Source organism: Triturus cristatus, chromosome 4_2 (assembly GCF_964204655.1).
Source record: "Triturus cristatus chromosome 4_2, aTriCri1.1, whole genome shotgun sequence".
Lineage (NCBI taxonomy): Eukaryota > Metazoa > Chordata > Amphibia > Caudata > Salamandridae > Triturus > Triturus cristatus.
This window is the reverse complement of record NC_140586.1, coordinates 715,785,551-715,857,639: the sequence shown is the minus strand read 5'-3', so window position 1 is coordinate 715,857,639 and position 72,089 is coordinate 715,785,551.

Here is a 72,089-nt window from a genome sequence, read left to right as displayed (position 1 = left end):
TGTCCGCGAAGAGGACCCGAGGAAAGGTCCGCGAAGAGGACCAGAAAGAGATGGACGAGAAGTTCAACATCAGTAACTAGAATTTGGAAGGAATCAAAGAAAGAAGGTCGCGACGACCGGTCCAGTCACATAGTGGAAAGAAGACAGTGTCCTATTGCTGGGACTAGACCAGAGGGAAACGTGTAGAGTGCACTCTACACGGAGAAGCCTGGTTAGGACGATAAAGAATGCGAGAGGACCAGACCGCATCGCAAATGAAGGAAAGACGCCAGGAAGAAAGAAGAGGATGACGGGATGTCAGCCTACAAAGGAGGAAGGTACAGTGGCACCGCGCCACGGGGCAGACAACCAACACAGGCGTGCAAGGGACATTGAGGCGAAGTGACCGGGCAGAGTATTCGCGTCACCACAGAAGAGAACACCCCGAGACATCGGACCGCCGCCTACTGCCCCATCAAAGAATAATGGTGAAGTCATCAACACCACCAAGGAGCAGCACAACACCTAAGGGAATCCACACACTCCAGGCAACCGGAGTCCAAGAAGGCAGGCCGTCCAGGAACCGTCTGTGCACCCCTGTCAGCCTGCAGCAAACGGAAGTAGAGCACAACCGAATATTAGAAGATCCACCCCTTGGGATAAAGCAAGACTAGGCCGTGGCCCTGTTGGGAGTTCTGAAGCGACCCCTACGCACAGCCTACACGAAGGCCCGCACAGCCCACGCGGTCAAGTGGAAATACAGGGGCCTCGGCGGAATTCCAGTGAAATTGGAGTCCGAGTGGGAGAGATGTTCGGCAGCAGCTCCTCGACATTGCGCAGGATGCCCGGAGGCCACAGCCGGAGACTGGTTGCCCTGCCGCCCTGAGAGGAAGACACAGAACCGGATTCCTGATGGCGAAGACACCAAGATGGAAACATCACCCTTGGCGGACACATGAGCGACTAGGCTGTGAGTCCCGTTGGCAGTTCGGAAGCGACGCCTTAGCGTGGCCCGCGCGGAGCCCGCACGGTCCACACGGTCCCATGACCGCCCAGCAGGAAAGCCCACCCAGAGGCGCCGCTGAGAGAGGTGCCCAAGCGAGAGAGGCAAGTCGGAAGCATCTTGGCCGTCAAGATACTGGAACAACAGCTAACACGTCACCTCCAGACAGTAACCTCATGACAAGAAACATCACAGAGTGGATCTCATCACAGCTCCCAGTATCCTGATGAAGGACTCGTGTACATAGACATTGTTACTGATAGGCCAGGTTGGTCTCAGGTAGTTTGCCAAGACGAACCCGAACATCACGAACAATGGTGGTCCAAGAAATCCAACACCGCCGGACTGTGGCCTGAAGATAAGGCTACTTGTGATTTATTTTGGGGTGTCTGTTTTTCTTTACAGGTTGGACTTCGTATGTTTCCTTTTATCCAAAAGTTGGGAGGCTGGATACAGTCTAGTGTTTCTGATGTTGTTAACCTACACTAAACACCCACCCACCACAGGCGTCACCAGTCAGGTGACACTGATAATAAAAGGGGCCCAGCGCACGTGCTCGTGGCCAGTTATCTACTATCCATCTGGTGTCAGTGTAGCCCTTCATAAAGTATGTGGGCCTAGCGCCCCCGCCACTTTACAAGGGGGTTGGCGGCCAAGAGAAAAGCTGGCTTAAGCGGTGGCTGACTTTGGCTCACCAGCAGAGTCTGAGGGCCAGAGCAAGCTCGGGATGCGAGCAGGGCCTGGGCACACAGGAGGAGAGCCTGGATACTGGGGAGACCAAAAAGCGAGTGCACAACATACCCATAGGCAGCTAGCGGTCTGATCCTGGGAACGGGAGGACAGAAGGAGCAACAGAGGTGGACCACCAGGCCGAAACCAGAGGGGAGTGGGCGCAAGGCAGGGAAAGGAACAGCTGGCAAAGAAGAACATGACAAGCCCTACTGAGCCCTGCATTGAGTCATTATTCTGAGTAACTTGGAGCAACACAGAACAAGCAGAGGGGGCGTATTAGGGGGAAGAGAAGACGAGGCAGTCCACACACTTCCTGGACGAAAAGGAGCCTCTTGGACCAAGAGGACTGACTGGAGCGACCTCCCGGGCCTACGTAAACTGAGGGGCCCAGGGTGCGGGCCACACCAGCACTCTGACCTCTGAGCGGAAGAAGCAGACCAAGAAGAGACAGGAAGTCCTCCCAAACAGGGTCACACATACGGAGGTAGCCACCATGTGCATGGTGTCTAAGAGGCGCGACCCGGAGCTGCAGGATCAGATAGGGGATGACCCTGTGGGCACAGGCCTGAAAACAACTGGGCGTAACGCCGGGGGAGATGCCCCAGAAGACCCCTCCCTCTACAACATACTCCAAGCTATCGAGACCTCAAGAACGGCGATGGAAACAAAAATGTATACCCCCAGAGAGGACTTGGGCCTGCTGAGAGCTGATCATAGGAAGCTGGCAGAGCGGGTCACAGAAACGTAGGGGGAAATCCGAGACATAAAACCCCAGTTGACCATAACTACACACAAACTTACGGACATGGAAAAGCGAGTATATGCGCTGGAACTCAGGGCGGAAGGCGCCTGAAAAAACAGAGCGCTACGCAATAACCTGCGTATAGTGGGCCTGCCGGAGAAGATTGAGGGTGGCAACATGGTAGCACACCTGGAAAACTGGATCTTAGTCAACGTGGCGGAAGAATGGCTGTGTCCACACTTCGGTCTGGAGCGGGCACATAGAGTCCCTGCAAGAGCACCCCCACCTGGACGACCACCGAGGTCGGTGGTGGCACGTCTGCTATTCTATAAGGACAGAGATCATGAGCTGGGCCAGGCCCAACTGAAAGTGCAACCCACAGGTGACAATAGCAATGTCAGAATATTTCCAGACTTCTCCTGGGAGGTACAAAAACAGAGAACATCGTATATTGCTGCCAAAAGGAAACTGCGGCAGATTGGCATACAGTACTCCATGGTGTTTCCAACCAAACTGAGAATGATATTGAATGAAGGGACAAAGTTCTTTAATATGCCACAGGAGGTATGGGAATGGATTGACTAGTATGCTTCACAGGAACGAGACAATTCAAGGTAAGGGAGGCAAGAAGTGCGCATGGCCCGCCAAAGTGGGAGAGGAGGAAAAACTGCCAGCCAACCTACAGCTGCGGAAACGCAATAAGAAAGAGACAGAGCGGTGGCAGCGATAGTATTCCTCAGCACACTCTGAAAACAGTATACCACATCAATGTCCAGAGAAGATCCAAGGTTCTTGGAACAAAGCTCTAGCAAGGTGGGAGAGGCCAGCCAAGAACTTCCATCGATGACTCCCAGATCAGCAGATGAAATTATCTGAACACTTTGTGGCACGCAAGTATAACAGGGAATTTTAAAATATGGAGGGGGCCTCAGAGAGCTAAGTGCATAATAAAAGGGGCTGAGAGGGCACAAGACCAGGACCTGGTATTCAATTGATATATGTATGGGGGGGGAAGCCTGGGGGATCCTGGGGGGTATTGCTCTTTTCCGAACCGAGCGTTTGAGCCATCACTACCCGAACTTTGGACATTACCAATAGATGCAAGTTAGTGCACAGTTTGGATGGGAGAGAGATTCTCACATGTCCTGGGGAGGGGGAGTTGGAATGATTATACAGTTTTAAGTTGGGGACACTGCAATAAACCTGAGATGGAATTGATATTAGTAAGCAGTAGTCACACCTGTCTATCTCACTCATTGGAAGACTCTAGTATCGAGGCAGGTAGAGGTAAGGGGGAATAAGGAATAAGGAATCAAAAGATGACATGTAATCTAATACCCTGGAATGTACAGGGCATGCACTCCATGCAGAAGCGACATAAAGTTTTCTCCCACCTGTGTAAACGTGGGGTTCATATTGCCATGTTGCAGGAGACTCACACCCTGGCCTTAGAGGGCATGGCACTGCACCGGAGATGGAGAGGCCAGGCATACTACACTTTCTTTCTCAGCATTCCCGAGGGGGGTGCTGATCTGGATAAGGGTAGGTGTTCCTTTACAGTGCAGGGGGCAGAAGGTTGACCCTGAGGACCGATACCTGATAGTCACAGGTAGATTAGATGGGCAGGACGTGACATTATTCAACATATACGGGCCAAACAATGATCAGACCACCTTCTTGAAGAGGATGTCTGGCATCTTAGCACCTTACATGACTGGTCCCGTCATTATGTGGGAGACTTTAACTGCATTGCAGACCCTGACTTGAACGATCCCACCCACCACTCTGGGATTCCCCGGTGCACAGGACAGCAAAGTCTTTTAGAGAATGGCAGACCCACTGGGGGCTAGTGGACACCTGGAGGCACATACACCCACTAGATAAAGAATACTCGCACCTGTCACATGCCCATGAACCAAAACCCAAAAAGGAAATGCAAAGCAAAAACCAAAGGAAATGATGGACGGAGTGTTAAACATTGCAAGCACTCGCCCCCATGCTTTGTTCGCCATAAGTTGGCAGGGTATGCTCAGACGTGAGTCCCTTGCTCACTTTGCCACTGGATTCAAGCAAGCCTGGCTGAAGACGGCTGAAATGCCAGAAACCGGTCCTAGGAAGCTTGTTTCCGGTCCAGGAAAGACATGGCTTGGCAGTTCGGGCTGGACCGTTCCCATGAGGCACAGGGTCAGACTGATTTGCATATGGCCATGTCTGAACTGGGGTGGCAGAGTGGGCTAAAGAACGGTGATGGATTAAACCCAGATCAGTTGCCTGGGGGCGAGTGCTTGCAATGTTCAACACTCCGTCCATCATTTCCTTTGGTTTTTGCTTTGTTCGCCATAAGTTGGCAGGGTATGCTCAGACGTGAGTCCCTTGCTCACTTTGCCACTGGATTCAAGCAAGCCTGGCTGAAGACGGCTGAAATGCCAGAAACCGGTCCTAGGAAGCTTGTTTCTGGTCCAGGGAAGACATGGCTTGGCAGTTCGGGCTGGACTGTTCCCATGAGGCACAGGGTCAGACTGATTTGCATATGGCCATGTCTGAACTGGGGTGGCAGAGTGGGCTAAAGAACGGTGATGGATTAAACCCAGATCAGTTGACTGGGGGCGAGTGCTTGCAGTGTTCAACACTCCGTCCATCATTTCCTTTGGATTTTGCTTTGTTCGCCATAAGTTGGCAGGGTATGCTCAGACGTGAGTCCCTTGCTTACTTTGCCACTGGATTCAAGCAAGCCTGGCTGTAGACGTCTGAAATGCCAGAAACCGGTCCTAGGAAGCTTGTTTCCGGTCCAGGAAAGACATGGCTTGGCAGTTTGGGCTGGACTGTTCCCATGAGGCACAGGGTCAGACTGATTTGCATATGGCCATGTCTGAACTGGGGTTGCAGAGTGGGCTAAAGAACGGTGATGGATTAAACCCAGATCAGTTGACTGGGGGCGAGTGCTTGCAATGTTCAACACTGCGTCCATCATTTCCTTTGGTTTTTGCTTTGTTCGCCATAAGTTGGCAGGGTATTCTCAGACGTGAGTCCCTTGCTCACTTTGCCACTGGATTCAAGCAAGCCTGGCTGAAGACGGCTGAAATGCCAGAAACCGGTCCTAGGAAGCTTGTTTCCGGTCCAGGAAAGACATGGCTTGGAAGTTTGGGCTGGACTGTTCCCATGAGGCACAGGGTCAGACTGATTTGCATATGGCCATGTCTGAACTAGGGTGGCAGAGTGGGCTAAAGAACGGTGATGGATTAAACCCAGGTCAGTTGACTGGGGGCGAGTGCTTGCAATGTTCAACAGTCCGTCCATCATTTCCTTTGGTTTTTGCTTTGTTCGCCATAAGTTGGCAGGGTATGCTCAGACGTGAGTCCCTTGCTCACTTTGCCACTGGATTCAAGCAAGCCTGGCTGTAGACGGCTGAAATGCCAGAAACCGGTCCTAGGAAGCTTGTTTCCGGTCCAGGAAAGACATGGCTTGGCAGTTTGGGCTGGACTGTTCCCATGAGGCACAGGGTCAGACTGATTTGCATATGGCCATGTCTGAACTGGGGTGGCAGAGTGGGCTAAAGAACGGTGATGGATTAAACCCAGATCAGTTGACTGGGGGCGAGTGCTTGCAATGTTCAACACTCCGTCCATCATTTCCTTTGGTTTTTGCGACATGCCCATGAACTTCATGTTCAGCTGGATACCTTCCTATGTTCACCTGACATGCACGCTTCAATGCAGGGAGTGGAGTACCTGACACGAACAATATCGGACCACAATCCAAATCTGATGAGACAACAATGGGGTACGCAATACCAACCCATCCATACTTGGCGCCTCAAACCGGAGGCACTGGAGGACCAGGCCTTTCTCCAGGGGATCAGGGGACATATCACATCCTACTTTGCTGACAACGCCCACTGCACCAATTCCAGGCTGACGGAATGGGAAGCCTTTAGGGGGAGATGCATGGCAACATCTATCGGGGTACGGCGGGCACTGCTTACAGATGTGGAAAGGGAGTACAGAGCCTTAAGAGATATAGAGTTATGACACCCTGAACACCCAGAGCTCTGGCAGGAACTCCTAGATGCGAAGGAAGAGGTGGCAGTCCAGGAGGAAAGCATATATGGACCGGACCCATGCGGAACAGGATAAGGCGGGCAGATAATTGGCTTGGCTGGCCAACCCGGCCCGCAGAGGGAATAATATTATAGAGATAGCTGATCAAGCAGGACACCCACTTTATAAGCAGGATGAAATAAACAATAGATTCCTTAACAACTAAAAAAATCATCTATAGAGCTCGGGCCCCAAGGGGAAGGGGAGACACAGCAATTTCTGGCCAGGCTCCCCTTGCATACAGTGTCAGAGGAGGAGGCAGACCAACTGGGAGCCAACATCCTGCACACAAGACTAGAGTAGCTATCAAAGAATTAGCCAGAGGCAAGACCCTGGGAACAGATGGGCTCCCTATGGAGTTCTATGCTACCTATGTGGAGGAGCTGGCTCATTGGCTGGTAGAGGTATACACAGCGGCCAGGGAGGAGGGAATCCTACCAAAGACCATGTGTGAGGCAGTGGTGATTCCACTGCTTAAACCAGATAAGTCCCCTCGCGAATGCACGGCCTACAGGCCGTTGTCGATGCCTAAAATCGACTTTTTAGGTAAACTACTGGCAACAAGGCTCCTTTCATAATTAACTTCTCTGGTCCATCCATACCAGGCGGGGTTCCTGCCGGGTAGAAATATGACTTTAAACATATACCGGCTTCTCTCTATCTTAGAAATGGGCAGATGCGAGGAGCGGGAGGGAGCGATCTTCACCATAGATCTAGAAAAAGCCTTCGACAGCCTGCAGTGGGACTTCCTCTATGATGTACTAGCAAAGATGGGGGTAGGCGAGGGATTCATACACTGGGTGAAACTGTTGTACTCAAGCCCGCTAGCCAGGGTGCGCACGGGCTGCATGATCTCGGAGCAGTATCGGGTGGAGAGGGGCACTCGCCACTGTTGTTTGCTGTGGTCGTGGAGCCCTTGGCCTGCTTGGCACAGACAGGCAGCAGATATAGAGACTTACTGCTGGGAGGGCAAGTACACCACATAACATTGTATGCAGATGACCTCCTCCTGGTCCTGAAAGACCCTGTGGAGGAGTCGCGAGGGGCTAGAAACATAATGGAAGAGTTCGGGGCCTTCTCGGGGATAAGAGTTAATTGGCAGAATTCTCGACTCATCCCATTGGTAGAGGTCCAGCAACCTCCTGAGGGGTTGGGTGACCTGTAGTGAGAGCCCCAATGCTTTAAATACCCGGGGTGAGGGTTTTTCACTCGCTCTAGGATACATAGAGAGGAACCATAGGAGGAGCGTTGAGGTCGTTAAAGGACAACATGATTTTCTGGGGAATAATTCCTATTTCTGTAGCGGGAAGGTTCTCATAGTTAAAAATGGTGTCCCTCCCCAGACTGTTGTATTTTTTACCATGTTGCCTGTATGGATTCCCAGAGAATGGTTCCGAGAGCTAGACTCAAACATTTCGGCATTTATATGGGGGACTGGCAGACTGAGGGTGGCCCTGACAACACAAAAGTGACCATCGGCAGAGGGGGGACTGGCGGTCCCGGATTTCGAGGCGTACTACCTTGCAGGGCAGCTGCAGAAACTCACACAATGGATAGCAGGGAGAATGACACCAGACAGGAGTGTATGCCCTTTTACCCCCGAGAGGGATGCATTAATCGGCACACTATTGAGAACCGCAAAGCCACAACACATACACACAATGGAACATAGGGTGATACAGTGGTGCTGGAATAGATTGCCATGGGGGGCAATCAGGGGGCTGGAAGAATGGGAGCAGGCAGGGGCCACAAAAGTGGGGGACTTATACAGGGATGGGGAATTGATATCTTTTGAAGAATTTGGCATGAACTGGGACATCCCTCAGGGCCGTTTTCTGCTCCACAGGGCGATTATGGGGGTCATGGGATGGCACTGAGGAATGGGTACCCTTGATCCAGCACGATACACCACGTGTGAGTATATTGGAATAGCTGGGGCACTTAAAAACTGTTACCTGCCTGTATAGGGTGATAGGCAATGACTCTGCTAAGACACTGGACACGCTGACAGAAGATCTGGGAAGGCCCCTTGAGGATAAGGACTGGGAGAGTATCCTGCAGAGGACACACCGGATCTCCAGAAACGCTAGATTTTGGCTGATTAGTTTCTATATACTTCACCGGGCATACATACATCACTCCGAATCGAATGAACCGCTTTTTCCATAGAGACGATGTGGAGTGCCCGAGATGCAGGGAGGTAGGAGCGAACTTCAGTCATATGGTGTGTAATTGCCAGGCCCTGGCCCACTACTGGCAGGCGGTGATGACCGAGATGGCCCGAATCACTGGGCGAGTGGTGCAGTTCGCACCGGCGCATCGTCTATTCAGCGTTTTCCCCCACACAGCGAAGACAAAGCTTACTGACAAATTTCAGGACTTGCCCTTCATTCTAGCCAAGCGCAAAATCACTAGCAGGTGGAAGGCACCGAACGGCCCCAATATAACTAGATGGAAGAAGGAACTGGAGAAATGGGCGGGCTGTGATGGCAGAATTTTGCTCAGGAACGCTAGAAGGGGCGTGGGTTTCTCGAGAGAGCCAGGGCATGGGAGGCACTAGTAGAAGAGGCGAGGTGAGCTGACCGGGGATCTGGATCTACTACCCCAACAATGCCCTCACAACAGGAGGGCCCCATGGGATGGAGTACCAGAGCAGGAACCCTGGGAGGTAAGTCCTTACCACAACAGGAAACATAGGGGCAGATTTACAAGAAAGTGACACATCTGTAGAGATGCGTCACTTTCCCTGCGCCAACATGCCAAATCCTTGCGTCACCATGGATGCGCCGTATTTACAATACGGCGCACCATGGCGCAAGGATTGACAGATGCGTCAGAAATTCTGACGCATCTGTTGACGGAAAAGTCACGCATTGCTGGAGTCGTGTCGGAAGCACGACGCAACTCCAGCAATGCTCAGGGGCGCCCTATGCCTAACATGCTGCGTCACTCCTTACGCCTGCTTCAAGCAGGCGCAGGGTTTTGACGCAGCTTGGACGTAAAAGTGACTCAGTGAAATCTTGTACTTTTACAGGGCTTCCTGCGACGGAACGCCCACCCTGCATACATTAAACCTGACGCAGGTTTAATGAGGCGCAGGGCTTCACAACGTGACGCATCTCCCTAGATGCGTCATTTTGTAAATGGGCCGCAAACTTTTACGCTGCCGCTGCGTCACAAAAGTGACGCAACGACGGTGCAAAAGTGACGCAAGGGGCTTGTAAATCTGCCCCATAGATCGGTTTTAGACTGGGAGTGACCTCCGAAAAAGTTTTAACCACTCAATAAATAACATGAGGTGTGACAGCTTAGCTAAGTCAGGATAATTTGATGACTTTCAGTGGGGGTGTGGGAGGGGGGAGTTGGGAAAAGTAGGGGGGAAGAAATAAGACTGAATGTATGGGCTGTACTTTGTAAAAAGATATAACTTGTAAGAAATGTTTGAAACTCTATGTTTGAATGTAAATAACATTGCAAGATGTATAAAAGAGAGCCACAGGTGCAAATGAAAGGAAATAAAATATGTTAAAAAAAATAATCATACAACTGTACTGTACTAACAGAGACAGAAACAAATATTATAATACTTCATCATAAGTACATGTATATAGAAACTACACATACTTAGATAAACGAGTGAAAATAAATAGGAGTCTATAAAACACTTAATACGAAACAAAATCATTATACGCGCCAGGTACTTTGATCCTTCTAGTGGAAGCACGCCTGACGTCACTTTTGGATACACTTCTAATATCCTTGCCATCAACATTAGCTTTGTCAACAAAACCTTCTTCCACCTCCATTTGGACACTGATAATTGAGTCATTATCACTAGACAGGCCAGTTTTATTTTTGAACACAGAATTTGGGGATTCCGTAAAAGTAATCCTATCCCCAACACTCTCATCTGTCTGATTATCAATAGAATCCAGGAACATGTTATCACCACTCTGTCCTTGTTTACCTAAAATCTCTTCCTGTCCAGGTTTCAAAGCAAGAACTGAACTTTTGTTTCACCAGCCTTTATTTTTCAAGAACAAAGCAGTTTTGGATATTTTAACAACTTGCAATGAACCCATGAACTTAGATTCACTTTTACACACACAAGTAGACTTGCACACTAAAACCTAATATTTTTTCTGACAACTGTGGGCTTGGCCCTATACACCACATTATGATAAGCTTTATTCCTCTACTGCTTGATAGGCATATTCAACTTCACTTCATCAATCTTTCTTTTTAAAAATCAACACAAACCATAGTAGCTTTTAATATTTTAGGAGTAAGAAAGAATGTGCATCTCTACCTCTCAACAAACAACATGGGGAAACCCCAGTGGTCGAATGAAGAGTAATGTGATAACTCCAAATCTTTTCTTTGAGAAATTCGACATGTTTATTGTTTTCCAACCCCGTTTGTATTCCCTCTTACAAATATGTGTTTGGCCTCTCACCCTGACCATCAGCAGAAGGACAACATAATGGAACTTTCAAAGCAGGTGCTTGAACAATAAGTGATTTGATGTTTTCAAATGCCTCATCCTGTTCAACTTCTGATTTAAAACGTACTCCTTTACACAATGATTTCCGTAAATTTTAGCAAAAGTCTGTTAGCCCTGAACAAATCTAGCATAATATGCTCCAAGCCTAAAAAAAGACCTGAGAGACCCTTTATCACACGGTTCAGCCGCTTTAGAAATACCATCTAATCAAACAGGCTTGGGTTGAATACCATTCTGTGTGGTTATATGACCTGGATCTTCAATCTCTGTTTGTAGAAATTTACACTTATCATTGCTGACTGTTATACCCCTTTCTTGCAGAATGCCTAAAGCTTTATCCAATACGACACTGTGTCTTGCAATACTTCCTGTAAATATTAAAATATCATCTAGAGTGGCTTAACGTTGCCTTGTAAATTAAATGAAGCGCCTATAGCCACAGGGACGACGTTAAAAGGGTAATTCCTGTGGTGACAGGGGCTTGTAAATATGCCCCTAGTCCTGTGATGGCTGCCTGCAACACTTTTCTCATGTTACTGGCAGCCAATCAGAGCGCTCGCCCACTTGGCAGTGTGACCCCTGCAGGAGGGGTATGGCCCAAGGGAAAAAAAAACTTCATAGACCAATTAGAATGCTCTATTTTTGAATTAGCGCTCCCTCAAGATTCTTGCGAGACTCTCGTGGACCCAACCATACAGATATACAAATATTCTTGCATCTTTATTTTTCAAAAACCACTGATCGGATTTACACCAAATCACAAAAAGCACAATCTGTGAATCAAGATCTAGCTTCCTGTCAAATAAGGTGTAGTTCTGTCCAGCAGTTCTTGCAGTAGCGATGCTTAATGAAGTCTATGGCAAATGCATGAAAAAATTTGCTTCTGGGACCCCACTTCTTTCTTTGCACCCGCTTGACAGATCACTCTAAAACATTCCAGGAAGGAGCTGAAGTAAATTAACTTTTTCTTTCCAAAGTTTTCTGAAGATTTGTCGAATGGCACCAAAGTTATTAGCCAACCAAAAAACACCTTGTCTATGGAAAAGCAATCCTATCTATACCTACCTAGTGGCAACAGCCAGATCTCATTCAATAGGAACATGAGACTGACAGCTAGAGTGCCCAAATGCCACATAAATCCAATAATACATATTAGAAAAACATTTATCGCCACATCAATGTTGCGTATAGCTACAACATAATCATCTGAGGTGCAAAGAAAATCATAACCACCCATGCCCCATAATCATAATTGTGCCCTGGATGGGCTGTGTCAGTTGAAAAAGGCCTAACATAGTTAAAGCCCTAAATGGGCTAGTTTCTAACACAGCGGCTCATTGACCCCCTTGGCTAAGTCTGCCTTCTTCCCTTTCTTACTGCAATTTACAAGTGTACCCCAAGCTCTTCCCCCATGTTAACGCCCATCGGTGATTTCGTCACCATGTCAAGGATATAGCGTGATTCTAATCTACGCAATTTATTTCCCCTGTCCCCTCCTCTTATGTCACATGGTACATGGTCTATGCAAAAATATTTTAACAGTTTCTATCACTGTTATGGTGTGACTGAAAATGCCTCGCCACCGGGTAGCTCATAGTCCTTTATACTGTTCATACATTCATTAGACGTGATTCGGGAGTAATTGTCTGGATTATTTAGTTGATGGTACATCACCTTGCAATAGTTCTCTCGGGTCTGCAACACTAAATTGCCCCCTTTGTCAGAGGGCTTGATCACAATTTCTTCATCAAATTCAAGATTCTTGAGTGCCTGTCTCTGCCCAAGTGAGATATTCCATGTCTTACTGGTATCCTCCATATCGTGCCTTAGCTTCAGGAGGTCTAGATTCACTCTCTCTGAAAAGATATCAATAGCATCCATTGTCGTTTGGGGAAAGAATTTCGAGGTCGGTCAAAACGGACTAGAGGGTCTCGACTGTGTTATCCCCCATTGGAAGATCCGATCCATGTCATCAAAATTGGTCACATCAGTTGGTATATCACTGTTGCCCAACTCTTCCAAGACAGCTAGAATGTCCAAATCATTTCCACTCAAAATGTCTGTGCTTGATGAAAGGGGTTCCCCTCTTCCTACTCTTAAGTCCAAGCCTCTCAATTTGAAGAACTTAAACAACTTCAGCCTCCTCACAAATTTGTAAACATCTATGCGAGTTTGTGCATATTCAAAGTTACTTGTGGGACAAAAGGATAGTCCCAGTTTCAACACTGTTTCTTCCGCAGGTGTCAATTGTTTAGATGTCAGATTGATAATTGTGATATTCTCTGATTCACCTGGGGTGGTTACTGCGTGAATTTCGTGTTCCGTTTCGGGTGAGTTCTTTGGCCTCTGTTTGCCCCTCCTCGTTGCCACCCCCCATTCTCGTGGAGCGGCAGCTGGTGGCCTGCCTTTTCCTCCCCGGAGCCACGTTTGGCGGATTAAGCTGAACTCTTCGTGAAAATGGTGAGGCCCTAGGGCACTTGCTCCTGCTCCGCTCACCTCTTCCTCAGACTGTTCCACGTCTGTAACTTCGGATTCAGAAGTGTCCCCTTTTTCAACCTCCTTGCGATCCCTATTGTTTCTTAGATCGCGACGAGGTGCATCATACTTCTTAGCGAACGTGAGATTCCTCCGCAGTTCATAATCTTTGGCATCACGGTCAAATTTTTGCTGTTTGATTTTTAGCTCATAGTTCTCAAGGCGCTTTTTCATTGACGCCTTTATTTCCTCATGTCGAAATTTCTCACCCTCGCTGGTGATGTTCTTTTCAATTTTCCTGATTTCTTTCAATGCTTTTTCCCTGTCCCTTCAGGCGAACTTCACAAGAATCCCCAGCATCCCCTCCAAGGAGTCTGATGTAAACTCTGCCCATTTCTCAAGCAACTTGGGGTTTAGGTTCTCGTATGCAGGGACAGTGTAAATGCGCAGTCCTCTTGGCACTCTGTTTACATCAATGTAATGCTGTAAGGAATTGGCCTCCTGCCACTTCCTAATTTCTTGCTCATACAGCCGTTCCATCTGTAGATACTTCTGTTTCAATTCTTGTTGGTGCTTGCTTGGGGTACCCCCAGTGTCAGTAGAACGCATGCCTGGTCTTGTTCTAAAAATATCTGAGGCCGCTTTGCGGCGCGCTGCTTCGCAGAACATCAATCAATCTATAGCGGGAATCCGCAGAGTGCACTCCCCCTTTGCTATGACCCGCTGTAGGTTCAATTGGAAACTGCTCACGATCATCACACAAATGCAAATGTTAGTATCCTTACCGCTACTTGGCTTGGTCGCAGTGTGGCATTCGGAAATCTGTAGCCAGCTTTACATCCCTTCAGCGGAGCTGTGCGGGAGATTTTTGTCAATATCCTTAGCTCCAAAGCCTGCCAGTGCTCCTGCGCTCGCTGGCGGGTGCACCGTGTACGAGGGCAGACTCGTAGAAAGTATTCACACTCCAAAGACAAATCACGGGCACTCACGGGGTAATCCTGATCTGCATTTATTGGCACAAATTACAAAACAAACACGTTTCAGCGGGAAGCCTTCCTCAGTGTTGGCCTCCGCCGCGTTTAAACCTCCATAAATACATCGTCAGTGACAGTCGTTATGACCAGTAATTGAAAGTCAGCCAAATCTTTTACATCAAAGGTCAGGCATGTAAACATATATGAGCCACTATAATTAAGTGGTAAGTTTCTGCGGCCCCTTCAAATACAAACTGCGCTCAACCCTCTGCGTTCGGGCTGAGAGTCATTCCACTCTTACTCTTTTATCCAACATATCGCATTCAATAGGAACATTAGACTGACAACTAGAGTTCCCAGATGCAACCTAAATCCAATACATATTAGAAATACATTTATCGCCACATCAATGTTGCATACAGCTACAACATGATCATCTGAGGTGCAAAGAAAGTTATAACCACTCATGCCCCATAATCATTATTGTGCCCTGGATGGGCTGTGTCAGTTCCCGAACCTATTCAAAATATATTACATGTATGTAAAAGGTGCCCTGAAATCGTGCCCTATATGAGCTGCACTCCCACTTGGACTCTCACTCAGCTTACTATGCATGCTGTTGAAAAAAGGCCTAACATAGTTAAAGCCCTACATGGGCTAGTTTCTACCACAGCTGCTCATTGACCCCCTTGGCTAAGATCGTCTGCTTCCCTTTCTTACTGCAATTTACAAGTGTACCCCAAGTTCTTCCCTCATGTTAATGCCCATCGGTGATTTCGTCACCATATCAAGGAAATCCTGTCCTATAACTGCATCCGACTTCAAAATCTTCCAGTTTGCCTGCATGATCTTCCTCACACTACCAGCTGCTCTAGTGAAGCCTGTTATAAGCCTGAAGTTATTCTTCGCTTGTGGCAGGGTTTTATAGCCTTATTTCAATAAATCAACCCTTGGCTTTTCTGACACTCGCTGCCTCGCTTTCTTCAAGATGCCTCTCTTATATCCTCTTACTTCAAATGATGCTCTCAGATCCATCTCTCTCAAAATCTACTTCTCTGGTACTGTTCCTCTTAATGAGTAGCAATTCCCCATAGGGAATGCTATTGATTAGATTGCTCGGATGGCTGCTTCTGACGTGCAACACTGAGTTACCCACTGTGGATTTCCTAAAAAGTGCTGTCTGGATTTTACCCTCAACTACAAACACTTTCAGATCTAGGAAATTAGCCTCTGTCGAGCTGAATTCACTTGTGAACCTCAGGTTAAGGTCAGAAACTCAATGTACCGTAAGGCAGATTCTTTTGCGCCTCACCATATCAGGAAGAGATCGTCAATGTAACGTCTCCAGCTGACTGTGCTCGCTACCCACCTGTCACAGGTGTCTGACCATGCCACCTGCTTCTCCCAGAAGCCTACAAACAGGTTTGCATATCTGGGGGTTTAGCAGGCTCCCATGGCCGCACTCTTCTGCAGTCTATTGATCGGATTGTGAAAGATGAATATGTTATTCTCTAGACAAAAATTTAGGAAATCCAGCAGCATTTCACTATGCTAAGCATATTTTAACGATCGATTCCTTAAAAAATATTTTGGGGCATTTATGCCATCTTGATGTGCTATGCTTGTGTACAAGCTCAACACTTAAAATACGTGGGGAGTACCATCCACCCAGTAAAAGTCCACACTTTACAACACCAGCAGGCTATTCAGAACAGAGACCAGAGCTACCCGGTGGCGAGGCATTTTCAGTCACACCATAACAGCGATAGAAAACGGATAAAATATTTTTGCATAGACCATGTACCGCGTGACATAAGAGGAGGGGACAGGGAAAAGAAATTGTGTAGATTAGAATCGTGCTATATCCTTGACATGGTGACGAAATCACCGATGGATCTTATGTTTATGTATATAAAAAAGGTTGTAATTAGGAGGTTATAGTAATAGGATATGATGTCTCTAAATCTGAGGGAATGTTGTTCTTTATGTAAATTATTTTGGATAGATTGTTTGTATAAACACTGAATTGTGATCTCTATGTTTGAACAGCCCTGAAGAAGCGCCAGTGAGCGTGAAACACATGTAGGCTGTAGTGCTAAAGAACTAACTCAACGCAAATAATAAAAGAAAGATTGAAGAAGAAAAAAATTACAAGATTCATCATTAATATTTGATTATTCGTATATGTCCCAATAATATTGTTGATGTGTATATATATATTCACTTAAAAAACCATAGGTTTCACACATGTTATAGTTAGGTGGATATTTCAATCGTAACAAACCAATGAAATTCCCCCGTTATAGTTAGTTCAGATAACTATAACTCGCGCGCCCGCAATCCACTGCTCATGACGTCACATATTACATCACTCATGACATGGTCAGTGGCATCACTCATGACATCACTGATGACATCATCCTTGTGATAGAGTGGCGGTCGCGCGAGTTATAGTTATCTGAACTAACTATAACGGGGGAATTTCATTGGTTTTTTGCGAGTGAAATATCCACCTAGCTATAACATGTGTGAAACCTATGGTTTTTTAAGTGAATTTGCAAGGTTTTTTAAATGCTAATTCCTAACTATAACGTGTGTGAAACCTATGGTTTTTTTCAGTGAATTTGTACGTTTTTTTAAATGCTAATTTATTTATGTATTATTTTTTTTTAATATATTTATTTTACAATAAACTACGTATTAAAATAATTTTTTATTTTTTTCACCGTGCGTGCGCGCACCCCCGCGATTTTTATTTGTAAAAAATTATTATTTTTTTTTTTTTGGGTTTTTCACCGTGCGCGCACGGTGCGCGCACCCCCGCGATTTAAATTTGGGGTCCTTCAGGAACCCCCTGACAAAGGCTAGGGGGTCAGGAACTCTCTACCCTGCCCCCTTTTCAAGTTCGCCACCTTCCTTTTTCACTCTCGCACTGAAAACAAACAAAATGGCGGCCGACACTTCCTGATTTCGACCGATTCGAACGTTGACTAACATGTAACCACCAATCAGAATTACGCTCGCGCACGTTAGGGTGCTCGCACGGTGCGCGCACGGTGCGCGCACCCTGTGCGCGTATAGATATTGATATGCTTTTAAATGCTATTTTCTCAGGAAATACTGAACAGATTTACACCAGACCTGCAAAAGGCACTTCCTTGACCTAATGGCTACCTCTCTGCCAAATTTCAAGTAATTCTGTTCAGCCATTCGGGCTGTAGCTGTGTCTAAAGGTCCTATGGAAAAATGCATGGGGAAAACGTGTTTTGGGACCCCCTTTTTTCTCGGCCCCCGCTTGACGAATCACCCCGAGACTTTCAGGGTAGGAGCTGAACGGAGCGCCCCATTAGTTTTGAAAATTTCGCGAGGATTCGTCAACCGGCGCCAAAGTTATTCAAAATAGAATTTTGAGATTTCCTATGGAAACACGGTCCTGACTATAACTATCTACTGGCGACCGCCAGTAGATAATATAGATATATATATATATATAAATATATACACACACTTACACACACACACATATAAATATATATATATATTATATATCTAAATATATATAGTGATCTTTAAATGTGTTTTCGTCTGTGTGCACATTCATTTATTCATTGGTTCTTGTTCATTGGCATTATCTGATGTATTCTGTGTGTATATTTAATAGGCTTCTATGCTGTGCATACATGCTGTTTATATTTCAGTCACACATATATAAGTATGTTTACATTTGCATGTTGTTTTATCTGATTCATTTGACATCTGAGAAAGCCTTTGCATTAGAGAGTGTTGACCTAATAAAACCCTACGCTTTATCCTGAAAACTGTCTTTTAATGTGCCTGTTTTTATGAGTGAAAAGTCTCCTTTCCAGGTGTTTTCTTGCTTTACCGATTGCCTTTGCTGGGGAGTGCTGAATTTCTTTTATTTGGGAGTGTAAAGCAAGACAAACACCATCCCATAGAAAATAATGGAGGTATGCACTTAAAATAAAACCCAGTAGGCAATAATGTTAAATTAAAATAAATAATTTAAATGAGCTAGAAGTATACATAATTATATTTTAATGTAGAATTTTTACAAAAAACACATATTTTAAATTTTATTATAACTAATTTTACCAACTTTTATTTAACTTAAATATGAACATACATTAATTTTTATTAGAATATGGTTCAAATACTTTTAATTAATTACATACAACATCTTTAATAATTAATACTACAATTTAAAAACAATTATTTATACTTTAGGTGGGATTTTATTTTCAATTTAAACTTCAGAAAAATAATTTATATTTAATATATTCAAAATAATTACATTTTAGATTTCAAAATGTAGCTCCTCTTTTGGGCACCTCACTTCCTTTGTGTACAAGTATCATTTCAGGTTTTGGCCATTGATCCTGCTACTTTAAGTGAATACAGAAACTGTCTTACAGCTAATTCTGCTTTGAATAACTGTATAGTTCAAGAAGCAAAAGGCATTCCGCATTTATTCTGTTCTTCACTGACTAGTTCCAATAATCCATTTTGTTCACAATATCTTAGTTGCATAGGAATTCCTTTTTCATGCTTCATTCTCTACTTTTACAATTGAATTTGAGTTTGGTAATGCTTGTATGCCCAGCATGTAGTAGAATCTACCATCATTATTTCCAGACTCTCCTGGGAACACTCTCTAACATGGTAAGGTTAGTTTAAGTCATTTTCTAATTGCATGATAGTCATGGACGGAATTTTTTTATAAAAAAAGAAAAAAAGTGTTTCTGTTAAATCTTCTTTAAAAAGAAGCACACACTGTTTTGGAGCATTTTCCAACACTTTAATCTCCCACTAGTATGGCTGCTGGTAAATATTTATAATTAATTGCCCTGACGCAGCTGTTTACATTAAAGATAATTTTACAGATGAAGCCCAGATTGTTATGAAAAGACAAACGTTTTATATTCAGGTTCAGGTGCCCAATGAACCCGCTGACTTATTTGCGTCGACTTTAAGAATGCTGGTATCCCATTCTGGCACCCCATTCTGAGTTTGATGGCACTCCAGATGCATATATTTATTGTGAGAAATTGGGTTGTTGGTTGAGGAGAGTGAAACCCTACTCAAGCAACAGCCAAAATCCTTGTCAGGGTGAACCACAAAAAAATTTACTAAATTAACTTGTGCTTAACCCTCTGGTAATTTGGCACAAAAGAAGTCAGACTTCACTTAGAGACAATGTACTAGTGCAGAGTCAATTTGTGAATCAGGTCCAGAGGTAGCATTCTCCGGCGCCTCCTGCAAGTTTTCTGGCACTTACCCACACTCAACCCTCACCGCATCAACAGCACCCAACATCCCATTCTGACACACACACAGCTCTTCAACCACCCACACAACATTCCCTTGCATGCATGCTCCTCAGCACCTGCTCCCTCACCAAACATGCCAGAAAGATCGTCACGGGATACCCCTTGGACCCTATTTTCACTGACTTCGGCAACATCCGAGTCGACGAGCCCACACCAGTTCCCTGACCAGGCCATGCCCTCATCAAGTTCAGCATCCCTGTCCTGGTCCAACGCACATGCACCCTAGCCAGACAAGCTTGCTGAAAATGGAACAGCATCACTGAGAAGGACTGGAACATAGCTCTTAACACCCATGGATCCGAACACAGTAACGGCCTCCCCAAAGCTATCAAGAATTTCAACAATTGGATCACCTCCCCCCTCAAACACAATACAAGAGCCAAACTGCAGGCCAGTTGGTACATGGAGAAACTCGGACTGATGAAATGCAACTGCAAACAACTGGAGCACAAATTAAGATTAAGGCAGAACAATCCCTTCTGGGATGCTACCACCAAATGATCCAGACCACCAAACGTGCCGCTATGGTGGACTGCATCAATGCTATCTTCGACCCTGCCCACAATCACTAACCCTGCCCTCTTGGCACTCAGAATCACAGTTTCTATACTTTTTTATGCACTTCAACCACTTCTTGGTGTTTGGAGCAGGAGCTCTGCGAACCAAGACATCATCGGCCTCCTTCCTTACCAGGAACATGTTCTTAGGCCATCATGCTCACAACCTGACAGTGATCTAAGCCCACATGGATTGTGTAAAGAAAGCAATGAGAATTATAGCCCTGACCCATGAACACCGTATAGCAGCTGCTTGTTGGCTGTTAAGGATTTTTTCTAGCTAGCATCCTGAAAGCTGTTCAGAGCTGGGGGTTTATTTTTCTTTTTTTTAAATGTTTTATTGGGCTTTTTCAAATGTTTACATAGAGCATGTAAGCATGGCTCACTTCATATCACACATCATCTATCAACATATCGGTTCTGTGTCCTCTTTTAGAGAACTAGATCACTGTATCACTCATAATAGTCTTTAATGAAATGACTGAGTTGCACTCACTGGCTTGATCATCAGATATTATTACCTCCTTTCTGGGATTATTCAAAGGAGTTGTTACAGCTTGGGGTTTTGGACAATTTATTTTGTCTCCATATAATGGAATAACAGGACCTATAGTCACTGGCACTGTCAATGCTTCAGGGTTTAAATTCAATTGGCCTATTTTCTGTATTAATTCTTCTCTGTTTCTCCTTATTGCTTCCCTTTCTTTATCTTGAAGCACGCTGAGTGATGTATCATGTACAATTTGTGGAATTAAGGGTGTTCCCATTATTGGTGCACTTGGGGTGACTCTACTGGGTCCTTCTTGGTACGGTGGAGGGTTTTTAGTTAAAATGTCCTCCAATAATTCATCATCTGACTCACCATATCCTGTCACTTTCATGGGTTTTGTTTTCTCCTAACACTTGCCCCCTCACTGTTCCTCAGCCTTTAACACTGGATATAAACCTTCTGATACCATTGCTCTTCTCCATTGCTTCATCTGACCTTCACGTGACTCATGTAAATATCGAGGAAAAGGTCCCATATATCTCCCACTCCTGTTTCTCTCTTGTTCAAATGACTCAGTCTCCCATTCTTCTAAAGCCTCATACTGCGTTAACCTAGGTCTTGGATCCAAATCATTCATCCTCATTCTCAAATTCTGAAGAATTCTCCCATTAAACGTACCATTCTCAGGGAAAGCTAAAACACCATCACCTTTCGTATATTCTATCCAATTATCCATCCATTCACAAGTATGATATCCTCTTTCCATCATCATAAATGAAGCAGGCGTTTTTAGTGGCGGAATAGGAATATCCTCTCTAGTCAACACAGGCTTATCTTTTTTAAAGAAATTCTTAATTTTTTTATAAATGGCATTTTTCTCCTTTCTCTATACATTCTAGATACTCGATGTAAGAAACAGTAATTCGCAAACCCTCGAGCTTTTCTGTTTGGGTGACTTGCACCAACAGGCAAATCAGAATCAAACATACAAATGTTGACGACTTTTCCTAAAGTAGCTTTTATGCAATCACCCAATCTGACTCCGGCTCACGCTCGTGGTCTGACCAATGCCAGCACGGCCTTTTCGATGTTGTCAGTTCTGCTCCTTACTGCTGACCCCTCCTTTACAATCTGCTTCTGCCTCACACCCGCTGTTTCAACCAATCCCAGCGCGGCTCTCTGTGACGTCAGTGCAACTCCGGCAACTTACTTCAAAAAATTACTTCATGATACTTTTCATTAAATTCTTTGTTAATAACAACATAAAAATATTCGCTACTCTGCCTGTTCCGCTAATCAAAGGATACATTTCCGACTTGTTCTGGAGTCTTAGGGGTATATTCTCAAGGACTTATCTCCGATTTATCACCTCCTTAATGCATCAAAAGTGAAGATAGATTTAACACCCCATTCACAAGCCGGTGCAAACTGCAGACATCGCCAGTTTTCCCGTGATAACTGCCCCAAAATGTATCTCCACGGTGGAGGCCACCAACTAACCCTAATGAGATGCAGAGTAGGCGTTCCCGTGCAAAAACACACGAAAAAACCATAACACCACTTTCACAGCGACCTGCCAGATCTGCTTTGCAAACCAAAAACAGGCCATAAGCCGCTGTAGCAGCAGTGTAGCAGCAGGGAATTAACACCTGTCTTTTGCTGGTGTTAAGCAGGACGACTACCTGCAGCATAAAAGGGAGCCCAGCCAAGAGCCACACCGGAAGACCCACAGATGCCATGGAGACAATGATCATGCAACGCGGATACCCATGAGGGCCACAACACCCATCGCAACCACCCCTGCCCCCCACGGAGATACACATACCGTGCACGACACAAGAGCCACAAAAGTGCATGATGACGCACATTGCCAAAAATAAACACACGTGTGGCCAGAAGAACGAGAAACAGTCACACAGCACTGAAGTAAAAACCAAAAACTTTATTGAAATACAACACAAAACACCAATGCGGAAGACTCCTGTCGGGTCCGTCAGGGACAACTCGATGACACAGCCTGGAAAAAAAACCACAAAATCAGGACGTGTGTCATGCGTACATAAAAGGAGCGAGACACAGAGAAACAGAGAAGCAAAGAAAGCCAGAGAGAGAAAGAGAGGGAAGGAAAGGAAGGGAGAGAGGGAGAGAGATGGAGGGAGAAAGAGAGAGGGAGAGAGAGAGAAGAGAGAGAGAGAGAGAGACACCGCCGCCCCTGCGCACCCAGGCCCCACTGCTCACCTGCTGCCAACGGTGTATCCATCAGTGGGCACACCACGTGCCCGTGCAACTCCAGGCCCGGTCCCGCCACCATGGCATGGTTCACATCATGCGGACCAGACCCGCGGCCCAGCAGGTCCCACATATGACCCTGAGTCCTAAGTCATCAATGGCAGAGACTACATCAGTGCACACGTCATCATCGCAGGCTGCACACCCGCTCAGCTATTTTGGTGCCACTAACCTTGTGCAACGCCAGTCAGCGCCACGTGGTGGTAGGCCCGTGACGGCCACAAGGCTTCGGGTGCCACTAACCCTGTGCAACGCCAGTCAGCGCCACGTGGTGGTAGGCCCGTGACGGCCGCAAGACTTAGGGTGCCACTAACCCTGTGCAACCCCAGTCAGCGCCACGTGGGGGTAGGCCCGCGACTGCCGCAAGGCTTCGGGTGCCACTGACCCTGTGCGCAACAACTCCTGGGCCCATTATGATTGAGAACCGTGGAGCGTCTGTCATCCAGTCACCACCGGCAGAGGGGAATGTGACGTTGTCAGCCCCTTATATTTGCGGGGCCACATGGCCTGTGACGCCTGTGCCGGATGGGTGTGGTGTTTGTGCAAACATGCCCTCAGGGAATAGCTGTGACATGCTGACAACTAGACCAGTGACCTACACACCACCAGCGAGTACGCCTGCGACAGGTAGCTATGTGGGCCCCCCTTCTGAGCGTAAGCGGAGTAGGCTGGCCTGGCATACGCCGGACTAGCGCAGAGCTTGCAACAATGACTCGGGGGCTCTGGGTGTGGTTCAGTCCATGTCCGGACAAGGAAGTGACTAATGGGTGTGTTCCTGTTGTAGTGTCCACAGCACCCGGAAACAATAGACAATGTAGTACACTGTGACTGGCATCCCACTAGATGAGCATCATTGACGTAAGGGAAATCACTGTCCCTACATCCATCCACGCATTCATACATGAATGATGAAAGACATGACACAGCAGTTCATTACTGGATGTTTATTGCACATCCAGTGGAGTTTTGCAGCTGGAGCGGTACAGGGCCATGCCAAGCACACCACACAATATGGGCCCGTGGAGGGCCAGCCAGAGTCCATCCGGAGATGACAAGTACTGCGGAAGAGGAAGGGTACAGTCCGCAGTCTGGTTGCCGTGTCATTGGTCATCGAACAGGAAATGGCAGTCTATGTCGTGGTCCAAGGTGAGTGCAGCGGAGTGTATCGGGGTCAGTGCAAGGTCATGGGGCCATGTGCGGCACCAAGCAGAAACAGGCCAGGTGGCGGAAATGAATGCTAGGGACTCCTTCTGAACTCCAACCCGTCCACTTCCCCGTCCTCGGATGTGTGCTCTGCCCCACCTGTGGGTGTTGCAGTACCGGCTGCGGCACTGTGTGCCACTGACACATCAAGGGACGGAGGAGGATTGTTGGCCACATTGTGTGGCAGTGACACATCAGGTGCCAGAGTGGATACGTCTGTCGCACTGTGAGGCACTGACACACCAGGGGGCAGAGATGTGGATGGTGTGGGGGCAGCAGCATTCATCAGCGCCACGCCTTGTGGCAGCAATGCCATGATGAGGATCTGCAGGGCATGGTAGATCCCAGCTACATTTTGCTGATGTGCAGCGGTGGCTGCCTTCCTTTCGGCCTCCATCCGCACCACGGCTGGCTCCAGCGATGCCAGCCGTGAGCTGGCACACATGTGGAGACATGTGTGCCAGCTCACGGCTGGCATCGCTGGAGCCACTATGAGCGACAGGTGTTCTTCTCTCGACGTCATGACTCCAGCGATGTCAGTCAGGGTTCGTTGGAGACCATGGAGCGGGCCTATACACCCATGGATGGCGTCCAGTTTGGTAGCCATGATGTCGAACCCCACCCGCACCTGCTCAGCCGTCTCCCTCTGGCCCTCCAGCACACGGCGTTGGAAGGCCATTTGTTGTTCCTGGGGGTCTTGGGAGACTGCCGGGGATGTGGGTGCCTCCTGCTGGGTGGCTTGGGTAGTGTGTGCAGTCTCCTCGATGCAGCTGGGCTGCCCTGATCCTGGAGGTGAGTTGCGGATGATGTCAATGATGTCTTGGAGGGCTTGGGTGTCGATGCTGGGGGTGTCCTCTTTGTCATCAGTGAAGAGTGGCTGGGACTGCTCTGCAGGAGGTGTTGACAGTGCCCCTGCAATGTGAAGGGGAGATGGTGTATTACAATGTGTCAACATGTATGTAGCCGCATGGTACATGTTGACATTCAGACAGCATGACATTGTACATTGTGACAGTCTGTAGATCAGGGCCTTGACCCAGAGTCATTGTGGGTGTGCACTGTGCTCTGCTTGATTGTGCATGTGTGCCATTGTGGCCATCTCCACCCGTCCTCCCAGTACCTGGTGGTCACTCACCCTGTTGCGGTTGTGTTGTGTCCAGTCGAGCAGTGTCTGGTCCCCCGACTCCGGCCACATTCTCCACACTGATGACTGTCGACACCAGCTCTTCCATGTCATCCAGCACGAGCTGTGGCGCTGGGCTCCCACCTCTAGTCTGCATTGCTGCCTTCTGGTTGGCTGTGAGTTCCTCCTTGGTCTGGCGCTTGATGTCAGTCCATCACCTCTTTACCTTGTCCATTGACCTCTTGTACTTTCCGATGGCATTCACCTTGTCCATGATGTCCCGCCATATCCCATTTCTGGTACCCAATGACACGTTTGAGGTGACGAACAGTTGTTGATGGTGTTCCATCACCTCCGTGACTAGAATCCTGTTTTCCTGCGGACTGAACTCCGTCTTTCTCTTCTTCTTGTCCTTGCCCTTCCCTGTCCCTGAGGTCCCAGGCTGGTCGTCTGGGGTGCTTGCGTGGGGTTGCGCCTTCCTCTGCGCATGCTCCGGCTGCCTCCATGGTGCTTGGGTGTTGGTCAGTTTGTGTTTGAGTGTTTTTTCTACTTTTATAGTGATTTGTCCCACCTGCCATGTGTGTATTGCAGGCGTGGTGCTGCTTATCGCTGATTTCCTCATCGTGCTTTGGCCCATTGCATGTTTTTTCGAGTTGAGGTTTGTGTTTTTATCTCCGTCGAGGTGGTTGTATTGCGGACATTGGCCGCGTTTTTGGCGGAATGTCGCATGGTAACGCCGTGTTGTGAATTCCATGTTGACACGGGGTTATTTTCCCATGATAGGCTGTGATTTGTAAAGTTGCATTAGCATTTTTTGGTGATGTTTAGCACATGTTTTTGTGAATATACCCCTTAGAATTGCTCCTCTTCCACTGCGAGTAAAAACCTCTCTTTAAAATTCATTCAAGCTCAAGAGAACCTGTTACTCCTTCAGTGTTATCCTTACTAGGTGATATAATACCAAAGTTTCACCAGCGAACCTTTTTGCTACCATTTACACTCGGGTTTTATACGAAATAGTCCCTAATTTAACAGTGCCAGCCCTGCATAGCTTCTCGGTGTTATTCGAACAGACGAGTAACCTCACTACAGTGTGGCTTCTATCACCACCCGCTATTCATTCCCCGGGAATTTTCCAGACAACATAAAACAAGACACTAACTCTTTTTGTTAAACATAATCAATAATCAATACTTATCACCAGACTAGTCAATAATAACTACCAGAAAACTGATCCAGTGGCATACCAACAACAGATACTCCAATACCATATACTCACCTGGGCCCATAAGCACACACGCAACTTGGGTAAATCGCTGGAGTCAAAGTTTATGTTTCGAAATTCAAGATTAGTTACCTCTTATTCCTAACTAACCTTTCACTGATCAAAAAGTTATTTCCTCTGGTCGATGGACCATTAGTTGAACTAGTTGTTGGTGAAATGACATAAATTAACCTTCTTTATTATAATAAAATGACCACAGACTCTGTTAAGGTTTAAATCTTTATCTAAAAATTAATTGCATGTGAACCACTTCAAAGTACAGTACAGTCACCATCACTCATTGAAGAGAAAATTCAATTAATCAAATCATCAAACACATACTTCAAAACTTTGCAATGACTCATGCTCAGAAAGGAGAGGACAGAGAGAAAAGAACATCTGCTAATGCAAGAAATTATACTTACCAAGGATGGTGTGCAGACCAACCCCCTGGCCAAAGGGCTGGTAAGGGTCACCCGGGATAGATCAGGCAACAAAGGCTTCAGGACAGGAATCTGGACAGGATAGATGACCTCTCTAACAACGATGGTCACATCGCACCCCTCTCTGACACTCTCTTCCTCCTCGAGATTCTTCCGCGATCTTCTTTCTAATCCTAATAGTTTAGGATATCATTCTCAGTATTCGATTCTTTATCAGCATCTCTCGCTACTCCGAAAGCACCCACGGCTCACAGCATCTCAGCATCAACGTCTCTCTCGACAGCATCCAGAGCTCTGCTAATTAACTAACTAAAACTATCTGAGTTATACCTTTCATCCTTAATGTTCCACCCACTAAAGTTGCAATATCGCAAAAATACTAATTCTGGTTGGTCAGGCAAGGGGGCAAGGTCATCACACCGTGCTTACATATCACTCTTTTCAGTTAGTTCTTTGTTAACAAACCCATCCCCTTAATTTTTATTCATGCTTTATTTTCCCACCTGCATTCACATTTCATCTGCAACAAATGTGTTTATTTGATCATATAGTCTTATTCATTCAGGTTCTTTGCTGCTGGTTCTAAGGCTCAGGCAGGCTGTTTCCTTGTCCTCTTCTTAACCCACACGTCATCCTTCCGGGCTGACTTTCAATTGCCATGCGCGTAACCCATGTGACTTGACTCACTTCGGACATACCCAAGAGGCCCAAGTGCGCACTAGTGATAAAGTCAGAAAGACAGATGTTACTTTTAAAAATAAATAGTTTCACGGTATACCACCCATCTCTATTCTAACCCCTTTTACTTATCAATACTGTCCCCGCATTAGCATTAGTGAAATAGCTTGGTTTTGTTTCAGTTAAGCAGGTGCCATGCACGTGAATCTTCAAGACTCCATATTAGTACCTTCTGCTCATGTGCAAGAATTTCCCTCCAAGCGACAGCTCATCATACTGCGTAGATGCAGTTGACGCATGCGCAATAAAGATTTCCCTGTTAAAGTGGTTTTATTAGTTAGTTCGAATAGTTATCGTTAGTAAACACATATGCAAGCTTCTCTAACCCTCATTTTTATGTGGTGCTTATTAGATTTACACAATACGTAATTAATAACATGTTAGGGAGTTAAATGAGAGGATTGCTTCCGAGCAAGTCTCTTTTCTACGAGTCCTTGCTCCATCAACCCTCTATATTTCCTTCATTGTCAGAGTAATTGTGTGTAGATGCTTGCTTCGATCCGTCTCTCACACAATCTGTTTCTGAGGGGCCATGAGGGAGCTCTCAATGCACTTCCCACCACTTTGTGACTTCCGTAATCATCCTATGCTGTTCATTATAGTCTTGCATTGTTGACCGTTTATGTTCCGTTGTATTCTTATTTCTGGTATTGTCATGTAGTTTCTATAAATCTAATTAGGATCTGCGTGTTTAAACAACATATACTGTAGGATTGGAGTCAGACTGATTCTGGACACCCCTACCGGATATGTCAGCATGTATACCAGCTAGTTCACAGTGCAACTAGAAACCCCTCTTATCAAGGAGAAAATAGTTCTTGGCAACTATCGAACATGACAACTCTGATCCCTCAGGATCGTGGATACAGTTGTACTTTTCGCTCAGTCACTCGTGCTCATTTTGCCTCACAGAGATACACAGAATAAACGGTTGGGACGTTTTTCAATAAGCATTTATTGAACCAGCGTCATTCTAGTGTAAAATAGGTGTGCTGAAACAACCATTAGACAGTAACAGATATAAATGATAATAAGCACTAACAGAGTGAAAGGATGGTAGATTTATACCATTGTGCTAAAACAATGAATATAAGCAAGTATATAAAATACATGACAGTAAAAGCATACTCCTACGATGCGTCCCGAACTAGATGTACCTAAGTGTACCTGGCATGTATGTGGGTGTAAAGCCAAGAATCCCTCTAGGATAAAGTCAACCTCATTACCTGGAGTGAGAGACTGTGGGACCCTGTTTTGGTCTCGAGTTGAACACCCAGCAAAGGATGTCAGACTACTGCGAGCTGGAGTGTCTGCGTGCAGGAGACTCAGCGTCTCACGTCAGTGTGTTGGCATGGAAGCTCTCTTCTTCTCTGACTACCCTAGCAAGAGATGGTGTATATATACCCAAGTGTTAACCCCCTGGGGATATATCTCGCTGTGTCATGTCGGACTGGGTTGATGGAAAGAATTACCCTTGTACATAGTTTTTATGCAGGAGATGGTAGGCCTGCTGTGATTCCAAGAATCCTCATGCATAATGAGTGAATCTTAAGCTTTTCGGAGAAAACTCCACGTCATCTTTGGACATTACCGTAACTAGGTAAAAGGTCAGTACTAAGAACCGTTATGCAGTGTAATGGTAGGGAGAATATAGGTGAAGGGTTAGTTGACTACCTGAGCCTATATTAGGGTACCCATATGGAACATAACACCCACTCCTTATCTGACTGAACGACATACCAAAAATTCTACGTACTGCTAAAACATGGTACACAACTATTAATAAGTCCAAAAAATTGTACTTTTAAAAAATGTAAAATTTTCTAAAAAAAATGCTAAAAAATGAGAAATAGTTCTTATATATAGTCCGAACAATAAGAGACTGAAACCCATGCAGCTTAGACAAAGAGTCTTGTATAAAATTCCAAAATTGGCTGAAAAATGCGGAATTTTCCCAGCACATGATGAGCCAAATGTTTATATGTCCTGGCTGGGAGACACATCATTACTATTGCCTGCAATCGTAGACGACATTCCCTGCAACACCTAGCAGATCAGGTCAATCGAGCACAGATGTTCCTCCGCATTCACTACAGCCGTTGCTGGGGATGTACTAGTGTCATGCGAGGCCTGAGTATTTGTTGAGGAGCCAGTATCCTTCCCAACAGGAGCTGAAGCATCCCATAGAGGCTCTGAGAATGCAGACATCAACATTGCAATACACTGAGGACACTGCAGAACATGGGCCATTATCGGGTCCAGTAAAGCATTAACGTCTGGTATTGCAATTGTTGGTAGTGTCAGACAGAGGTCCAACACAAATTCTTGTCCGCAGAACAGGCATCAGAGGACAGGCAGAATTCAGTCAATCCAGACTGGTCTAAATGACAAGAACCAAGAGCCGCTTAGTTCTCGAAGACGAGGTGTGCCCAGATGGATTACCATGAGATCACGGTATCGGCATTCCAAGAGCATGCGCTCCATCTCCTTGGTGACAGGGATGTCCATTGCATAGCAGAAAAATTACCTGCTATTAGAAACAGGATCAGCGGAAACCCTCCAAAAATATTTCCAAACACAGAGTGTATAAAGTTGGGAACCAGTTGCAACCTGATCATCATGAGTTTCTCGGGTGGAGGTTAAAGGGTTAAGGGCACGGTTTGCTGTAAAAGCACGGCTTTCATTCAGCTCAGAGTATCAAACCGTAGAAAGGAAACATTCAACGAAGACCATAACAGTGCCTCCCTGATTGTGTGGGTCGGTGGAAACAATACTTGCATACAGTAAGTAACCAAGGAGTTTATAGTGACAAGATATGCAATGCCCGGGAGCATCCCACAACAACCCTGATCATTCAGCATCAAGTAACTCCCATTTGAAAGTAACTTGAACACCGGATTAATCACGGCAGCTGGGGAACCTTTCAAGTGACAGGATAAGTTAGCTACTGAACCATTACAGGCTCTGTGAAGCATGATATCCTGGCATATGAGAGATCCACTTAAGGAATTCTTGCAGTTGGTACCACAAATAAACACTTCAATATCCCCATTCCTGCATCGAAATCTGTACGGCAATTCCCAAGACTCCTTGCTGAATTCCCTACCCATCGCTTCATCTGCCTGCCTGTTGATGCTCTAGGCAATATTGAAACTGAAAATTAGTGACCGGATGTGTTTTATGGCCATGAATTAACTATTATGTGGATGGTGTCTCTGCCACAGTAAAAGGTAACTTTACAAGTTTTTCAATACGTAGCATTGTATATTTTGCTCCTCTTTGTGCCATCGTAATCTGTTTTCAGTCAGATTGTACGCTGAAAATATAGATGTACTGTTTATAAATCACCAAGACACATAAACAGCGCGCAATGATTGCAGCGTCCAGCTTAATAACATAATAGAACGTAGTTGAGATTGTCCGTGTTGTAGAATGGACAAGTCCTGTTCTAGTATATCAATAGCAAAAGACACACTGTTGCCCAGTTAAAAATCCTGGATGTTAATGTAGTCAGACCATTGTCAACTACAGCTAACGCTTTTTCTAGGTTAATTCTATCTATTTCACGTCGCCTCTCTGCGGCTTCTTGTTGAGAGATTTTCCAGATGTCATTATAGACAGCGTAATAGAAACGTTTTTGACGTGGCTTTCGGGGACCTAGTAAAAAATCCCTTAAATCCACCTCATCTGAGAGTAAGGATAAGTGCTGTGTCACCTGGGTCAGTGTCGAGGATTTTAGCCAATCGAGGCACGACTTCCCAACACTGTATGATGTCACTACCCCCTGATGTTCTCGTTGTACATATCGTGGTTCTGGCCTATGGATACTAAACCCTTTGGCTGTACCCCTGAATCTTGATTGACATCTGTTTGTGTCTGTGGGCCAAAGTAACCTTTCCTTCCCATTGGGGTCTGTATCGTACTGCATGATGTCATCTATTGTATCCCCTCCACGTGATGTAAAATTGATTTGTGAAGGTTTGGGAAACCGTGGTGTGTTCAAATCCTTGTTCTTGGCTAGGCCAAGACAGGAACCTGTTGCACAGTTTCATTCAGAAATATCATTTGTTGCGGAATGAGGCACGCTTTAAATAGCGCTTCTGATCCCTGAACTTGCCAATCCTTAGAACCCCAGATTGATTTTGTGTCCATTGTGTCTTTACATAAGTTGAAACCCTGTTCAGACAGTTGGGCAATAAAGGATGCAGAATAAATCTGTTTGGTGTTAGTCAGCATATTTTTTTGTGCAGGTGTATATGTAACCTTTTAATAAAATGAGGTTGGGTCAGAAGTGTTAAACCCTGAAAAATATGAAACTTTCTTGGTAAAAGTTTTTGAGCTAACTTTCGGCGGTGTTGGGCAATGTTCCCATTGGTGGTATGTTAAAAGATTAAGAGGGATACTCGATTTGTGTAAAAAAATATTACCATAATGATGGTAACAGTATATAGTATCAAAATCGGATGCATCTTCTAACATTTCATGTTTGAAAATGCAGCAGATTTTTCGAAATCAGACAACATATTATTGACAGTTTTAAAGTCCAAATCATCAGAAAATATACTGGAGGTAATGATATCATTAAGAGAAATTTTAAATAAATGTGGAATCTTCAAAGGTTCAGTGGGGTCAAATACATCATAATCAACTTTGTCCCAGACTATACCATCAGGAATTGGAACAGCTGTAATGTTCACAGAAAACAAGTATCTTTGTTCACGATGAGATGATGCAGAGCGTTCTGGAAGATATTTTCCATTTATGAGTAAGCAAAATACAGTTACTAGGCCAATTCAGAATAGAAAAAACAATATTGCAGATATTATCCAGAGCTAAAGCCAAGGTGATACTAACTAAGTGTTTTTCAGAAAAGTGTAGAACGCACAAAGTTGTTGCTTACGGGAAACCAGAGCTGGCATTGTCTGAGGTTCACTGATATCAAGAGAGAAGGTATCAAGCCGATGAAGTAGCCAGATGCAGTTCGATCTATCTTTGGTAGCTCGGCAGGTTGTGTTGAACCGGCAGGTGTCTCTTGTCGAGGCATATTGATGTCAACGTTGGTGTTTGGCCAAATTGATATTTGTCTTTCATCTGTAGTTTAAAGTTCTGTTTCCAGGGGAACGTGTTCCATTTCATTGTTGGAAATTTCATCACTTCAAATTGGTGACTCTTCAAATGTTATGAGTCTTTCTGTCTGTACTTCCTTGATGGTGGGGAGAGGAGAGTGTTGGCTACCAAGGAGCCAACGAGGCCTACTATCCAGTATCGGCCACATAGTGTGGTTTCAACAGAGCAATGGAGACAAATCTCTTTTCTTTTTTACCGGCAAGAGGTGGAAGAAATACTGTTCTTGTTACTTCGACAGCCAGGACAGGTACAGGCTTTGTGTATGATGGCCCAAATTCTTTCTTGTCCTCGATCTTTTCTTTGACCTGATCCCCGACTTTAGGGATCCAGACAGGTCTTGCTGTGATGGATTTGACTTCTCCAGCGGTGGTGCGTTTGACCTGCACGTTGCTTAGTTGCGCTCTGGATTCATTCAGATCCTGTAAAACAGCCAAACCTTTATTGATGTCAAATGGTTTTTCATCCACCACTGTGCCTTCAAAATTGAGATCAGGTACCCACATTCTCATCCCAAATAGGACTTCATAAGGAGTGACACCCCCTAGAGCAGTTCTTGGCATATTGTTGAGGGCACGCTGTATCCCATATAGGTGATTGACCCAACTACCACCTGAACCTAATATTCTCGCTGTTAAAGACTGCTTTAAGTCCTGGTTTTTCCTCTCCATGACCAAATTTCCCTCGGGATGGTACGAGAGGAGTACCGCATGCTACACCGAAACTTTCCATGACTTCCTTGTAACCCTGAGAGCTAAACGCGGGCCACAGTCAGAATTTAATGTGCCAACTGCACATGTCCCTGTAAAGACTCGCGAATCTTTTATAACAGTTTGAGCATCAGCCACGCGCTGCGACCATACCCATAGGAATCTTGAGCATGAATCCACTGCCACCAAGATATACTTGTAAGCCCTATCTGAATGTAGGGTGCCGCAGTGGTCCAGATATACACACGCTAGTGGTCTGTCTGATATTATTAAAGGTGTCTGCGCTGGACCTGCTACGGTGGAACCCTTCGTCTGCTGACAGATGTTGCACTTTAAGACAAAATTCTTCATCTGTTTTGTTAAACCAGGCCACCAATAGCGTTGTTTCAAAAATGAAACTGTTTCGGTTATCCCTGTGTGTGCAGAACCTAGACCCTCGTGTGCAGCTAGCATTAAACCTAATCTACGATCCATGTTTGGTATTACTCTATGCCCCACTCCAGGAATCTGAGCATACAGAATGTTGTTTGCATCTAACATGTAGGAGTACTTGAGTGAAAAACCTTTTGGCAAGGCTGTGCTGTTTTTGCGTGAAGCAATGACAGCTACCATTATCTGTCCATCCATTCTCGTTTTTGAACGAGTGATTGCAGCTATGGCAGCAGTTCATACTGCCCCCTTTGCAGCTTCATCAGCCAATGAATTCCCTTCAAGGTGAACTCTATCAGCGTGTATATCACGTGAGCTCTTGGTAGTTTGTTTTTCAATTCAGCTACCTGTTCCCATAGCATTTTAATGTGTCACTTGTCGAGTCCTTAAACCCATTTTGACCCCAGTAGTGAAGATATTCGTTGTATGACTGGACGCAGTAAAAGGAATCGCACAAAAATCAGTGTGGGGAATTCTCGATCCATATTTATAAGTGCCAGTAACAGTGCTTTTAGTTCTGCCAGCTGAGCCATGCAGTTTCCTAAAGACTGTGTCTTCATATCGCTGGGATGGAACTTGCCTTCCCACAAACAACCTTTTACAATCACACAAGCGGCGCGGTATTGCTGTTTATTTCCTATGGCCAGCTGAGCAGATCCGTCAGAGTAAATAATGTATTCATACTGATCTAGAGGCATAATTTCATTTTGGAGAGGATATTCTTGTTCATTTTACAGGAATGCTTATGTTTTGAACCTTGGGTTCTATCTGTATTCTACATCTGATGCAGTGAGAGAATTAGCCCATTGTATCTATCTTGGATGTAACGATTTAGCATTAGGAATTCTTTTCCTTGGAGCAGCCTCTAAGGCTGGTACTGGAGTTACGACAATTATTCGTTTCCCCTGAGCCAGTGCTCTTTCTCTCACTACAGCAGTCTGTACTGCTGTCAGGATTTTCTCTGTAGAAGCAAAGCGCATTTCAGTGTTTGTGTACAAATGTGATTTGTAAGCTATGAGTACTGTTTTGCCTTCATTGAAGGTTAGGTAAGTGTACCCAGATTGACCCTCTACAACGCAGATCACCAGATTGCGTACCTTTACGCATGTCTGCAAGTGTTTTGAAGCTATCATGTCAGCTTGTAAGGAATGAAGGATACTGTGTGTTGTGTGTTCCTGTGTCCAATGCCTAACCAAGAAATCAGGTCTTATTAGGTCGTAGGAAGGTTTTACCAGGCTTTTTCTGTCACTCGATAACTCGTTTACTAAAAATAGGACATTGATGTGGGCAATTTTGATTTTTTTAACCCCTTCAGTGCCACGCCCTTTCCCCCTCCTGTCCCGGGCGATGCACTAGTGGGTGGGGTTCATGACGAGATAGTCCCGTCATGGGCACAGCGCAACCGTGCTCCATGACAAGACTATCTCGTCATGGGCACTGAAGAGGTTAAGTTGAATTTGTAGCCCTCAGAAGTGAACCCCAAAATTATGGTGCTCACCCTGGTCAAGTGATCCTGTAAATCATCATCCGTCAGATAAATGTCATCTACATAGGACATTGCCTCTTCATCCAAATTCTGAAGTAATTCTGTTACCCTAGCACTGAATAACCCGGGGCTATTCTATAACCCTTGAGGGAGTTGACAAAATTGACTCCATAAACCTAGCGTGGAGAATGCTGTTAGATACCTGCTTTCAGGCGTTATATTTTGGCAGAAGAATCCATTTGAGATCTCCAGTATTGTTTTGATTTTTTTCACACAATTTTATTAATTATTGCGGCACTGTTTGAATTCTGTACTACAAATGTTTTTTTGCTTGTGTTGAGATGTCCATAGTCTAAAACTAGATGGTATGAATTGTTGGGTTTCATTACTGGAAACAAAGGATTGTTAATTGCAGAGGTGCAAGGTTCTATTACACCCTGAAATTCAAGTTGATCTAAGATCTCCCTGACCTGTTTTTTCGCTTCTTGTTTTATTGGGTATTGTCTCTGTGGAGTTGGAGTAGTTTTTAATGGGATTGAATGGTGAGGTTAATCAGCATCCCACCCAACATGGTTGCAATAAAGTGCTGGAGCAAGGGCTACCGCCCACTCCCGCGCGTATGTATTTTTTAAGTAAATTGGAACGTAGTCGGAAAAAGATGGTAACATTACTGTTTCTTCCTTTGGGCAATCCATAACAATTGCAGGCAGCCAATCTTGTTCAGCTAAGAGTATGTCATAGCCAAAAAGTCAAGTTCTCCCAAAAGAGACCTTTATCTTTTCTGGATTTGTCCCCCTCCATTTGGAGTGCTATTTCATGTAACCTATGTGGGACACTTACACTCAAATCAGGTGTTTCCACTGTGATATGCTCATTCAACTCCGCTGTCACCAGAAATTACATCAAGTTAAGGTGAGCTATTGTTACTTCTTCTGCGCTGTCTAGTATCGTCAGAGCCCATTCCCCGTTCAGAAGTTGAGTCCTCAGAATTCTGGGCATGTCTAACTTTGAGACATGCTACCTTCTTCCTTTTAAATTGAGGTTTATATTGTGGCTTGTGTTCTTTTATAGAAGTGTAGCTTGAAGCGCGTGGCGTGTCTCTGGACTTCGTACTCTCTTCTTGTCTGTGTTCTGAACTTCTTTCTCTCTCGAAGTTTCTTGGTAAACCCTGAAAGGAATGAGCGGAACGTGTATCAGTATCCTGAAACACGTCCGATTTGTCAATGTTATCTCTATTTCTAAGGTTATATTTCCTTTCGGGAGTTCTCCTGCTGAAGAGGCCCACTCCTAGATAGAAATCTATTTTCTCAAATGTTTTTGTTTTTATTGTTATTATCCCATTTCTTCTTGGAAGAATCAGATGCTTGCTTGCTTGGTGTTATCCTTCTCAGGACCAGGCATCAGTTGAGGTTTTGTTGCTCTAGCTCCTAAACTATCTCTGCCTAATTTAGCATAGGTGTCTATGATAATTTTAGTTAACTCACGTTCCTGTTGTAAAGGAGTGAAATCCCTCAGGCGTTGGCGTACTGCCACTGCTACTGCATCCCCTTTGATATTAGCTAATATGATAGCTGATAGTTGGACAAAATTACCTAGTAATTTCATCCCTAATTTCAGAGCAGGCCCTGCTCCATACTCAGTTTGTATTTGTCTTAATACGTCTGGTACTACTGCTAATGACGGGATACCATGTGTTCTGATATATACGGCAGCAAAAATTGTACCCCAAGTGGTACAATCCTCTATCTAGGGAGCTATCCCCATTGGCAAGCAGATTGTTAGCACTCTGTGTTTTTCTTAAGGGCTTGTGTGTGGAAATACTAGCTGTGTTCTTTTCTGAGCTATCCACAATGGCATTTGTTCATATTTAATGGGCATTCTACCCATAACTGTATGTAGCGTTTGTGGTGTAAATTTTAGTGGTAGAACTCTGAACTTGATTTGTTTGTGTAGCTCTTATTAGCTGAAGTGTGAGTGTTCTCATCATGAACTGTGTCATGTTCTTGTAGTGTTTTCTTATTTCTTTGTGAAGTGTACGTAAGTCTGCTACTGGAATTGTGTCAATGTCTGGATGCGGTGTGTAAGCCGCAAGGACAGGCCAAGTGGCCCGTCTTTTCCGAGCGGACCTTGTCTTGCTTTATTTCTTGTACGAGGGAGGGCGCCTTTAAACCAGTTTTTGTGCTCCTGTTAGGTGAGCGGAATTTCAATTTCCTCATACGGACTGTATTCCTCTGGTGTTTCATCTTCAGTTTAAGAATGAAATGTAGGGGGAGGAGCTTAGCGCTTGACCAAGATGGCCGCGTGAGCCTTGAGCTCCCGCTACCCTCGCGGCCTCCAGCACTCATCCTGTCCTAAATCCTGATTTTCATGCACGGAATCCTGCAGATGAGTCACAGCTGGGGCGATTGACATTGTCCGGGCCAAGATCGCCCACCGGGGACCGAAGTTGTGCACAGCGGAAGATTGCGGCCTACCTCCGAAGGATGCCAGGGGCTTGCGTTGGCAGGATGCCCGGCCACTAATTGAACAACAGCGGCCTTGGGAGGTGTGAACTGACGGACGGATGCCGTGGCACTTTCACTTTCGCTTTCTCGCCCTTTGTTTGCTCCGGGTTGGGAGTGCGTCATACAGATCCTCTGTTGTCTGGAAGACCTCCACCCGGTCCTGACTGGCTGTTGAAGACCTAGTCGTACCTGTCTCCTCTACCTGAGTGAGGGACGTCCTCTTGCGACTGACCGTCCTGCTGTCCGAGATGTCGACCAAATCGGAGGCAGACAGGCCGAAGTCTAAGACTACCAGGCGGGGAGGCTATATCCAATCCAACAATATGGATCGCTATGCCCAGCAGAAGGAGTCGCCTGGTGGATCGGGACAGTCGCTGGAAGCACAGAAGGCCGATTCATCCCCAGCCTCGGAGTTATCATTGCAGGATATCAAGGGGGCGATAGATGGGATGCAATCTTCGATTGGGCGACAGTTCGAGACCCTGGCGCACATGGTGGACATGATTTTGGTCGATGTCAACTTGATTCGCGCGGACCTGGGAAAAACCAATGAGCGGGTCAAGTCCCTGGACCTCAAGACTACTGGCCTCGCGGACGATGTCTCGGAACTCCAGGCTGAGGTCCGCAAGCTACGAACCGCGAATGACCTCTCCGCTCGCCGGCTCGAGGACTTTGAAGGTCGGGCCCGGCGCAATAATGTGCGCATTATTGGGGTCCCGGAAACTTCGGAGGAGCTCTCCGTGGACCTCCTCGTCGAGGACCTGGTGGTGAATCATCTTGCGCCAAAGGGCCTCGGCAAGTTTTTCGCGGTGGAGCGGGCTCACCGAGTGCCTGGCGGACGGCCTAAGGTGGGAGCCCCCCCGCGGCCGATTGTCGCCCGGATCTTCCACTTTCGAGATCGGGACGCTATCCTGCAAGCATCGAGGGTGACAGGCCCGGTGCCTTTTCAAAATGCCTCTGTGAGCTTTTACCCTGATTTCACCCAGATGGTGCAGAAACAGAGGCAAAGTTTCCTGGGGGTGAAGCGGCGGCTTAGGGATATGGACCTGAAGTATGCCATGCTTTTCCCCGCTAAGCTGCGTGTGGTATATGAGGATCGGACTTCTTCGAATCGCCGGACATGGCAGGGGACTGGCTGGATGCACTCCCTCGGCGACAGCCCGGCCGGGACAGCGTGGATGGGGTGGAAGGCGACCGGGATGGACAGAAGTGATACCTTCGGTGCTGGCCTGTTTCGATTCAGCCCTGGATAGTGACTCGCACCTTATTGCAGTAATGGGAGGGCGGCGGGGGGAAGATAGGGGCTCTTTCCTCCCTTGGGGTGCTTTTTGTAGATTTGTTTTTGGTAGGGCGACAGGCACACTGCAAGTTGGGGGGGCTTTGTAAGCTGACGCAGGGGTGCAGGGTGGGGGGGGGGTTTCAGGATGTTGGGGTTGTTGTTTGGGGTTGTTGTTTTTTCTTGCAAGGCGTAGCAATGACTGTCAGAATTGTCCGATTGTGGTTCTCTGGGGGGGGGGGAGGTCTCTTTGTGTTCAGGGATGGGGCATTGGGGCTTAAACGTACTCAGCTGGAACGTTAATGGCTTAGGGGACCGTATAAAACGGGGGATAGTCCTGCAATTTTTGAAACGGACCTTGCCAGATGTGGTCCTCTTGCAGGAGACCCACCTTATAGGGAACATGTGTTATGCACTTAACAGAAAGGGCTACAAATTTATTGCTCACTCTGGGTTTTCCTCGGGATCCAGGGGTGCGGGCATACTTGTCAGAGCTTCCCTACCATTTGAGGTTGACTCCACCATTGCTGATGATAGGGGGCGCTTTGTGGCCGTGTCGGGGAGGTGGGAGGGTAGAACGTTGGTTTTGGTTTCTGTTTATGTCCCTCCTGCCTTGCAGGCCTCCACGTTTGCTGATCTGGGCAAGGCCTTGTTGGAACTCCCCGAAGGGATGCTAGTGGTGGGAGGGGACTTCAATGCGGTTGGTTCTGGAATGCTAGATAGGTACCCGCCCAGAGACACCGGGGGGGCTCAGAAGTGGCTTCCCGACTTTATTGATACTTTTGGCCTGGTAGATTGTTGGAGGCTGCGGCACCCCACTCAGCGACAATACACCTTCCACTCCGGGGCCCCTCGGGAGTCTCTCCCGGATTATCTGCTCACTCTGGCGGCACACGCCTCTTTGGTAACTGAGGTTAGGCACATGGCACGGGGCATATCAGATCATTCACCGGTGTGGGCACGTCTGGACATAGGCCGGGTGGCGGGGGGCATGGTGGCTCCCGTTAACCCCTGGTACTTTCGGGACCCCAAGCTGCGCAGCGCGTTGCTGAAGACAGTTGACCACTATTTTCGAGAAAACCAGGGCTCAGTTGACTCCGCGGTGTCCTTGTGGGAAGCTTCTAAGGCTGTACTGAGAGGAGAAGCCTTGTCCCTGGTAGTGGCCGCCAAGCGGCGGAGAGACGCCGAGGTGATACAAGTGGAGGACGAGATAGCGGCTTTAGAGTTGGCCTTGGAAGGGGATGTTGAGACGTCCACGCTGCACAATTTGAGCCTGAAGCAATTGGAGTATAGAGATCTGGTGACAAGTGCCGCCAAGACCCTTCACAGGGAGCAGCAGGGGCGGTTGTATGATGTTGGTGATAAGGCCGGGAAATTGCTGGCATGGCTGGACAAAAAGGAGCGTGTTAATCGTGTGGTGCCGGAGTTGTTGACGGATGGGGGAGAGGTTGTCACTGATCCCGACGGTATAGTCCGGTGTTTCTCAGACTATTTTCGTACGGTATACGCCTCGGTCTCGGATAGATCGACTGAGGACTCGTGTGATCTTCTGCGTGACATCGCTCTGCCCTGCCTTTCCGCCATAAATAGGGAGGACCTCGATGGTGATATCACTGTAGACGAAGTGGCAGGTGCTATCCGTGCGTTGCGCTCCGGCAAGGCTTCGGGCCCAAATGATCTGCCGATAGAGCTGTACAAGCTTTGTCCGGATAAGTTTGCTCCTCACTTGACCGCCATGTTCGTGGAGGCGCGGAGGAACGGGTTTCTTCCGCTCGATCAACGGCTGGCGACGATCGTGGTAATACATAAAGACGGAAAGCCCCGGGATAGATGTGGTTCCTATCGGCCGATCTCGCTCCTCAACGCCGAGCCGAAAATCCTTGCCAAGATTCTCGCGAACCGCCTGGTCCGGGTACTTGGCGACTTGATCCACCCGGATGAGTCGGGCTTTATCCCGCACCGTAACACTGCACTAAACCTTAGACGCCTCCACGGAGTGATTGCCAGGACGGGTACGATACGAGAGCCGGCTATTGTGGCGTCCCTCGACGCCACGATGGCCTTTGACACGGTAGAGTGGGTATACTTGTGGGCGGTGCTGGCCAAATTCGGCTTCGGGCCTGGATTCGTGGGGTGGGTGAGGCTGCTCTATGAGGGGCCTCTTGCAAGCGTCGTGGTGAACGGGCGGGCGTCGGCACCTTTCGAGCTCGGGAGAGGCACCCGGCAGGGTTGCCCCCTGTCGCCGTTGCTGTTTGCCCTTGCTCTTGAGCCGTTGGCGGCGTGGATACGGTGGCACCCGGATATACGTGGGCTTCGCTGGTCACCTGACCACGAAGACCGTATTTCACTCTACGCTGACGACATTCTGTTATATCTTGCCTCGCCTAAGAAATCTCTGATAGTGGTTTGTGACGTCTTGACATCTTTCGGTAGAAACTCGGGCCTAGTCATTAATTGGGGGAAGTCACACTTGTATGTCCTGTGTGGGGATGTCCCGCCTGTTCCGCGTAACTGTTCGATCCAGATAGCCCAGCAGGGCTTTTTGTATTTGGGGATCTATATTTCCACCGACCCCATCTTGCGCTACGAGAAGAACTTGCTCCCTCCCTTGGCGCGCCTGCGGCGGGATGTGGCGGGCTGGCGGCGATTGCCGCTCTCCCTCCTTGGCCGCGCTGCACTGTTTAAAATGATGTCCCTTCCCCGTTTCCTCTATGCCCTGCAGAATATTCTTGACCTGGTCCCGGCCAGCTATTTCCGTGAGATCGAAAGCCACCAGCGCGCGCTCTTATGGGACGGGCGTACGCGTATCGCAGTCGCTAAGTTGACGCTTCCGTGGTACGACGGTGGTATCGCGCTTCCAGACATTCGACGTTATTACTGGGCCACCCAGTTGAGCGCGATTAACCATGGTGTCTATGGTCCGGCGCTCAGCCCTGGCTTCGCCATGGACCGCTGGTTGCTCCGTGGGGGTAATTACCACAGAGCGTTGTATTCGAAATCGTCGGACCTCACCCTCACGGGGCCCACCAGAGTGGCCGTCCATGTGTGGAAGGTGGCGACGGACTCGCTGGGCTGGAGGGGTAAGCTTACCCTTGCGACCCCTCTGTTTGACTCCGAGATTCTGGGGAAGCTTTGGCGCACAAAAGGGTTCGAGAAATGGGATTTGATCGGCATATCCAGGGTTGGAGACCTTTTGGTTAAGGGTAAGATAAAGTCGTTCGAGGAGCTGCAGAAGGAATACGAGCTGGGGAGCACGGAGTTCTTCCGATATGCACAAGTGCGCCACGCCTTGCGGTCAGTCCTTGTGGAGGGGGAGAAGGTGCCCGAGTCCTCTCCGTTGGAGGATCGGATCCTGGATGGTCACAGGCCAGAGAGCACGATTTCGCTCATTTATAAGAAGCTTATCAATGTTCGGGCGGATCTTCTCCTAGGGTTGCGCGCCCAATGGATAAGGGACGGCCTTGAACTAGATGATGAGGATTGGCAGTACGCAGTTTCTTCTCCCAAAGAGGTCGCTATCCCCGCGCGCCTGCGGCTGGTGCAGCTTAAAATACTCCATAGGGTCTACGTGACGGGGCCCAGGTTGGTTCACATGGGTTTCTCTGAGGAGGGCCTATGTAAGAGAGGCTGTGGTATGGTGGGTACCTTCCTCCATATTATTTGGGAATGCGGTGCGATTATGGAGTTCTGGAGGCAAGTCCACGAGGTGATGGGGGAGGTGACAGGAATTGTTATGCAGCCTGAGGCGCGATGTTGTCTCCTGAATGTCTGGAGTCCTACTGACCACAACGCGGCACAGACTCAGTGGGTGACCCTGGGGAACATGGTAGCCAAGCGCGATATCGCTCGGCTGTGGGGCTCCAATAGGGCGCCCACATTGACAGCGTGGATGGAAAACATGGACTGGAGCATGTTTAGGGAGAAGACAGTGTATTGTGCTCGGGGGCGCCCTCGGAAATGGCATGCTGTGTGGGGGCCATGGAACCAGTACAGAGGGGACATATGCCTGCCCCCCGACCCGGATCCGCCTGAGGAGCAACTGTCCCCTTAGTCCTTTTCCGGCTTTGACTTTCCCGCTGATATGTGATTGTTTCTAGAGTCTCTGCCTTTCCCTCCTTTCCCTTACTATAGATCAGTGCCTGTCGGACGTGATGGGGCTCGTCCCCCCTGATGGGAACCTCTCTTGGTGTTTACAGTACACCACTGTTTACATTACCTTGCTTGTGTTTAGGGTTGTATTTATGTTTATGCAAAATAGAACCTTTGGCTCTCCTGTCAGTGATATGTGGACGCAAGCATGTGTTGAACCTCTAAAGCTGCCGTAGCTCCGGGATGTCGGCTGAATAGCTGTGTCACTGATATAAAATAAAGGTTTTTCAAAAAAAAAAAAAAAAAAAAAAAAGAATGAAATGTATTTGATTGTGTACCTGCTTGCGAGAATTTAACCCAGGAATAGAATACCTCAGTTTTACATGATTTGTATGCCTCAATCACAAAGGTTACGGTCCCACCCCCAGCTGTGACTCCGTAGTCTGTTGGCTTTTGAGTAAGGGCATTTCTAACAGTTTCTGAAATGTTTATTACCCCTTCTTCTTCCTGTACTAAAACGCGCCGTGCTGGCACTGCGTCTTCTTCTGTCATTGTTGGAAAAGAATCTCAAGGAAAAGTTTCAAGGAAACTGAGATAAGGTTTATGCACAATAGGAACTGTTTGTCCTTCAAGCTTGATAAACTTACAGCCAATACATAGGATATGCCTACTCAGCTGTGGCGGATAATTCCATTCCTACTCCAGAACGTCTCTAGGGAAATGTGAGTAAGGGTGTCTGAGAATAGAACGACTGAACTACTCAGATTTGACTGTTAAATAAGTACTGAACCAACGTTGGCGGCGCCATGTTGTGTAGTTCCTATAAACCTATATAGGATCTGCATGTTTAGACAACATGTACTGTAGGATTGGAGTCAGACTGATTCTGGACACCCCTACTGGAGATGTCAGCCTGTATACCAGCTAGCTCACAGTGCCACTAGAAACCCCTCTTACTAAGGAGAGAATAGTTCTTGTGCAAAATGGAAAGCTAGTCTGATGCATGCAATTCGATGTGCATATGGGGGGGACACAGAGTCCAAAAGTAAACGTCTGTCCACGATCTATTGTTTGCCACATGTATTTCTTTCTAAAACTGTAATAACACATGAATATAAATTGTACTGCTTTACTGACTGTTAACAGAAAAAGCTTTTAATAAAGTTTTTTTTTAAAACTCTGATCCCTCACGATCGTGGAAACAGTACACTTTTCGCTCAGTCACTCGTGCTCACTTTGGTGCCGATTACGATCCGGTAAAAACCGGGTACGAACCGTCGGTCGGAGCGTATTCTCCGTCCGACTCGTACCCGGTTGTAAAACATTACAAACATGGAATTACGATTCGCACGGAAACACCATTTCCGTACGAATCGTAAAAAACACCGACCGACGAAAATATGCATACGAATGTGATCCGGGAATGCTGCGACGTGACGTCGGGACGCTTCTAGGCAGCGTTTCACGACCCAGGAATTACGATTCGAACCGACAGCAGTCCGGACGGCAATATTTTCACGGCACCCAAAAAGTGCCGCAAATGCGAAGTACGGCGCGAAACGACCAGAGTAGGTGGCCCGGTAAGTGCCGTACCCCCTCCCCAACCCCCGCATGTACGCGCCGTACCCCCCCAGCCCCCGCATATACGCACCGTACCCCCCCAGCCCCCGCATGTACGCACCATACCCCCCCAGCCCCCGCATGTACGTGTCAAACCCCCCGTGTATGTACACCCGAGTACGTGTCGAACCCCCCCGTGTATGTACACCCGAGTACGTTCGAGTCGTACCCCCCCGTGTATGTACACCCGAGTACGTTTGAGTCGTACCCCCGTGTATGTACACCCGAGTACGTGTCGAACCCCCCCGTGTATGTACACCCGAGTACGTGTCGAACCCCCCCGTGTATGTACACCCGAGTACGTTCGAGTCGTACCCCCACCCGTATGCGCTGGGGGTACGCACCGTACATACACGGGTGGGGGTACGACTCGAACGTACTCGGGTGTACATACACGGGGGGGTTCGACACGTACTCGGGTGTACATACACGGGGGGGTTCGACACGTACTCAGGTGTAGATACACGGGTGGGGGTACGACTCGAACGTGCTCGGGTGTACATACACGGGGGGGTTTGACACGTACTCGGGTGTACATACACGGGGGGGTACGACTCGAACGTACTCGGGTGTACATACACGGGGGGGTACGACTCGAACGTACTCGGGTGTACATACACGGGGGGGTTCGACACGTACTCGGGTGTACATGCACGGGGGGGTACGACTCGAACGTACTCGGGTGTACATACACGGGGGGTTTGACACGTACATGCGGGGGTTGGGGGGGTACGGCACGTACATGCGGGGGCTGGGGGGGTTCGACACGTACATGCGGGGGCTGGGGGGGGTACGGCGCGTACATGCGGGGGCTGGGGGGGGTACGGCACGTACATGCGGGGGCTGGGGGGGGTACAGCACGTACATGCGGGGGCTGGGGGGGTACGGCACGTACATGCGGGGGCTGGGGGGGTATGGCGCGTACATGCGGGGGCTGGGGGGGGTACGGCGCGTACATGCGGGGGCTGGGGGGGGTACGGCACGTACCGGGCACCTGTTTGGACGTCTCCATGGTTGTTATAGGAGTTCGGTGCGGACGGTCTTTTAACCATACGGTTGTACATTCGGACGCCCGGGACGGATCGTGATTCCCCGGTCGGACTTCGCTTTTCACGTTTGTACGGTAAATCGTACGAGGACGTGTCGGACACTTTTTCCGACCCGAGGACGTGTGGGGAATTATTCCCAATGCGATTCGTATGGTCTTTTTCCCATGCGAATCGTGATTGCCAGTTCGTACGGCACTTGTACGATTCGTACGGTAAAAAGACCGGATACGAGTCGCACGGGGAATTTTTTTACCGGATCGTGATCGGCACCTTTGTCTCAGAAAGATACACAGAATAAACGGTGGGGAAATTTTTCAATAAGCATTTATTGAACCAGCGTCATTCTAGTGTAAAATAGGTGTGCTGAAACAACCATTGAACAGTAACAGATATAAATGATAATAAGCTCTAACAAAGTAAAAGGATGGTAGATTTCTACCATCGTGTTAAAACAATGAATATAGGCAAGTATGTAAAATACATTACAGTAAAATAAGTACTCCTATGATGCGTCCCTAACTAGATGTACCTAAGTGTACCTAGCATGTATGTAAATGTAAAACCAAGAATCCCTATAGGATAAAGCCAACCCCATTACCTGGAGTGAAAGACTGTGGGGACCCCGTCTTGGTCTCGAGTTGAACACCCCGCAAGGGATGGCAGACCAATGCGAGCTGGAGTGTCTGCGTGCGGGAGCCTCAGCGTCTCGCGTCAGTGTGTCAGCATGGAAGTCCTCTTCTCCTCTGATTGCCTTAGCAAGAGATGGTGTATATATGCCTAAGTGTTTACCCATGGGGATATACCTCACTGTGTCATGTCAGACTGGGATGACGGAAGGACTGACCCTTGTACATAGTTTTTATGCAGGAGATGGTAGGCCAGCTGTCCTGCTGTGATTCCAAGAATCCTCATGCATAATGAATGAGGCTTAAGCCTTTCAGAGAAAATCCCATGTTATCTTTGGACATTGATTTAACTAGGTAAAAGGTTAGTACTAAGAACCGTTATGCAGTTTAATGGCAGGGATAATATAGGTGAAGGGTTAGGTGACTACCTGAGCCTATATTAGGGTACTTATATGGAACATAACAGTATGCTTACTACTAGATGTATGCCTTTTCCTGGGCATGATCCATTGCCTCTGTTAAAAAATACTTTGCACCATTGTCCACTACCCTTAATTTCGCTGAATACATTAGCATGTACAGACTGGGAAAACTATGGACTTCGCAGGAGTTAGATTTATTATCCCTTCTCCAGTAGGTGGGAAAGTGTTGGACTTCATAGGGGTTAAATAGTAAATTTAACCCCTACGAAGTCGAACCCTTTACTATTCTCACTCCAAACAGGGCAAAAGTAGAGAAAGCATTGGAGTTTGGAGGGGTAAAATTTGCAATTCCCACTCCAAACAGTGCAATAGTAGGGAAAGCGTTGGATTTCGGAGGGGTAACATTTACTATTCCCCCCTCCGAACAGCGCAACAGTAGGGAAAGTGTTGAACTGCAAAAAGGTTAGTTTTACTGCAGTCTAAGCAAGAGTAGGGAAAGTACATTACTTCAAACACATTACATATATGAGTAACCCCATCAATGTGGAAAAAATATTAAACTCTTAAAATAAAAAATATTAATTAACGTACAAATATATGTACATGTTTTAAAAAAACTAAAAACAATTATCAATTTACACAATTACTATTACATAAAAAAAGTATTAGCAATTAATAAATAATTGTTATTCAATTATTAATTAATTAACTTCCCACCCTATACCACCACAGACCGAGGAGCCCGCACCTAAAATGCCACTAAAATAAAAAACTATTCCACAACTTAAATATTTAAAATAAATTAAATAATTATTGAGCAATTAATAATTAATTGTTAATTAATTATGACTTAGTTAATTTCCTACTCTAGTCCACTACAAACCTAGCATACCGCAACTAAAATAAAATAAAATGAATAATCATTCCACAATTTACATATTTAAAATTCAATTAAATAATGAATTTACAAAAAATTATTAATAGTTAATTATTTATTACGTAATTAACTTCGCACCCTGCACCCCTATAACCTAGCATCCCGCTACTAAAATCTAGGTAAAAAAAATAATTATTCCATATTTTACATAATCTTAAATTTTTAAATAATTAATTAACAAATAGTAATTGCTAATGAATTATTACTTATTTAACTTCCCACCCTATACCCCTAAAAACGAACAGACCACAACACATCACTAAAAAAAATCAGTAATACATAATTTACATAATAAAAACTCATCATAAAATGTATTCATTGTTCATTAGTTATTACCGAATAAAGGGCCATATGTAGGTAATTTCTATTTACCGATTCCTAAATACCGAATTTTACCGATTCAGTATATAAGAATCGGTAAATAGAATGTAGGTAAAAAATCGGTAAATTTTACCGATTCGGTAATATTCGGTATTACTGATTCGGTATTAACCGAATCGGTAATAAGGAATACCTTCCTATTCATTCCTATGGGCCTGGAGGCCCATAGGAATGAATGGGAAGCCATTGACTATTACCGATTCGGTAAATACCGATTCGGTAATAGGGGGAGCATATTCAAGGGTGGCAGGGTGTCACATTGACACCCTGTTGCACCCCTGAATCGTGCATTTGTGCACATGTGGCGCACATACATGCCCTAAGGGCATGTATGTCTGCCACATGGCATTTCTAGAAAAGCACAAATTTGCTTTTTAAAAGGTATTCAGTATTTACCACCAACCTGTAGTTGGTGGTAAATAACGAATCCTTAAAACAAAAAAGCACTCACTTGAGTGCTCCCTACATAGGATTTAAGGATTCGGTAATTTACCGATTCGGTATTTTACCGAGTCCTTAAAATACCGATTCGGTAAATTACCGAATCCTTAAAACCTGCCTCCTACATTAGAAAGGGCTAAATACCGGTCGGTAACGGGAAAATTACCGATTTTCGGCCGTTACCGACCGGTATTTAGCTATCTACATATGGCCCAAACTTCCCACCCTATCACCCTACAAATACAACAACCTGCTATAACACTATAAATTACTGTTAAAAATTCAAACTCACCTAAAATTACAACCTATATTTTAAAAACAATTAATACCATTTATATAAACAAGAGTAAAACATAAATTTAATATACCAACTATAAATTGTGAAAATGATTAAAAAAGGATATTTCTAACTACGATATTAGTGAAAATGATATTAAAACACTGCTATTATTCAAAATGATATTACTTACTGCCAAAAATGATATTCTTGTCAACGATATTTGTGTATCATCATATTTGTGTGTCACAATCTTTAATTTCTAATATTTCTGTCTCCTGATATTTTCAACTTGATATTTTGTCCAAACACCTGTGTTACTGCAGCACAATAGCCCTAATCCAACACATCTACTTGGCTATGTTTCGGGAACCAGCCACCCGCCTCCTAATAATTTTCTACCTACAGTTCACATGGACAGCAAGTACAGGTTCTTCCTCAGCCAAAAAAAGCTGTAAGAACTCAGGGAAAATCGGTAGGGGCGAAGGATGCTGTAAAAAGGATAATTAGGGCCTAAATTGATAGAGTTGGCAAGTATGGTATTGTTTTTAGGTCGAGCCTAGGCAGCGCTTGTGCTGTCTCTTTGAGACATGCTGTATTCAATGTGTGGGCTCACAGGCCGCCCATTGCCTTTTTATTCATGCCTTTAATTGTCCTTTAAAAATGCGTACTTGCTTGTGGGGAATCCTTCCTATTTGCCCCTCCTTTTTAGGTAGAGCCTAGCGCAGCGCGCATGCGTTTCTCTATAGGAAGGTTCTTGCAAGCACTCCAAACTTTCCCCTAGACTACTCTGTGTGGGTCTGGCAACTCCCACGCATTCAATTGGCCTTTGCATGTGGCTTTCAATAATGAAAGCACACAATCAGCCAAAGACGTGTGCATGTCCTGCCTTTTCTCTAAACATTCAGTCCCACGGTGTATGTGTTTTGGGAGCGAGCAGCGGCGCGTGGTGTGGCAGCTGCATTCCTCCCTCGTCATAGAAAATTAAATACAGCGCGGTCGCTTTCACTTTAGCAGCCGCGCTTATTTTCCTTTGCTGCTTTGCTTGTTGTAGGTTTGTCCTGCATTTGTTTCTGATTTTCATCTGGGTGTATTTGTTTCCGATTCTCGGCTGGGATGTACTTGTTTCTGACTCTCGTCAGGGTGTATTTGTTTCTGATTATTGTATGGGGTGTATTTGTATTTGTTTCCAATTCTCGTCTGGGGTGCTTTTGTTTCTCACTCTCGTCTTGGGTGTATTTATTTCTGATTCTTGTCAGTGGTCTATTTGTTTATGATACTCGCCTGAGGTGTATTTCTTTCTGATTCTCGTCTATGGTCTGTTTGTTTCTGATTCTCGTCTGAGGTGTACTTCTTTCTGTTTCTTATCTCACGCGGAGATGTCTCGTACACATGTGTCTCTTGGAGACTCCTTGTTTCTAGCCTTTGTCTCATACACATTTTTCTAGCCTTCCACACTTGTGGTATAGTTGCACGTCATACATTTCTATAACACCACACTGCTTCAGGCGCACAGCTTGTCGCACAGTTTTCTTGCACATGTTCCTAGTGGTGCACACTCGTGTCAGGGCGCTGCTGTTAGTAATTAAGTGCTGCGCAGCCTCTCCTAGGGGTACTCCTTTCAGCTCGCACACACTTGGATGGCTGCACACTTGAGATGCACAAACTCCTGTCTTGTGCACACCACTGACTGCTCACACTCATCTCGAGGCACTTCTAGTCATGCGCGCGCGCTCCCATGGCACACCAGTTTCATGTGTTGGCCTTGCACACTTTTCACCATGTGTGACTGTGTCTCTGGGGGTTAGTGTGCCCCTGGGTAATCTGAGGCTCCCAGCACGAGGTTACACACTGCCAGGGCCACACGATGTGTGAGCTCGGCTCTGTGTGAGGGGGCGTGTCACTGAAGGGTGGGGATACCGATGGCCCCAGAAAGAGCCGGCGTCAGTACTTCTGTGAACGATGAATCATGTTGGAAAGTGTCACCCATGTCACCGGCACTATTTGCTGCCCTGGCACTGACGTTCAGGAGCCTGGCACTGCTCCCCCCCACTGCCCTTCGTTGCCCTGGCACCAGCCTTTCGCAAGCATTGGTGTTCAGCGGCCTGGCACAGCCACCTCCCTTTGCTGACCTGGCTCTGGCCCTTAGCACCCCTGGTGTTCAGTAGTCTGACTCTGTCTTGCCACCCCCACCCGCTGGCCTGGCACCCACCCTGCACAGCCCACTCCTGTATTAAGGTTACCAGTGACCGGGCACCCGCCTTTGAGAGGTTCTTGCATCCACCCAAGTCTGGCCTGGCACTGGAGCGTCCCAGCCTGGCACATACTGGGTGATGGTCTCTGCACCTCCTTCTAGACCCCAGCCCACTACTGTTTGCAGTCTGTCACTCACCCTTACCTCCCTGGCACTCACCCTTCACTCCTCTGGCCTGGCAGTCACTCCTCATCCCTGGCACTCACCCTTCTCCCTCTCTGGCACTCAGCATTGACTCTCCGTGGCACTCAACTGTCACCTCCCTGACACTCACCCTTGACCCTCCTGGTACTCATACTTACCCTCCCTGGCACATATCCTTCACCACCCTGACACTCACCCCATGTCCCTCCCGGCACTCACTACTCGCCTCCCTGGCACTCACCCTTCACCTCCATGGCACTAGCCCTTCACCCCCTGGCCTGGCAGCCACCCCTCGCCCCTTGCACTCATACTTCCCCTCCCTGGCACTCACCCTTCCCCTCACTGGCACTCACCCTTGACCCTCCTGACTCTTACGTCTCACCTCCATGGCACTCAACCTTCCTCTCCCGGGCACACACCCTTCAGCCCCCTGACCTGGCACTCACTATTAACCTCCATGGCACTAGCCCTTCACCCCCTAGCCTGGCAGCCACCCTCGTCCCTGGCACTCATACTTACCCTTCCTGGCACTCACCCTTCCCCTCCCTGGCACTCACCCTTGACCCTCCTGACTCTTACATCTCATCTCCCTAGCACTCACTCCTCAACTCCCTGACACTCACCCTTCATCCCCCTGGCCTGACAGTCACCCTTGTCCCTCCTGGCATTCACTCCTCACCACCCTGGCACTCACCCTTGACCCTCCTGGCACTAGCCCGGTTTACCCCAAGAAAAAAAAGTAATAAGCATTGGTATAGCCAGTAGGTCTCGCCTTTGGGACCTCATAAGTGTTTAGCCATGCAACAGTTGATGTTGTTGCACCAAGGATATTGTGCTGCATAGCTAAATACTTATAACATCCCAAAAGCGAGACCCATTGGCTATGCCAATGCTTGTTATGTTTTGTTTCCTCCTACAGAGCACCGCTCAAGTCAATGTCAATGTCAATGTCAAAGATTTTTATATAGCGCACAAATCACCAAAGGTCGCAGGGCGCTCGCAACCAAGACAAAGAGACTGGACAGTAACGTGATATTGATGTGCCTAAGCTTTTTGGGAAAAGAGCCAGGTTTTCAGCTTTCTGCGAAAAAGTGGATGGTCGGTTATGGAAAGTAAATCCAAAGGAAGTCTATTCCATAGCGTGGGAGCCTGGTATGAAAAAGAGCGACCTCCATTGCGGGCAGTCCGGACACGGGGTTGGACAAGTAGAGGTCTAGCGCTGTCAAGTACTAGTATCTTTGTGCTTCAGTGTTTATATGTTGGTTTTGTCAAACTACTATTTTCGTTGTGCTCAAGCGTATTTGGTAACTGCATGTTTTTATACTTGCCCAGCACCACATGCCATATCCTCTCTTTTTTTTTTTTTTAAGTTCAAAATGTTTTATTGAATTTTCATAATAATAAACATATACAGACAATACAAAAAACATTGGCCATAAGCGAAAATACCTATATAAAATAAGAGATTTTCAAAAGCAATCATACATTACAATAGGTAAGGATGTGTAAAGAATCAATTAAAGGGGGGAGGATAAACGAAAAGGAAGGAAGGGAGGGAGCCATGAATAATTACAATGTCAACTATGAGGAGGTAGAGCTACATTCATCATATAAAAATTAAGTATAATGACAATAAAACGGTATATCAGGTATAAATATACAATTATAGAGATAAATATACATCTATAGGTAACCAAAAAAAGCGAAACAAATTAGAGTTATGATTAATCCCGTTCAGGGATAATTGAGCACCTCTTCTTGTAAAAATGACCCATGACCACCAAGAATGAACTGATAATGTCGAAATATCCTTCCAGCAAAATGTAATGGACTTTAAAGCAGCTGAAATTAAGAAATTAAACAGTTTACCTTAATTCAGTTAAGTTATCCAAAAGAGCAACAGATTTACATATTAACATTTTGTAAGAAATAACATCATGGATATGAAATATTTGTTGTACAATATCCCAAACATCAGACCACAATTTAAAAATTAATGGACAATCAAAAAGCATATGTTGTAATGATCCAGGAAGTAATTTACAATGCCAACAAATGTCATCCTGCAGCAGTTTAGCACGAAATAAACGTACTGGAGTCCATAAACAATTGAATAAAATATAAGAATTGGTTTGGTAAAGCGAAACAGGCAGCCAGCCTGAAATACTATTAAGCCAAATAATCTTCCAAGTATCGTTGGACAAAGAAAGTGAAAGCTCAGCATTCCAACATGTTGAAATTATATTTAAATTGTTTCCTATAGAATTAGATAATTTTGTATATAAAATAGAAACAGTATGGGATGACGTAGAGATAGTTCGAATATATATTGCTAAATCTGCTTTAACATTAAACGGAATACCATGAGGGAAGGCATCTAAAATTGAATTACATAAAGACTCAAATTTAATAAAATCAGATTGAGGTAAACTAAATTTCATTTGCAAAGCTTCAAAAGAAATAAAAACATTGTCGAAATAAATATCTTTAAGATAAAAGATACCAGCTTTAATCCAAGAATTCCAGAACTTAACATTTCTATTCAGTTTAATAACATTACTATGCCATAATGACAAATCTTCAGTAAGGACCATAGGGGATAAAAAATTTGAATCCAGGTAATTAAAAATGAGTTTAGTGGATTTGATAATAACCGATTTTTGCAAATATTGTGACCTGTTAGACATTGTTAGCAAGGTGGTCAATGGAAAAGCATCCACAAGAGACTGCTCAATATGAAGCCAAGTAGGATGGTTATTTAAAGAGGAAGGAGTAAACCATATGGAACTTTGTTTCAGTATAAATGCTTTGTGATAGAGAAAAAAGTCAGGCAAGCCAAATCCAGCATTGCACTTGGGTATTTTTAATTTTTTATAACCAATACGAATTGATTTATTGTTCCAGAGAAATTTGGAGAGAAGTCTATCAATATCTTTATAGAATTGTAATGGAAATTGAATAGGAATCATAGCAAGTGTATAAATTGTTTTAGGAAAAATCGTCATATTAATGGAGTCCATTCTACCCCACCAAGAGAGGTGAAGTGAAGACCATTTAGACGTTTTATCTTTGATATAATTCAGAATAAAGTTACTATTTAATGTTAATGTTGCTTTTATGGAGGACGAAAATAAAATCCCAAGATATTTTAATTTATCTTTTTGCCAAATAATATCGGTCATGGGTAACATATCAGGAGTACAGAAGATGTTTAAGGGGAAAAATTCAGTTTTATTAATGTTAAGTTTATAACCAGAAACCATGGAGTATTTTGCAATAATTTCTAATAAAGAAGGCATTGAGGATATAGGATCGCTAATAAATAACAGCACATCATCAGCACAAGCTAAGGTTTTGATATAAACATCTTTAATCTTAATACCTTTAATATTAACACATTTTCTTATATGAGTAAGGAAAGGTTCAATTCCAATTAAAAATAAAAGTGGAGAGAGGGGACATCCTTGTGTTGTACCTCTAAAAAGAGAAAACTGACTAGACACTTGGCCATTGATAAATAAACGAGCAGTAGGGGCATAATACAGAGCAGAAATCATACGAATAAACGAAGTACCAAAATTAAATGATAATAAGGTTTGAAATAAAAATTGCCAATGGATTTTATCGAAAGCTTTCTCTGCATCCAAAGTCAAAATTCCTGCGGGGGAAATGAAAGTGGAACTCTGTTCAATAACGTGTAATAAGGTTCTTGTGTTATTTGTAGAATATCTATTCTTCATAAAACCGGATTGATCAAGATGTATAATAGAATCTAATACAGGGGACAATCTAGAGGCAAGTATTTTAGCATACAATTTACAGTCTTGATTAATTAAAGAAATAGGGCGATAATTTGAAACAATAGTGGGGTCTTTATCTGGTTTGGGAAGTACAATAATTAAAGCATCAGTAAAAGAACCTGAGATCGTTCCTGAAGAATCAAAAAAAGTAAAAAGTTGAAATAAATAAGGCAAAAGTTGGGACTGGAACTCTTTATAAAACTCAGCTGGGATACCATCTGGGCCAGGGGATTTATTTTTTTAATGGATTTAATGGCAGTTAAAATTTCATCTGCAGTAATGGGTAAATCTAGCCCAAGCCTATCCGATTGTGAAATTTTCGGCAAATCACATGTATTTAAAAAAGAGTCCAGTAAGGAGGGATCATGAATATCAGGCTTATTATATAAAGTAGAGTAAAAATCCAAAAATTCCTTAACAATATCATTATGAGATATTGCAATTTTACCATTAGGGCCATGAATTGAGGTAATTTGCGTTCTATCTTTTTTTATACGTAAATAATTAGCTAAAAGTTTCCCAGATCTGTTGGCATTAAAACGGAATTTGGCCTTAGAATTAGAAATTTGGATGCCAGCTCTTGTACTAAGGATTGAGTTAAATTCATATCGAAGTTTTGGTAGTTTGACTTTGAATTGGGGATCATTTGACGAAATAAAAAGCCTTTCAAATTTCGCAATTTGCTTTTCCAAACTTCTAATATGTGCATTGAATGTTTTATTTTCGTAGGCCATAATAGAAATAGTTACACCCCTAATGTAAGCTTTAAAGGCGTCCCATCTATTGACCATAGAAGTGGATCCTTCAGGGTTGAGTAAAAAATAATCTTGAATGGCATTTAAGAGTTTGGGCTTATTATGTTCATTAAGAACAATTCCAGTATTCATACGCCATCTAGTTTGGTTTGTAAAAGTTGAAGTTAAATTCAGAACAAAAGAAATCAAGGCATGATCTGAGACGTCAATATTACCAATCTTAGGAGTCTTTGCAGATTGGACTAGTTGCGTGGAGATTAAGAAGTAATCAATTCTAGAATGCGAATTATGTGGATTAGAGAAAAATGTAAAACATTTTTCTGTTGGAAAATGCAAATGCCAAATGTCAACTAACTTGGTGGTATGAATAAATGATTTAAAAGCATGAAAAACCTTAGGAGGGCGAAATTTAGTACTAGATATTCTATCCAATAATGGGTCAGCAATAACATTAAAGTCACCTCCAACAATTAAAGGAACTTTACCCAACTTTAGAACCTCAGTGGTAATATTAGACCAAAAAAGAGGGTAATCTGCAGAAGGACCATAAACATTGAGTAAAAATATGACTGAATCATGAATTTTAATTTTAGCAATAATATATCTGCCTTCCGCATCCGAAATTTTACTTAAGACTTGGCAATGCAATTTTTTTGCAACGAAAATAGCCACACCATTTTTTTTTCCAATAGCAGGTGATGAAACAATAGTATCTACCCATTTCTTCTTCATATAATTTAAGATTTTATCATCTATATGAGTCTCCTGAACATAACAAATATTTGCCTTACAACTACCTAAATAATCTAAAATTTTTGTACGCTTAACTGGATGACGTAAACCTTTAACATTTAGCGAAACAACTTTAATATTGTGGATATTAGCTATAACGAAGAGTGAAAGAATAAAAAAATCAAGAAGAGGAAATAAAGAAAAGAAAAAGAACAATAATAAAAGAAAATAGTAGCTCCAGAACTAGTAAAAGGACAGGAAAAAATTAAAAGAAGGAGAGAACGACAAACAGGGTACAAAAATATCAAGGTTGAAACGCACATACGCTTTACAAGCATGACCGAGCCGTTGGAGCCCAATGTAGTAATAAACCATTAACCTGTCAGAAAATACGTAAATTAGCTATAATCAAGTATTAGAGTCATGAGTATCCATGGAATGCTGTGAACGCTGATCCAAAAACTGACGCAAGTCATCAGGACGCTGAAAAGATTTAGAAAGATTGTCCTTCCAGATACGCATTGTTGAAGGGTCAAAAAGACCATATTTGAACCCAAGACTTCGCAGTTGAGGGCGAAGAGCAGTAAATTCCTTGCGAATGGAAACGGTTTCCTTAGCAAAGTCTTGATGAATAAAAATGTTATTCCCATTGACCATCAAGGAAGGAATCTCTCGTGCTGCCTTTCGAATCAAAACCAAATGATGATGCCTGAGGACTTTGAAAATCATTTGACGAGGTTTGGTATGTTGAGGATTGCGATGTGAAGGAATTCTATGGGCCTTGTCAATCTCAAATTTTTCTGGAAATTTAATTTGTAGAAGGCCAGGAATCAGATTTTCCAAATACGATCTACAGTTACCACCTTCCACATCCTCTGGTAAATTAAAAATGCGTAAGTTGCATTGTCTATTACGATTTTCCATCTCGAGAAGTCGGGTAGACAAAGGTGATATTTTCGCTACAAGAGGAGTGAAAGTCTCAAGCTTAGCCTTATTATCTTGTATTTTAATTGCATTATCAGAGATTTTCATTGACAGACTCGCCATTTCCTTTCGAACATTTTTAATCTCTGAGGCAATAGAATCTGTGTTGACACGGAGCGCCTGAATTTCCTCTAAAATTAAGGATAATGAAGGTTCTGCTGACTCTACCGCCTTTGATTTAATTGGCGGAGGTAAAACCTGCTGCTTCCTTTTAAGATGAATATTTTTATTATCCATGTTGTAATAATATCAAAAGCAGAATAATAATAATAAAAAATAAAATAAAATAAAGGAATTGCAAAAATAACAGCAAAAGAGCAAGAAAAAGAAAGAAAAAATACTGCAGCAGTGAGAAAATCCTTAGTAGAGCTGGTGCAGCAGCTATAATGGGCTATGGGAGTGGCTAGGCCCAAGCCAGGCCCTTTCCTGAAGGATTGCTCCGCCCCCTGACAGACAAAGCTGGGAATACCTGAAGGCAGAGCTGGAAGCAGAGGCTGGATACCAAGAAACGCCTCCAACACTGTTCAAATCCCCAAGAAAACCACAGCACTCCACAGGTATGGACCCTACAAGTTAAGCGACCTCATTTGCGCCGCAAAACTGACAGGAATCGTCGTTGTAGATTGAAAAACGGGCGAAAAAGCGCCGGAGCTCTCTACGCGGCGGCCATATTGTTTCGCGCGCTCGCGCGTCTCCGCCATATCCTCTCTTATCCCCTTTATTGCCCCGTTCTGCTCCTGCCCTCCTCCCACTTTTGAGAATGTGTATAAACTGACTTTTACAAAGGACTGCCGAGGACAAGATGTAAATACAGCTAAAACCTGGCGCTGTTGCGAGTGTTCAGGAGGAATGTGTCACACGACATGAAGGGGATGTGAAGAGTTATGAGCGCACGAGCCCTGCTAAGGTTTACAGTCGCCTCAGTGCCATTTCATATCTCACAAGCCCTGTACTCTGTGCTGCCTTTCTGTATATGGAACTTTTAGCTGTCTTCTCTCAAGCAGACTAGGCTCTCTGCAGTAACAGTCCAGGAAACGTCTAGGCAGTTTCTTTAATCTTTCCCATATGAACCGCTTCTCCCCACCAAGAAACAACTGGTACTCCTTAAATTTTTGCGTTTTGTTTTAGAAGGATGTTTAGTTTCTTAGGGTGTCCTTCATACCACTTACGAGCAAGAGTGTCGGAGGCTTCATATCCTGTAGTACTCGGCACAGCCTTCATGTTTATGGAACTGTTAGGTGTCTCCTCTTCAGCAGAAGATTCGCCACCGGTAGGCTCACAGACTGGGAAGCTTGAAGCAATCAGAAGTATAGACTTTGGGTTCGATTACGATGTTGGTCGTAAAGCATTCCGACCGACTCGGTTTTGGAGTGGCTTTCTGACCGACTGGTTGCAGGGAGTCTGATCGACTGATTCCGATGTGTCCTAACCAGTGGTCGAAGTGGGGGGAAAAAAGTAGGGGAAGTGTGGGCGGCGAATCAGAGGGCGGGAATAACCCAAGGATTGGCTCAGTGGGCGGAGCCAGAGGTGTGGCCAGAATGCGCAAATATCACAATTTTTAGTATTTGTTTGGCATTTCACTGCCCAGTTTAATCAACCAATGGATACACATGATTATATAAGGTTATAATGAGTTATTGACATTAAAACACATTCACAAAGTGGGATATGCTTCTAAGCACAGAATGTCCCAAATACGATAAAATGTGGAAGCACAAGCAATTTTTCGCAGAGCCATGGTGTTTATCATCAGCACTTCTCCCTTTTTCCACAACAGCAGTTCAAACATGAATGGCAAAATATCCTAGTTTGCAAATGTTTTCTATATAACTCTGGCTCTGCCATATTTGCCTCCTAATGCAAGATCTGCTGCATGATCTGACCATTTAAACTAATAAATTGTTTATAGCTCATATGTATGAAAAGTTAACAAAAAATGTGACTTGTTTTGCTGCGGAGTGGATGGCTTTTTGCAAAGGTTGACTGATCATCTTTCTCACTGTTGCATTTGTATGTTACACTGGTGCTAAGAAGGCAAAATCTTTCCAAAGACTGTTAGCATGTGTACACGTCAAAATAATAAAATATCAGAAAATATACTGCATTACGCTGCAGCCTTTTTTTAAATGCATAATTTAGTCAACACTGTGGCATAATTTTGTCCTCCTTTGCTGCATATTTAATTCCAGTGACCCCACAGCAAGCAGCACATGTTAAAAGTGCTTGTGAATGAAGCAGAGAGACTGTGAAGTTTGCGAACATAGGGGCATATCAACAACAACCGGCGATAATTATCGCTCAGCGCTCTTAGCGTGAGGATAATTATCGCCGGCTAGCGTGAATTTTTATCGCTGAGATAGCGTGCTATTAGCAACGCTTATCTCAATAGCGATAAAAATCTACACGCTAACAGGCTAACGTGAGATTATCGCTGGAAACCCAGCGATAATCACACGTTACCTTGTTGATAGGGACAGGAAAACTTAGCCATGATATCCTCCTTCCATAGGATATCATGGCTAAGTCTGAAAATTAGCAGACGTAAAAAAGCAGCGTTAACCGCGGTTAGCGCTGCTTTTTTTGTCTCTAACAGGGTTAGCGACATTCTTGATAATAGGAGAAATGTCGCTTAGCGACATTTCTCCTATTACTTTACTCTGGAACGCCCACTTTGCATCTCATTAGAGATGCAAGGGGAAGCGCAGAGTAAAAGGGTGCTAACATGCAAATTTGCGTGTTAGCACCCTGTTGTTGATAGGGTGCTAGTTTTATCTCTGCTTTTTTGGCTTTTAAAGCCAAAAAAGCAGAGATAAAGCCCTTGTTGATATGCCCCTTAGTTTGGTGTGCGTGCCAAATTCTGCATTGCCAATCCCTGGTGAGTTGCAGCTACTACTTCTGAAACAAGGCCAATGGAGCTAACTATGGTTGAGGCAGACTGGCCTCAAGAGCAGGGCCGGTCTTAGCACTGGTGGTGCCCTCAGCATTAATGTTTTTTAGTACCCCCCAATGACCACCTCTGCCACGGATTCCCTCACTACCACCCATTAACAGTGACCCTCAAGTCTCCATAACCACACTCTCTCTTAGATGCATTTAATTTGATTTACAGCGCCACTCATACCAGTGTAGGGTGTCAGAGCACTTTACATCACACACATTACTCAGAGACAATCAATATGTGTGTAAATCACTGTATAGAAAATGTTACATAAGACTAAGGACTAGAAGGTGTAGGAGTCACATGCCAACCATACTACTAGGCGGTATAGTTTAATAGTGATTGGTCTGGAGAAACAAACTCAGAATTTTAAAACATAATACCATGGTTGGGGGTTCTCTTTAATAATCAGATTTGATTTCTGTCCAAAAGAACACTTTTTTGCAACATTAGGATAATCAAAGACTGGTGGGAAAAAACATAACGCTCTAATCTATATCTTGCTGTTTGTATGCAGCTCTTAGATGAAACTTCATAGCTCACTGTTCTATGTTAGGATTTTAACTTATAAACTGCAAGTAACAAAAGGATCTCTCTGACAAAAGCAGTAGCTCACTGACCTATTTACATTATGTGCACTTTGTGATCTGTGTAGGAAGGTGGAATCTGACTACATGGTTGCCCCCACTTTTTACCTGGTGTTTTGATTACAAGTACTATAGGTACACTCCAGATTGGATTCTGGGGTACCCTTATAAGTCCCTAGTATGTGGTATACTATGTACCAAGGGCATAGGTACCCCAGAGGCCTACCAGGGGCTGCAGCATGTATTGTGTCACTCCTGGGAAGCCTTCCAAAATGACACCATAGGTCTGCTACTGCAGCCTGGGTTAGGTGGTGAATGCACCCCTTACTGAGATATAGGTTCACTATATCTCTCCATATTACTGCACATATAAACCTATCAGTCACCCCTATGGCAGGCCTTACCAATCCTGAAGGCAGGGTGCTGGGTTTTATGTGAGAGGGTGCCCATGCATGAGCAGAGCCCCTCAGCAGCCTTCAGAACCTTTATTCTGGGGTTGTTTGTGATGCTGCCAAACCATACACTCTTAAGTGCATTATAACCAAACGGTAAATGCAAACTTTGGAATGGCTGCACGGAAACATGTTGTATTTGGTGTCAAACACTTTGGAATCATACCCCCACACAAGTAATTGGTGTGGGAGTATGATCCCACCCTTCTAGAGGGAGAGACATGACAGCACCGGTATACCCGGTACCAGCTAACAGAGCCCTGGCATCACAAAATGGATCCTGCCAGCCACAGACACGAGTCTGCCCTCCTGTTGCTGGACGAAACTCCGTCAGGGGAGGCCTGGACAATAGGTTTCCTGTCACAGGGAGGTGTCACCACCTCCCAGAAAGGCTTTAGTGTATTGGGGCTGGGTGGGTGCACTCCAAGAGTGCTTTGAAGTTCAGCACTGGGGTCACATTTGGTGTCCCTGTGCATAGTCCAGCTCAAACCGGTTGCAGGGGCTACCAGCCCCTGCTCTGGCATGAAACTGGACAAGGGAAATGGGTGTAGCCACCCCTCTTTCCTGACCCTCCCATAGGTGGGTCCCTAGAGTTTGTCCCACCCCTTCCTTGGGTATAAGAAAGGAACCCCTGGATACAGGACCTTAGATTACACCTGGAAGAAACTCTGATACTGAATCCTGGAACTTTGACGATCTACATTGAACTAGATAAGGAAAAAATCTCCCTTGGAGTAAAGGAGTTACTCCCCTGCAAGGCAGGCACCAAAGACAGATTTGACCAGTTTGCAGCTCCGAAGCTCCCGCCAGACTCCGAAGAATTTTGCAACACAGGAGGTGGGTTTCCGTGGTCTTAGAGGTAGAACAGTGCCCACAGCAAGTCTGAGGCCCGTATCCCTCGTGGCGACCGTGCAAACTGAAACCCTAGACACCACGTCACTTTGCAGAAGCATCAGCTTTCCAACAACTCCTGCAGCTAAGCTTTGGATTACTTATAGCCCTTACCCCGAGCAGCATTTGCACTGAAGATTGCCCGCCTACACTCCACGAGTGTTCTGTGAGCTGGCCCTTTGTGTTTTCTCTCGAGGTCCCTTCGCGATCTCTAGTCCGTCAACTGGTGGGTCCCTGTGAAGGCAACTTTACCTCTAATTAGGCTTACCAGATTGCTCCAGACGTGTCCTGACTCTCCATTGCTTGGGGAGTCCCCAGGACCTTGCTGGTCCTCACCAAAGCATCTTTTCTCTTTCTGCGTGGGTTGCTGTTGCCAAGGCTTGTTGTGTACAATATAAGGACCGACACCCCAGCACTTGACATCCTTTGTGGGACAGCTCAAATCCAGCTTCTGGTTGTCATCAACGCCTCCTGGTCCTCGTAGCTGCAGAGTCAAGCTTCGCCTCTTCGCACTTGAATCACTCAACATCGGTGTGTTTTCGTCTACCGTGCCCCTGGTCACTGGCAAGTGACCCAGACTCTGTACCCTCTGCTTTCAGGTTCTTCTGATCTTCGATCCAGGCTTGGATCACACCGGACACTTTCTCCTTCCCGGCAGCAGCACTTTGCAGTAGATCGCCATTGAAATCAACAACGATCCCCGACACCATTTGACACCTTTGCACCCGGCTTCCCTGGGTGAGGTAACTCAAGTACTCCGGTGCTCCCGTGGGTGCTGGCCCTAGAACCCCTTAAGTCTAAAGGGGTTTTCTCAAAGTCCTCTCCTAAGTGTCCTTAACTTCTAAAATTCCAACCGTGACTTTCCCATAAAATAGTACGGGGCTCGCGCCTGTGTTCTCACACTGCACACGTCCCCTGTGGGTCTCCTGTGTCACTACCTTGGGTGGTTCCTTGGGGTCCCAGCGATTCTACGTGCTTTAGGCACTGTGTCTAGTGAAGTCGTAGTTCTTATACCACTTTCTTAATATATGGTTTGGTCCGCCCCTAGGGTATATTGTGCTATTTACTGTTGTTTTAGAACTGTATTATTGTGCATCTTGGACTCTAATCTCATAAAGAGATTAGTAGTGAGTGTTTAGAAATAAATACATATATTTATATACCTTGTGTTGATCTCCTTTCATTTAGTAATTCAAGAGATTATTATCTGGTAAACCAAGCTGCTTTACACTCCTTCAAGATTTAGCCTGAAAACTGCTCTCCATAGCTACCACTAGGATAGCTTTCAATAAAGGTTGTCTTTAAACCTATCATCAATAAGGGTTGTTTGGACTGGTACAAGGTGCCCACTGTAACTAGTGGACAGCATATACTAGGCCAACTTCTCACAATCTGTATGGTACATGTTCTTTGCAGCAGGCACATTAACCCTCTGAGCTACCTTTCCATGAATCAGAACTTCCACTAGACAAAATGATCTCTCTCTAGGAAGAACATTAAACACCAGAGTCATCATGACATTTTTATTGTTGCCGAAAATTGCTGGAGGCCAGGAAGAAGGCAGCAAGCACTTTTAAAACCTTAATATACTTGCAAACATAATGCCTCCACCCAAAGTCAGCACCCGGTGCGGTCACACCGGTTGCACTGCCCTAGAGCTGGCCCTTCTCAAGTGTCCTGTGACCTCAGTGACAGAGTCACTGTCGCTCTAGGGTGTGCTATAGGCCTGTCAGCAAGACTGGAGGTGAACTTCAATATGGATTGTGGTGGACAAACCTTGAAGGTTAACCCACACTTGCCACTGCTAGGGTCCACCTGCTGGTGCTAAGACACCAGGGCTTCTAAGGTCTTGCACAGCCTTCTAAGGTCTAGCATGGGATTGTGCTCTCTCAGGAGAGTGGTCTGGTGGACTGGTTATTAAGGCTGAACCTGGTTCCCCAGTTACAAATTCAGTAGCTCTGGCCATAGTGCCACATTCTCTCCCCCACTGAACACCATACTGCCCCACTGAGAAAAACTAACACTACCTTCAACTACAACCCAATTGCTGCCGGCTATAAACACCTGGATGTGGCTCAATTTAAATGACGCAGAGCAATATGCAGCCTACAAAAAAAAGTGACAACATCCTGGAAAAAGCAAACACTCATAAGGAATGCAAAATTTAGCAAACCATGTGAATTGTAAGCAGGAACAACATGGTTACCTTAATGCGTTTACACTCACTATTCAGAAATTAGTGAGTGCTCTTGCCTGAAAAGTTAAGGACATGACTACAGGGCCCTGAATGGACCCATTTCAATGCCCATTGCTTATATCCTTACAAAACGTAAGCAGTATGGTAAAAAGACCACATCCCTGTACGCAGAGCCGCAGTACACATTTTGTTTTCCAATCCACACTTTGCAGTACCTCCAGGATTGGTGCACTAGTTGCAAGCCCAGGGAAAACAAAGACAAGAAAACAAAAATAGCGCTTCACTGGCAAACTCTGTAAAAGTGGCGCTAATGTGCTTGGGTGTGAATAAAATCAATCTGGTCAGTTTGCTACCAGCAGGCGTGCATCACCCATTGGACTCAAAGGGCTTCAGCCGCCCCCACCCCGTCGTGTGTGGCGGGATGAGACAGCTTCCCAGGCACCCAGACAGCCGCACCCGAGCACTTCACAGGTCTTTTAAAGACCATTTGCATTTTTTCTTTGCCCTCTGGCTACCAGTCTGTCTTACTTTACTTCGTTATTTTTCCTATTTTTAACCTTTTATTCCAGATGCTGCACTTTGGAATTAAAATACGACATTTCCAGCAAAAATTATTTTCATTTTTGGATCCATTTCACAGGGGAGGAAATAAGAGAAAGGAGAGGAAAGAGAGTGAAAACCCCGTCTTGAAGTCATGGTTTTCAGTAAGAGAAGAACTGCTAGACAGAAAGAGAGGGAAGAGGGAAAGAGTTGGGGGGAGGGGGGAAGGCAGCTGATGCAACAGAGCAGAAGCGGACACTGTATTTTTCTTCTCTGGGTAAGAAGAAAAAGACAGGGTCCTGTTACTTCTCTACCGCCCGTCCTCGAATGCCAGGAACGCCGAGCTTTATAGGCCATGCCGATTTCTTGCATCCCGGGACGCATTTTCAAAATAAAAAAGTAGGGGAACGGAATCGCTGGAATTGAAGAAGTAGGGGCACGCCGTGCCCTGCCGTTCCTCCCCACTTCGACCACTGGTCCTAACACCCTTCGGCCGGACTCCCATCAACTTCAATGGGAGCCTGTGTTTTGAGCGACAACACAGGCTCCCATTGAAACAAGCATTGAAAGTGCAATAGGTCTCGCCTTTGATTAAGTTAAAGCCATTTGCTTTGCTAATGGTATTGTATAGCAAAGCAAATGGCTTTAACTTAATGAAAGGCGAGACCTATTGCATTTTTAATGCTTGTTTATCTTATGCAACTAACACCCACTAACAAAGCCAATAGTCCTGGATTGTTGTAGGAGTAACGTTACTTGTATTATATATCTAGATGTAATGATAGAAGCAGCAAAATACCAGTGAGGCGGCACAGTATGCTAAGCACAGATATTTAGCTTAGGTGTTTTTAAGCCACACCGTTAATAATATCGACCACGCCCCTTTGAGAGACCCCCCCACCTAGTTTTTTATCCCACTTAAAGCCCTGTGAACAGGGAAATGCCACATAAGCAAACTGAGAACTAGACAATTATGTTCTTTTATAAATCATGTTTTCCTGTGCTTTCGGTCAGTTATATTAACCATAATGCCTTTGGACTATTACTCCCAGAATGCACTGAATTGTAACACACCGTCCTTGGTGACCAATCGCTCTGGGTCTCCCCTTAGAAATGAATACCCTCCATCCATTGGTCCAAACTAACCGTAGTTTGTAATTTAGTGCGGAAATATTTGTTGACATAAAATAAACTTTAAAACTAACCCTGTAATATAGTTAAACCTTGTGAGCAGCCCATTCATCTCAAATTTTTGTGGGAAATATGCACGCTCCCTGTGTGACCAGCACTTTTTAAAAGTGAAATCCTAATTGCTAACTGTCACCCAAAAATGAGCTTGACAAATGAGCCCTGCCTGGCCGGTCAGGGCAGCCCGTGGTATTTTGGAAGGGGCAACGAGCAGGGGGTGGGGAAGTTGAGGCGGGCGGGGGAAGGAAGACGTGTTGAGAGGGGAGGGAAGGAAGGACAAATTTAAAGTGCGCGGGTGATTAGAAGAGGAAGAGCAGGGTGAACATGAAGAAGCGGAGATGAGCACTTGAGGCAGGGGCACAACGAACACCCCCATGGTAGAAGGACGCGGATGAGAGCCATAAAGGGAGTCGTCATTGCCAGACTCGGGGGGGAGGGGGGATATAGACAAGAGTGGAAGAAAGGTTGGGGAATATTATACTGGAATGAGCAGATTGGTTTGCCCAAGTAAAGGAAACAAAGTGAGACATCTGCTAATTGTGAGATATCGATGAGATAGTGAGTGCGACCCTTAGTTCCAAACTATAACCTATTTGATTGGGTGCTATGCGCTGTTATTCCAGTCCGATGGCATACGTCTAAGCACACATTGCATTCTGGGAAATGTGACCTTGCCTTCCTGCGATGTAACCAATGGCTCCAACGCAGCTGATCACGATCGACATGTAAAGGAAAGCTCGGGGGATAGAAATGGGACGTGCTGGTGACATAAAGCCATCTGGTCACCACATGTGTGCTTCGAATCTGGCACTTATGGAGGGCTAACTTTTCCTTGATTCTGAAATACAGTTCATTGCGTCGCTGTGCCTTTGTGTCATATCCATGCCAAGGGTAATGACGCTTATGAAGTCAGAATTTTGTTACCCAACTGGGACAGCAAACGGCATTCCCACCTGGTCTGCTATACTTGTAACGGTACAGTACGAGCACTCCTCACCAGGGTTGCACTTCTCACCAGGGTTGCACTTCCAATCATGGCTGCTAGCCTTTGAATGTTACAGTGCCAGCACTTCTTGCCAGGGCTGCTATCCTTTAATGGCACAGTACAGACTTCTAGGGAGGGATTCTGTACCTTTAATGGTACAGTACCAGCACTTTTTACTAGGGCTGCTCTTCCCACCTGGGCTCCTATACTTGTAATGGTACAGTACAAACACTTTTCACCAGGGTTGCACTCCTCCCCTGGGTTGCACTTTCTATCAGGGCTGCTATCCTTTGATTGTTACCGTGCCAACACTTCCCACTTGGGCTGCGATACTTGTAATGGTACAGTGCCAACACTTCTCACCAGGGTTGCACTTCCCATCTGGGTTGCACTTCTCACCTGGGCTGCACGTTTTACCAGGGCTGCACGTCTTACAAGGGCTGCTATCCTTTGAATGTTACAGTGCCAGCACTTCCCACCAGGGCTGCTATTCTTGTAAAGGTACAGTGTCAACACTTTTCATCAGGGTTGCACTTCCCACCTGGTCTGCTATACTTGTAACGGTACAGTACAAGCACTTCTCACCAGGGTTGCACTTCTCACCAGGATTGCACTTCCAATCATGGCTGCTAGCCTTTGAATGTTACAGTGCCAGCACTTCTTGCCAGGGCTGCTATCCTTTAATGGCACAGTACAGACTTCTAGGCAGGGATTCTGTACCTTTAATGGTACAGTACCAGCACTTTTTACTAGGGCTGCTCTTCCCACCTGGGCTCCTATACTTGTAATGGTACAGTACAAACACTTTTCACCAGGGTTGCACTTCTCCCCTGGGTTGCACTTTCTATCAGGGCTGCTATCCTTTGAATGTAACCGTGCCAACACTTCCCACTTGGGCTGCTATACTTGTAATGGTACAGTGCCAACACTTCTCACCAGGGTTGCACTTCTCATCTGAGTTGCACTTCTCATCAGGGTAGCACTTCTCACCTGGGCTGCACGTCTTACCAGGGCTGCTATCCTTTGAATGTTACAGTGCCAGCGCTTCCCACCAGGGCTGATATACTTGTAATGGTACAGTATTAACACTTTTCACAAGGGTTGCACTTCCCATCTGGGCTGCTATACTTGTAATGCTACAGGGTTGCACTTCTCACCAGGGTTGCACTTCTCACCAGGGTTGCACTTCCTATCGAGGCTGCTATCCTTTGAAAGTTACAGTGCCAGCACTTCTTGCCAGGGCTGCTATCCTTTGAATGGTACAGTACCAGCCCTTCTCACTAGGACTGAAATACTTAGAATACTACAGAGTTGCAGGGTTGCACTTCTCACTAGGCTTGCACTTCTCACCAGGGCTGCACTTCTCACCAGGACTGCTATACTTGTAATGGTACAGTACCAACACTTCTCACCAGGTTTGCACTTCTCAGCAAGGCAGTTATACTTTTAATGGGGCAGTACCGGCACTTATCACCAGGTTTGTACTTCTCAGCAAGGTTGCAATACCTTTTAAGGGTCGGTACCGGCACTTCTCAGCAGGGCAGTTTATACGTGTAATGGGGCAGTACCGGCACTTCTCACCAGGGCTGCTATACATCTACCATTGTTTGGTCGTTCTGAGCACTTACTGGACTCCACCCCAGCCTTCCCCACGAATCCCCATGACTGACCTCCGGGGGCCGGGGCCCTCTCGCTGTCGCTGCTGACCTCCTCCTCAGGGTCCTCGCAACCCTCCGGGTGGACCCGCTCCACGACCCTCCCCACCTCCTCCAGGTCCGAGAAGTGGCTGACGCTGAAGTTCTTCCTGCTCTGCGGGGGGTCCAAGATGCGCAGGGCCTGGGGGCACAGGGGCCACGGGAGCCTTCTTCAGGGTCAAGAAGTCCAGGTCCATGGCCCTGGAGTCCCAGCCCTCCACTCCTATTCTGTCCTCACCTATCTCTCCTTCTCTCGCTTCCCCTCCCTACGTCACCTCCTCCTCCTCGTCCCCCCTCCTTTCACTGTTCTCCGCTTCTTTCTCTCACTTCCTAGTTTCCTTATCACCCCCTACAGGGGTGATGTGCTCTGAGGGTGTCTGGCGGCAGTGAGGCTCCAGAAACCGTGGGCCCAGACCCCTCTGAGTCCCGGCTCCTGCCTCCTCACAGGGGTGATGTGCTCTGAAGGTGGTGTCTGGCGGCAGTGAGGGTCCAGAAACCTTGGCCCCAGACACTGCTCCTCTGAGTCCCGGCTCCTGCCTCCTTACAGGGGTGATGTGCTCTGAAGGTGTCTGGCGGCCCCTCTAAGTGCATGGTCCTGTCACATGCGATGGGATTCGGGGTTGTCAGGCAGCTGTGAGGGTCCACGTGCCCTGAATAAGTCCCTTTCAGTAGTTGGCAGCACCAAAACTCTGCCCCTCTGAGTGAAGGGCCCTTCCCTGCCAGGAGCTGTGTGCCCAGATGGTCTCAGGCAGCAGTGAGGGTCCCCATACCCTGGGTACAGACTCCTGGGTGCCTCCTGCTGTGGGGGGTGCCCGGAAGGCCTCGGGCAGCACTGAAAGTACAGGGGTTCAAGATGTGGGGGATGCGGTGGAGGATAACAGAGCCAACACACTGCCCCTCTGCTCTGGGAGCAGACTCCCGAGCGCTGATGCTGCCAGTCGCCGATGTGCTCTGAGGGCTTCAGCGCGCAGTGTCCAGGGAGTCTTGGGGTGGAAGAGTCTTGGATTCAACTGGAGGGCGGGCCTGACCCTGCCTGACACCGACGACACGTGCAACACGGGAGGAAAACCTCTCAAAACAGCACTTCTCTCTTCAAAAAGAGATGGGCATCAGCCTGGAGCAGCGGCTGCCCCTGCCAGCCCAGTGCCTCGAGGGCAGGCCCCCCCGACCCATCCCAAGGGAGCCTGCCCCCACATCCCACCATGAGTTAATTAGACTTCGAGCAGAGTTGAAGCCTTCAAGCCCCAGTCACCTCTGTCCTGCAGCTCCAGTAGCTGCTCCCGAGATGCCTGTATGGGGGCAGGGGGCTTCTCTTTGAAGCTCGCTTTAAATGTTAGAACCAGGGTTGACAGGTGAGGGGTGGAAATAAAACCATGCTATTGGTGAAGGCCAGAACCCAGCGGCTCATTAAGGAGGGAGATTGAGTGGAAGCCCCCACGCCCACCCCCCGCCTACACGAGAAGTCACGAGAGGGGTATTAAGATTCTCTTCCCCATCAGCCCTGCAGGTCATGGCAGTCATCCTTTAGAAACCACTTAAAACACCAGAATGAGCCACACGAATCACAGAGAACAAGCGCTCGCCATCTGTTTTCTCTCAGCCCTGTGTTTACGTGGCTGAGTGAAAACACATTGTTCCCACAAAGATAGGAAATACCTTCACGACAGAAGGAAAGCAGACGAGCCAGTCCGGGTGGGCCGGACAAAAAAGTGAAAAGGAGGCATCAAAGAAAGCTTATTTCCAATGGCAGCCCACCGTTTACCATAAACAGTGAAGCAAGCCAAAGGAAATAAGGGGCGGGGCTTCAAGCCCTTCTCTCAAAGTCCTCTCTGACAATAAATCTCGCCGGGTGAGCTGCGCATGTGCGCAGCAACGTCAGGCTAGACCTAAAAAGGGGTTTTCCCAGAAAACCTTGCACCCTGTGGCGGGCACCCCATGATGTCTGCAACACTGTACATGGTTGGAAAGAGGGGTCACATGGGTACCCTCACGGGGCCCATTCGGAAGCCTCTGGGTGAAGGGGGGCCTACTATGGGCCCCCAAAGTCAGTCTCCAACAGCCATTTCATGTCAGTCAGACTGAATTGGAAAGGTTGTCGGAATCCAACATCGTAATTGGTAGGAAACATGTTTTGTAGAGACGCACAAGTCTGCTCCGACTGACTCCGCGTCTCTGAATGCTTTTCAGATGCGACTCAGAACCGAGTTGAACAGTCTGAACGGTTTCCACCCATCGTAATCGGTCGCTGGGAAATGTTTCCGAGTTGGTCGGAAACAAGGCTTCGGACACGGATTCGGATGAACCGGATGCCGTTAGGAGCCTTTCCGATCGACATCATAATCGACCCCTATGTTGGAAACCTAATGACTACAGACCTACTAATACAGCTTAGGCTGGTTTCATTTTAGCCCTGCACTCATAGAGAGTCCCTGCAGTCTCTTTCATTGACCCCCGCCCTCTGTCATTGTTTTCAACCCACCCGCAGTTGTGTTTAAACCCACCCACCCTCCTCCCACTCTCATCCTGCTCTCTAATGTCACAGGCTCACACATTCAGATATTCAAACACATACAATCAAAAAACACAATTATGAAAACAGGTGCATACTGATGAGCA